Raw genomic sequence first — 72,089 nt, 5'->3', positions numbered from 1 at the left:
GCAGCTTGTGAGGAACTAGCTCCCGGAGTTTGCTTACCGGGTCTAAAAACCCATTCACCGGTTACCTCGTCTTGTTTCCAATCTGCTTTCTTCAAGGAAGTAAGATTGATTTGGTTTTGTAGTGGGATAGGATTTTCGAGAGAGACATCTAGACCAAGTTTGATAAAGAGGTTACTAAGAAGACATCCATAAACTAATGTTTCGACATGTTTTGAAGGAACAATGTTTATGACATCAACTAGTTGACTGAAGATAATGTGGGGTATATTGATTTTGATTTTATTCTTGACAGAGTGCATCCACCACAAATCCCTAATACGAAGAGTGGAGTACCTACCTCCGGATGATCTAAACCACCAAGAGATCATCAGATAAAGAAAACGACCGTGATGAGATCGTAGAGTACTAACATTAGCGTTTGGAACATAGGGATAATCTACAGTTTCATTCTCATTATATATCCCATCATCATCTAACCCAAAACAGAAAGCTATAGTCTCGGGGTCAATATTAATATATTGGCCTAAAAGATAAGATCTAATGGCTATAGTTCCACATTGAGTTTCGTTTTGAATACATACTGCATTGGAATAGAAAATGCGAACTAATTGTTGATAGACGATAGGATTGAGCTGAAACAATTTATCAAACTTCCAAGCTTTAAGAATCGGAAGATATTCAAAGTTAATATCTATCATAGCTTGAAGAGAAGGAATACGCTCTTCTTGGATTCTATAAGTTTGAAAATAATTTCTGTACCTAGAGTGCAATTCGTCTCTACGACCTTAGGCATGTTAAAACAAGATCCTAATAGAGATGTAGGTGGAGGAGGAACGGGATTAGGAGGTTGGTTTGAACGAGAATGACTCGAGGAAGTCCTAGGGCGTTTGGGATTAGACATGGTTTAGAGATCGGAAAAAGGAAAGAAATAGATAACCTGAAAATTGAAAAACATGTATGCACAATAATCAATCCTAAAACTCAATTGAGTCCGCAATAATCAAGGTTCTCTAAAATAATCCTAATGGGCAAAGTTTTGAAAACTATTTGAAAATATCATTAGAAATATTGCAATATATATAGTTTTCATAAAAAACAATATCATGAAGTAAAAAACATAAATGATTTTCGATTTTTTTAATTTCGAATTTCAAAGAAAATTTTGAAAAATTGTGTGTTTTTGATGAAATTTGTTGTAAAATCTAGTTTAGAATCATCATATAACCAATGCCCGATATAATGTTCATCCTAGAACTAATCAAAACTAGCCCTAAGATCGAAAATTGATAAAATGAGATTTTAGAAAAATTTACCTTGAAATTTCGGATTGAGAGGGATGTATTGATGTTTTGCACGAATTAATGACTGAAACAAGATTAAGAGTTGAAAAGCTCGAAGATTCTGATCAAAAACCAAGGATTTGGAGCAATTTTGAGAGTAGGAAAGAGAGAGGAGGTGAACGGCTAAGAGAGTTTAGTTTTAGGTTTTGAAACAAATGAGAAAATAAGCCTTTTTAACCTAAAACCCGACAGATGCATCGATGCATGACCCTGTGCATCGATGCACATACAAGGCGTGCATCGGTGCATCAGCAAGATGAATCGCTACACATTCAAAGGGATGCATCGATGCACTGTTAAGTGTATCGATGCATGAAGCACAAAAATGTCAAAAATATGTTTCAAATACTTAAAATGCTAAATTAATTAGCTCTAGTGGTATTGGCAACTCATAAATTGAAAATTAATCATGTTCAATCAATCAAATTATTTTTTAAACTACATTTGAACATAGAATTAATTTTCACCAAATAAAATAAACTCCCCCTAACTAATATCATAGAATGCAATCAAAAAATATTATTATAAGCATTTTTAATTTATTCTTAAAACTGCTAAAATTATTTTAAACACTAAGTGAAGATATGTTGGTTAAACCTAATTCTCTCCTAAGTGTCCAAAATCTTTCCTTATCTAAAGGCTTTGTAAAAATATCCGCTAATTGGTGCAAAATATCAACAAATTCTAGAACTACATCTTCCTTAGCGACATGGTCTTTAATGAAGTGATGTCTTATTTCAATATGCTTAGTTCTAGAGTGTTGGATGGGATTTTTAGTGAGACAAATAGCACTAGTATTGTCACACTTGATAGGAATAGTACTTACTTCAATTCCATAATCAAAAAGTTGTTGTTTCATCAATAAAACTTGTACACAACAACTACCGACTGAAATGTATTTCGCTTCAGTAGTAGATAATGCAACACAATTTTGTTTCTTTGAAAACCAAGAAATCAACATATTTCCAAGGAATTGGCAAGTGTCGAAGGTGCTTTTCCTATCTAATTTTCATCCTCCATAATCCGCATCAGAAAAGGCATGCAAGCTAAAGCTAGAGTCTCTAGGATACCAAAGTCCTAAACTAGGAGTGTCCTTAAGGTATCTAAAGATCCTCTTAACAGCTAGTAAATGTGATTCCTTAGGGCATGATTGAAATCTAGCACATAAGCAAACACTAAACATAATGTCCGATCTACTTGCAGTTAGATAAAGAAAAGATCTAATCATTGACCTATATAATTTAACATCTACAGATTTACCTCCTTCATCTATGTCAAGCTTTATCGATGAGCTTATTGGAGTGTTATGTGGCTTCCCATTTTCCAGTCCAAACTTCTTGAGCATATCTTTAACGTACTTAGCTTGATTGATGAAGATGCCATCTTTTATTTGCTTGATTTGGAGTCCCAAAAAAAATGAGAGCTCCCCCATCATGCTCATCTCGAATTCACTTTGCATTAGCTTAGAAAATTCTTGGCAAAGAACATCATTAGTAGAACCAAATATTATATCATCAACATAAATTTGAACTACTAATAAGTCTTTACCTTTATGCTTTAAAAACAATGTAGTGTCAACTTTCCCTTTTGAAAAACCTTTTTCAATTAAAAAATTTGATAATATTTCATACCAAGCTCTAGGAGCTTGTTTTAAACCATAAAGTACTTTTGTCAATTTAAGAACATGATTTGGAAATTTTAAATCTTCAAAACCTGGAGGTTGTTCCACATACACTTCTTCCTTTATAAAACCATTCAAAAATGCACTTTTAACATCCATTTGATATAATTTAAATTCATGAAAACATGAAAATGCTAATAACATTCTAATTGCTTCCATCCTAGCTACGGGGGCATATGTTTCATAATAGTCTATGCCCTCTTCTTGAGTATAGCCTTGAGCAACAAGTCTAGCCTTTTTTCTCACTATATTACCACTGTCATCAAGCTTATTCCTAAACACCCATCTAGTACCTACAGTAGATTTATTACTAGGCCTTTCAACTAATGTCCATACTTTACTTCTCTCAAATTGATTTAACTCTTCTTGCATAGCCATAATCCAATGTTCATCATTTAATGCTTCTTTAATATTCTTAGGCTCTATGCATGAGATAAATGCAACATAATTACAAATATTTCTAAGAGAAGATCGAGTTGTTACCCCTTTGGATTGATCACCTATAATCTCACCATCCTTGACATAGTTGTATTCCCTTGGATAAGAGACTTCCCTTTCTTCAATGGTTCGATTCTCGAGAGGATAATGGGTTTCCTCATTTTTTGTTTCTTCCTTTTATGATGGTTCTTCAACGTCCTGTCTAACGTCACTTGTATTTATAACACCTACATCATCATTCACACAAGAATCCTTCCTCGGAAGAAGGTTATCATCGAAAACAACATGTATAGACTCTTCTACAACTAAAGTTCTTTTATTAAATACTAGATAAGCTTTAGAATTTAAGGAATAACCTAGAAAAATTCCTTCATCACTTTTAGCATCAAATTTGCCAAGATTGTCTTTACTGTTGTTTAAAACAAAACACTTACATCCAAAAGGATGAAAATAACTAATGTTAGGCTTTTTATTTTTGAAAAGTTCATATGGAGTTTTCTTTAAAATAGGCCTAATCATTACTCGATTTATAACATAACAAGCAGTATTTGTAGCTTCCGCCCAAAAATATTTTGGCAAATTGTTTTCACAAAGCATGGTTCTAGCCTTCTAAAGTTCGATTTTCCTCTCAACAACTCCATTTTGTTGAGGGGTTCTAGGTGCTGAAAAATTATGGCTAATACCATTAGAATTACAAAACTCAGTAAATCCAAGATTATTAAATTCAGTTCCATGATCACTCCTAACAGTAGTTATAGAGTAACCTTTTTCGTTTTGGATTACTTTTGAAAATGTGATGAATTTTTCTAATGCTTCATCTTTAGTACTTAAGAATAGAACCCAAGTATATCTAGAATAGTCATCTACCAAGACAAATGCATATTGTTTTCCACCTAATCTAGTAGTCCTAGTTGGCCCAAAAAGATCTATATGGATCAATTGTAATACTCTACTAGTTGATACGTCATTAATTGATTTAAAAGAAACTCGCTTTTGTTTTCCTTTAGCACAAACATCACAGATTTTATCATTATCAAATTTCAGTTTAGGCAGCCCTCTTACTAAGTCTCCTTGAATTAATCGTTGCAAAACACTCATGCTAGCATGTCCTAGTCTCATATGCCATAACCAACTATCATGCTCATCTTTTGCAACTAGGCATAAATTAGTCACATTAATAGAATCTAAATGCACCATGTAAATGTTTCCTATTCTATGACCAATAAGCATAATTCGATTAGATGCAATGTCATTAACTTTACAACCATTAGTTTCAAACATGACATTGAATCCTTTATCACAAAATTGACGTTAAGCTATACCTTCAATGTGACCTTTTGAATTATCACCAAAAGTCACTTTTTCTCCATTTTGGCGTTAAGCTCTATGAACCGGTTTTTGTCCCCGGTCTGTGTCTCGAGCATCCACTATCAAGGTACCATGAATTTGAATTTTTTTCCCGTGCCTTGTATTAATGCTCCTTTCCCTACAAACATAGATTAATTTTTGATTTTTGGTACCCAAATTCTTTTGGGTCCATATTCATTAGTTTCCAAAATCCTAGTCCCCTTAGGTATCCATTTGTGTAGGATATCTTTATCTTTAGTATTAATGAGTTCTTTAGGAACCCACATACTTCTAACGATTTTTCCATTAGAGGTTCTTTAGGGACCTCTATGATTGTAGTTTTTAAAATCTTTTCTAACAAAGTTGGATTTTGAATTTTCTCCTTTTTCAAAACGTTTTGTTCCAACTTTATCAAAAGAAGTTTTAAGATCATCAATTTTCTTTTGATGATCATCATTGACCTTTGAAAGTAAATTTTGCAAATCCAAAATTTTCTTTTCAAACTCTTCTAGTTTGATTTGCAAATCTTTGATTTTACTTTCAAGATCGTTGTTGGTTTTGGATATGAGTTTGTTTTCATTTTTCAATTTTGAAACATCATTTTTATATTTTAAAAACAATTTCTCATAATCCGATGCCAACCCATTATATTACTCTAATAGCTCATCATAGGATAAATCATCAAAATCAGATGAGTTAGAGGTTACCTTAGAATCTTCTCCGAATTCCATCAAGCACAAGTTTGTTACTTTTTGTTCCTCTTCATCGGAACCTTCTTCATCGCTCCATGTAGCTACATGAGCCTTGTGCTTATTCTTTGATTGACCTTTTCTCTTCAATTGTGGGCAATCATATTTAACATGCCCCGGCTTTTTGCATTAATAACAAATGATCGGGTCCTTCTCTTTTGGTTCATTTTTAAGGCCTTCATTTCATTTGAATTTTCTTCCTCGGTAAGGTCTCATCATTTTTTTGAACCGTTTGGAAAACAATGCCATTTCCTCGTCATCGTCATCTTCATTCGAATCACTCTTATCTTTTGTGGATTTGAGAGCAACTCCAATGTTTTTCTTCTTCTCCTTCTCCTTTGGTGTCTCGTCAATCTTATCGAGGTCCACCTCATCTTCAAGCATCATTTCATGAGTGAGGAGGGAACTGATTAGTTCTTCAAGAGTTAAGTACGTTAGGTCCTTAGACTCGATGATTGCCGTCTTCTTTGATTGCCATGATTTTGGAAGGGAGTAAACTAACTTCCTCACAAGTTTTTCATTTGAAATGATCTCTCCATATGATTTGAGACCATTGACAATCGTTGAGAATCTATCCGTCATAGCTTTGATATCTTCATTTGGTTTCATCCTAAAATTTTCATAGCTATTCGTTATAATACTAATTTTAGATTTTTTTACCTTATCGGTACCTTCATGAGTGACTTGAAGCTTGTCTCATATTTCTTTGGCGGTTGTACAAGATAAACTCGTCCGTATTCATTTGGTCCAAGAGCAAAAAATATGATATGAATGACTTTAGAGTTGAGCTGGAACAATCTTGTCTCTCCTTCACTCCACATTCTTGGATGAGTATGAGCTTGATATATCCATCTTCTACAACATTCCATGGTCCCATGTCACTTTCTTGAATGAAGTACATCATCCTATTTTTCCAATAGGCATAGTTAGCCCCACTGAAGAAAGGAGGCTTGTTGACAGGCATCGAATCGAGACTGGAGTCGAAGTTTGAAGTGGAGGCCATTGATGACTTTGATTATCGATGTAACTCTTTCCAAATCGACTCAAGAGGTGATTAAACCTTTAAATGAGTTAGGCTCTGATACCAATTATTGAGTTAATCGATTGACGGAATCAACCAAGAGGGGGGTGAATTGGCAATTAAAAATTTGGTGGAAGCTTTTGCAGAAAATTGAAAGTAATTACACAACGATTTAGTGTGGTTTGACTTTCTCAACCAAAGTCTACGTCCACTACCTTAGCTATCCACACTAAGGATTTTCCACAAATTCAGTAATTTGTGTTTCTTTTGAGGATAAAGAGTAACCTTACAAACCTCAAGAATTATACCCCAAATTCTTGAGAACACTCTCTCCCAAAGAGAACAATACAAATTTGCAAACTTACAAGAAAATCCTCACAAGGTAGATTGTTTGAACAATTCTAGAACAAAGAAAAGAACACTCAAGAATGAATACAATTGAGTACAAGTAGAGTTCTTAAAAGCAAAATGAATATTGAATGAAAAATAGGTTTGAAATGCTCAAACTTGAGGTTTGATGCTTTCTATTTGATTATCTCTTGATTCTAGTTGTTTGATGTTTCTTGTTGTTGATCAATGGCTTCTAAGCTTGTTTAAATACACCTTAAAATGATTCTGAACGTTGGGGATGATTAGTGGAGTCAATAGAGCCGTTTAAGTGTGAAAACAATTAATGAAAGTGGATGGGAGCGTCTGTGCATCGATGCATGCCCTAGGTGCATCAGTGTAAAATTCAAATATTTTGACAGTTGGACTCTCAGTGTATCGGTGCATTAAGAGTGCATCGATGCATAAAATGCATTCGATGTTTTGAAAAAGCCTGAGTGCATCGATGCATAATCTTGTGCATCGATGCATCAAATGCACTGAGTGCATCGATGCATGGTATATGCATCGATGCATAAAATGCATTCGATATTCAAGAAATTAATTGATGCATCGATGCATGGATTGGAGCATCGGTGCATGCCCTTGAAAAATTGATTTTAGGCTTGATTTTGGTTCAAAATACTTTGTGAAAATTTGTTTAAAAATAGTTTAAGTATAAACACAAATTTACACATTTAGTAAGGTTTAAAATTGATCTTGAAAGACTTGGAGTAATAGCTTGATATTCGAATAATTAAATCGAATATACTTTTAGAAAATCATTTGTAAAATCTTTAAAATTAATTTAACTTTATTTGTTATATCGAAACATCAAAATGTTTTCAACATAAAGTGAGTTCAACCCCTTACTAGCTATCATCTCACTCGTTCTCTCATATTGAACTTTATGTGAAGGTTTATTAGTCTGTTACTTTTGTTATTTTATCAAATTTCTATATTCTAGTTATTAGTTACTTTGGCATTTTAGTCATTTTTGTCTCTAGATAAGTCTATATTAGTTTTGTGATTTTACGATGATTTCCGTGCTTGTTGTCTTTAACACTAGCTAGCCCGATATCTGACTTGGGTTCATTACTGGGTAGCAACACTCTAATTTCTCTTACCTCGAATTAGAGGGACAATTGTACATTCACCATTTGCTAACATTCTTGTAGTACGCAACTTCACTATTTTATAATCTGATTATTTCGTTATACCGCTTGTTGTACTTCCTCTGTAATGGTCCTTCATTCTTAGGTATTCTCTATATGTTCAACTAAAGATACTTGGATGCATTATGCCTACTATGGTTACTCTAGTTGTAACCCACTCCACAAGTGTTTCTAGGCCTCTTTGGCCATTTATGTCCCCCACAGACTAAGTTCTACTATTACGAACCTTTCTTGGCTCTTCCTTAAATAATTCAAATCTAACCATCCAAAGTGAGTAGTATCGATACCCTAGGGTCAAGTATCGATACCTCAATGAGTATCAGTACCAAAAATGGCTTCTATTGCTGAAAATGTGGCTCGATATCGATACTCTATACCCTCAGTATCGATACTGTAGGGGCAATATCGATACTCTCCCTAGTAGTATCGATACTCCAATTGTAAATCCTTAATTTTCATCCCAAATCATCCAGTATCAATGCCCAAACCAAAAATATCTTATTTAAGCTCAGGAAACACCAAAACATCATCCCAAATGTCTTAGATTGGTTCCTAATCATGTGGTAAAGCTTTAGGAAATTACTTAGGGTCTTAAAGTGTCATAAAAACACATTCTTTACATCAAATTCATCATCCCTGGCATAATCAAGTATAAAACCCTAAAATGCTTAAATACCAAAATCTTAATAAATCATCATGCTTATGAAAGCGTTAGCACTCTAAAGGATTAAAAATAAACTACCTTGGTGGTTAAATCCCAAATTGAAACTCCTTACTTAGCCACACTCATTTACTTTATGATTTAGATGAAAACTCTTCACTTTTTTCATTAGCCAGAAAGAACAGAAGACTTTAATCATTAAAACGATATTCATGGTGAGAATACGAACAAAATTGAAGCATGAAAGATGCCTAAAACTTACCTTTGAGCTATGGTTCTCTGGAGGAATAATAGAAAAGAAATGATGGAGAAAAGAAGAAGAAGTAATGAACAGAAGATGAAGGGAATAAGATGAAATGAGAGATATAAAAGCTCACATCCTTTAAAATGTGATAATTATGCTTTTGGTCCGTTCTCATCTTTCTACCATTCAAAAATCTCTTTTTTATGTCTAATTGGGCTCAATTCCAACCTAATTAAGCCCAACGACTTTAATTAAGAATTTCATAAGGTCCACATATCTCTTGGTTAAACTAAAAACTACTACCTCGGGATTTAGGGTGTTAGATTCTTATTAAAATATCAATAAATGTATGCTATTGTATAATACTTTATGCTTGTGAGATTTAATGTGTCATTTTTCAGTTATTGCATAAAGTTTAAAAAGTCTTGGATTTATTATCTTTATCTATGTTAAACTTCAAAATTTATCTTGCTTGTCAAAATTTTTGAGCTAAAATCTTAAATGGAATGCTTTATTGTGGGGAATTTTTTATGTTTTAATGGTTTATGTCCTTATGCTCTTTATTTTAATTTAACTTATTTTAACTTATTTTGTAACACCTTCAGACCGATATGGGTGACTCGATCAGATCCAATGTGTCACATTAGGGCCACCGAAGTGACCCACTCTAAAAATCTGGGAAAACCAAAACTTAACCATGAAAAATTTAAATTTGTAAAGTAATCTCAATATATAATTAAATTTAGACATCTTTTCGATATTAAAACTGAATTCGATATACGCAATATAAAAACAAGTTTCATACTCTAATATAAAAACAATTGTAGCCTACATGCCCCCTAATTACATGCACCATACTCCACAAGAAACGCCAATGGAATTCCTAAAAACGATGTTGATAAAAGAACAAGATCATTTCCTTTAACTTGAAATGGTAAGTGATAGAGTGAGCTTTGAGAATACTTAGTAACACATGACTACCGAATGATGCTAAAAGTCAAGTATATATATTATGATACATGAAAATTTCCTTAGTGATGTAGGTATCTGCATGCTCCAGAGAAGAGTTGAAATTTTATTAATTGCTCCTTAGACTAATAGTAGGGAAGTATCTAGATTGAAAGAGTCAGATATAGATAGATCTCTGAGATTGAGTTGAAGAATTTAATGTGTTTCATCAATGTAGATAAAAGTGTACACATAGTTCCAAATTGTAATAATTTATTTTATTATAACATATTTTTCAAGAGACGTTAAATTTTAGTTTAAAAATCATCTAACTGCCCTCCATCTGAACACCAGAATGTGTAGGTTCCCCTAAACCATACATCCATATGAATGCCTGGTTAGGACCTTATACTTATAGTATATGGACTTGTAGTAAAGACTTCCTACCTATAGCACAATAACCTCCTGTAAGGTCTTACCTTTGCATAAGGCAAAAGAGCCTGTGGTAAGGTCTTACAAGTCACAAACTATGTCTCAAATACTTCATATAACAATAACCAACCCAGAATAGTAAAAAATTACATTAGAAAATCATGATCAAAACATATTTTGTATTAGAAAACATAAATTAGAGATTGTGTTTTTGTTTCAAATAACATAGTCATACTTTTGAAATCAGAGAAAATAATATCATTTTTAAATCAAAGAAAATAACCAAATGTGTATGGAACATACAATAGGGTCTAATTTATTTCTTGGAAGTACTTGATAATTTTAAGAGAAGAGGAGGCAGAAGTTTAGATAAATTTCAAACTGATTTTATAAATGAAATCCCTATTAAAAACGTTCGATAACTAACAGATCAAATTAGAAATGTGAGATCTGATACATTAGGACCATTTAGGATTCATATATATCATAAGGGTATTCAGGAAATGTGACCCCAAATTTATTCTAGATTCTAGTATTTAGGCTAATAGGGCATTTTAGTCACTTTGATTTTAGAAGAAATTTTGTTAAAACGACTTGATAAGGATAAACGGTGATTTGTAATATTTGAGATTTTATAACAACTTAATCGACTCCCAAGTCGAATCGAACTAAATGGATCTCATCATTTTAGTACCAACCAAGAATTCTGACAGGGATACTTCATGGATATTGATTCATTTTTACTAATTGCATTGTGAAGTTGAACAATTCACCTTCACAAATCTTCCTTGAACTAATCCCAAGGAGACATAGTTGTATTCACATAGTATTCATCCTTATTCTCGTATTGTAAGAGTATTAGGAAAGACTGATATACTCAGGTCGTACTCCATAATCCTTATAGTCATTACGAAGTTTAAATCTTCATATATATTTTCAGAACTTATCCAAATGCTTTTACATAATCCAACTCCTAAGGGTACCTAGGTCATCTCAGAACTTCAAGGTATTTCAATCATTTTAAAGCTCGAGAGTATTTCAATCATTTTAATCAATTTAGTAAATTGATTGTTAGAAAATTTCCAAACATATCTAGAATTTAATAGGTAAATCGGTAGTCCTATCGGGCCAAAACTTAATTATTAGGTTAATTCCACTATTAGAGTCAATTCAAATGTTTTTTAAACCTTAAGGATATTTTCATCATTTTCCTCCAAACATTTACGCTATTAAAACTCTTAATAGGAAGAATCATAATTTATGATTCAGAGCTTAACTTCACTAAACTTAAAAATTTATATTGGTTCTCTAGTTTGTTATTGAGTCATTCGAGTCTAAATCAATTTAATAACATTATACCAAAATCGGAGTAAGTTTAAAATAATTAAACATAACTCATGTCCAAATCATATTAATCCATGCACTAACCAACTACTAACATGTATTGTAAAACATGCATAAGGTAGTAAAGTATTACCTCGAATTGGATCGAATTAGAAAATAAAATGCTGAAAAAGCCTTATCAGATTTGAATTTGGTGAAATGGACCGTAAAAACAAATGTAACCCCCTTAGACTGATGCCGATCCGATCTGGGGTGTCACATTAGGGCCATTGGAGCGACCCATCATAAAAATCTAGAAAACAAATTAAAATTTCTGTTAAAACACATAAAGTCATAAAATCATTTATAAATACAAAAGTGAAATTTACCAATATTCAGAAATAAAATAGATTTCCATACTCAAATATAAAAACAAAATACAACCTACATGCCCTCTAAACATATACATCGTACTCTGCAAGAAACACCAGTGTAACTCCCTTACCGATATCGATAGTTACACTGGTTCAATCCTTTTAAACTGAAATAGTGAGTAACAGAGTGAGCTTTGGAAAGCTCGGTAATACAGTACTACCAATTGATGCTACAAAACATGCATATAACAGATAAACTTATATTTCCTTATTGATTCATACATATATAGATTTTTATACTGAGGTGAGGTCCCAGTGATATCTCAGGTAGTAATAGACAATAATCTTTCAGTTCAGGGGGAAATATTTCGGATGTATGGTTTCAGGTGATCATAATAGGGTGTCTATCGTGTTCCCATAAAACTAGTGAAAATATACATATATTTTTTAAAAATAGTAACTATTTAAAACATGTTTTCAAAACCATAGTAGTCCCTCCAACCGAATCCCATATGAAACTCCCCAGAACTGCATAACCTAAGGGAGCACTTTGGGGCCTGAGAGCCTACCCAAGAAAGATTCTTGGGGGTCTCAGAGCCTACCCAAGGGTTGTCTTAGGTCTATAAGGATTTACTATTCGATGTTGAACCTATAAAAGGAATTATCAACAACGACTGAACCTGCCAGAGATAGGAATTACAAGTCGGTGCACACCTATACAAGGAATTACCCGTAGTGACTGAACCTGCCAGAGTCTTCATACCATATCCAGAGTACCCCTTCCAGTTAGTAAACAGAGATATAAGAAATCAGAACAGAGATCAGAATAGAAATCAGTGAAAACATCCATGTGATCAGGGAACACACTAGAGGTTCCAGATATTATTTGGAGGTACTAGATAATCTTATCGGGTAGGGAAATACAGATCTTCAGTATACCGATAAAATACCGTAAATTAGTATCACAATCGAAATAGTTCATTAGGTGACGAGATCATCAGTTATTCAGAATGTGATATATCAGGATCATATAGTATTCAGATATATTTCGAATTCACTATGAATTCCAAAAGGTATTCAGATTCCTTTGCATCTGAGTTACTTGTGTTTTCACATATGATCAGAGTGATTCCATTATTCAGGAAAATCAGAAGCATTTTGGGTATTTTATTCTTGGAGGATTCTTAGTGATTTGAGTTGATAAGGGAGAAACAAAGAATCAGGGCATTTACGATTTGTGCCGACCTATTGAAATATCGAGTCAACCCGAACTGTACAAGTCCCATCACTGATACCTGTTAACCGGTCAAATCGTTGCACTTCAAGAGTATTCATTTTTTTATACAGAAAATTCTTGTCGAATTGATCATCTTTAGAATCATCACGGAATAGATCTTAGGGACGATACAACATCCATGCTTATTTGGATTCCATAATTAATCCAAAACATTCACTTATTCTATTCCATAATGGTATTTTGACTATTTTGGTGATCAAGGTTACTCTAGTTATTTCAGAGCTTGAGGATATCCAATCATTCCTAGGCTTGGTAATATTCTTGGGTCATTTACACTCTAGGGGTATTTTGGTAATTTTATAGATCTAGGGGTATTTTGGTTATTTTACAGATCCAGGGTATTTCAATCATTCCCTTTTGTCTGATATTTTTATTTAATTCGACTATCATCTATTTCAATCTTCAGGGATTTGCTTATAACTCAGAAATTTTAGGTCGAGTGCCTTCTCAGAGGTTATGAACTGCTTATCCGAAATTTTCTGTATAAAAACCTAACGGTTAAATTAGTAATTCATCAGATTAGGCATGAATTCTCAAGTACTTTCTTATTCAGGGTCAATTCGGGCTATTTTTACCTCTCAATGGCAATTTCATAATTTCTTAACCATGTAATTTCGGTATTAAAACTCTTAATAAGGATAAATAGAATTTAAAGATCCTATGGTTAATTGATTTTCTGAATCATCTCTGAACTTGAAATTATTTCTTATCAAACTTCTATTATCTTGTACAAGCCATCAATATTTTATTCAATTATCGACTTTTAACCGTATTCAGATCAAGTTTAGAAATAATTAACTACATAGACGAGGCCAAGCATTTTATTAATGCATTTACCAATACCACATGTTCCAATAAAGCATGCGTAAGGTAAAAATATATTAGCTAGATTTTTGTGCCATACTGATCTACCATTTAAACTCCATTCGATCGCCCTCGAACTTGAATTCAACGTCCAATAATTCCTAAGATACTCAACAACAAAAATTTCAATAGAAACGGAGTTTAATTGTGAAAAACGAATCGAATCGGGTGGTTAATCAGTGAAAAACAACTTACCAGGTTCGAATTTGGCGAAACGAACCTAAAAAAAACTCAGGACATCAAAAAACATCTGAAGAGGTGTACCTTTAAAAAGTCAACTGCCGATCAACGGTCAACGCTTGGTTAACGGTCAACGGTTCAACCAGGTTACTTAGCTCAGTGGCTCAGCTCGGCTCAGGTGGCTCGGGTCAAACGGGTTCAGCCGGTCAGTACCCTCCCAGATTGGCAGATGACGCCCACGCACAGAGAGAGGCACGTGAGGTGGCACTGGTCGTCGTACGGTGACAAAAATTTCTATATTGCTAGATCAGAACTTCGTGATTCTCCTGCAAGTGTTATTTTTCAAGGAATCATAACGGATTATAGAATTTAAAACGTATGAACTTCTCCAACAGTGGCCAACGAGTGACGATGACGGAGCAACACCGGCGTGACGATTTTGGTCGGGTTTTGAGCGCACGGTGCCTATGATTCCAATGGAGGCGGCGGTGAGGTGAAACAACGTCGGACGCAGCCGGAATCGGCGAAGAAACACTCATTGACGAATGGTTTTTGACAGGACTTTCTGGTGAGTTTCACGATGAACAACGACGTTACTCGACGGGCTAGAGGTCGGATTATGATCATCGTTCGACATTGAGTCGATCGGTGGCAGTGGCTCAAGCTAGGGTGGCTGGACGGTGACATAATATGGTGGTAAATGGGGGTCGACGGGGAAGAAAAATTAGGGGTAAACTTTTGGGGAAAACTAGATTGCTCGGGAAGAGGGTTTTAATTTTCAAAACCCAATAAAAATGGGTAAATTCAAACCGAGTCCCTGAATTTCCTACACCTTTTAAAACTGGCTATAAGTTTTGGAAACTTATATTTGACCCCTAAATTGGGGTGTTACAATTCTCCCCCCTTAAAGAAATTTCTTCCTCGAAATTGACTCAAGTCACAGAAATGCATAACTGAAGCTTCCATCAGTTCCTCCATATCTTCAAGGAGCTTTATAGAAGTATGAGTCTTTTACTAATCCTTAACCAGCAGAGTATACATTCTCTTCAAAAGTTTCCCTCATTCCAATAAAAGAATCAGAACGGATTTATCGTTTTGGAAACAATTTGACATTGGCTATGAGAATAGGTTTACAGAGGAGTAACATGTTCCAATTCATTTCTGGAGATGGGTCAGAATTTCTCGAATGAATAACTCTCATATTACTCATGTGGCACTTTACAGAATTTGGACAATTGTTATTGATATTACTTTATGCATAGGTCAAGCCCTAATGGAAAGAAAACTTACGTTAGCTAGTTACAGAGAAGGACTCGACCTTGGAGTTCCGACTTAGGGAAGTACAGTTGTAGTCTAGGGGCATGTACTGACCATACATCTTTAGACTATTGACTGACCGGTCTATCTTGAAAAAATTCGACTCAACCTAGGCTCTGATATCACTAAATGTAAACCCCTCAGACCAATACGGGTGACTCGATCTGATCCGAGGTGTCACATTAGGGTAACCGGAGCGACCCACCGTAAAAATCACGAAAAAAATAATTTTTTTGTTAAAACACGTAAAGACATCAAATCATTTATAAATACAAAAGTGAAATTTATATTCAGAAATGAAACAGATTTCCAGACTAGAATATAAAACAAAATACAACCTACATGCCCCCTAAACACATACACCGTACTCTGCAAGCAACGCTAGTGGAACTCCCTTACCGATGTCGATAGTTGCACTGGTTCAATCCTTTTAACCTGAGATAGTCAGTAATAGAGTGAGCTTTGGAAAGCTCAGTAATACATTACTAACAATTGATGCTACAAAACATGTATATAATAGATAAACATATGTTTCCTTATTGATTCGGAGATATACAGATTTTATACTGAGCTGAGGTCCTAGTGATATCTCAGGTAGTAACAGATAATAATCTTTCAATTCAGAGGGAAATATTTCGGATGTTTGGTTTCAGGAGATCAAAATAGGGTGTCTAGTGTGTTCCCACAAAACTAGTGAAAATATACATGTCTTTTTTTTTAAAAAAGTAACCATTTAAAACATGTTTTCAAAACCATAGTAGTCCCTCCAACCGAACACCATATGTAGCTCCCCAGAACTGCATAACCTAAGGGAGCACATTGGGGCCTGAGAGCCTACCCAATAAAGATTCTCGGGGGTCTCATAGCCTACCCAAGGGTCGCCTTATATCCATAAGGAATTAACAGTCAGTGCTGAACCTATAAAAGGAGTTACCAACAACGACTGAACCTGCCAGAGATAGAAAATACCAGTCAGTGCATAACCTATACAAGGAATTACCCACAACGACCAAACCTGTCAGAGTCTTCATACCAGATCCAGAGTACCCCAAATAAAACATTTTCAGCCAGTAAACAGAGATGTCAGAAATCAGAGCAGAGATCAAAACAGAAATCGGTGAAAATATCCATGTGATCAGGGAACACACTAGAGGTTCCAGATATTATTCGGATGTACTAGATAATCTTATCGGGCAGGAAAATTTAGATCTTCAGTATACCGATAGAATACCATAAATTAGTATCACTATCTAAAGAGTTCATTAGGTGACGAGATCATCAATTATTCAGAATGTGATTTATCATGATCATATAGTATTCAGATATCTTTCGAATGCACTATGAATTCAGAAAGGTATTCAGATTCCTTCGCATCTGAGCTACTAGTGTTTTCATATATGACCAGAGTGATTCCATTATTCAGGAAAATCAGAAGCATTTTGGGAATTTGATTCTTGGAGGATTCTTAGTGATTTGAGCTGATAAGGGATAAATGAAGATTCAGAGCATTTACGATTTTTGTCGACCTATCAGAATATAGAGTCAACCCGAACTGTACAAGTCCCATCACTTGTACCTGTCAACCGGTCAAATCGTTGCATTTCGAGAGTATTCACTTTTTTATAGACAATTCTTGTTGAATTGATCATCTTCAGAATCATCATGGAATGGATCTTAGGGACGATATAACATCCATGCTTATTTGGATTCCATAATTAATCTAAATCATTCACTTATTCTAGGCCATAAGGGTATTTTGGTAATCAAGGTTACTCCAATTATTTTAAAGCTTGAGGATATCCAATCATTCCTGGGCTTGGTGATATTCTTGGGTCATTTACACTCCAGTGATAGTTTGGTCATTTTACAGATCTAGGGGTATTTTGGTCATTTTACAGATATAGGGCATATCAATCCTTCCCTTCTGTTCGGTCTTTTTATTTAATTCGAACTATCATCTATTTCAATCTTCAGAGACTTGCTTATAACTAAAAAATTTCAGGTCGAGTGCCTTCTCAAAGGTTACGGACTGATTATCTGAAATTTTCTGTATAAAAGTGTGAACCTAACGGTTAAATTAGTAATTCATCAGATTAGGCATGAATTCTCGAGTACTTTCTCATTCAGGGTCAATTCGGGCTATTTTTACCTCTCAAGAGCAATTTCATAATTTCTTAACCATGTAATTTCGATATTAAAACTCTTAAGAAGGATAAATAAAATTTAAAGATCCTAGGGTTAATTGATTTTCCAAATAATCTCTGAACTTGAAATTATTCCTTATCAAACTTCTATTATTTTGACAAGCCATCGAGATTTTATTCAATTATCGACTTTTAACCGTATTCAGATCAAGTTTAGAAATAATTAACTACACAGACGAGGCCAAGTATTTACCAAAACCACATATTCCAATAAAGTATGCATAAGGTAGAAAAGTATTACCTAGATTTCTGTTCCATACGATTGACCATTTAAACTCCATTCGATCACCCTCGAACTTGAATTCAACGTCCAACAAATCCTCAGATACACAACAACAGAAATTTCATTATAAACAAGTTTAATTGTAAAAAACGGATCAAATCGAGTGGTTAATAAGTAAAAACAGCTTACGGGTTCGAATTTGGCGAAACATACCTAAAAAACGAACTCAGGACGTCCAAAAACATCAGAATAGGTGTACCCAGAAAATATCAATGGCCGGTCAAAGGTCAATGCATGGTCAACAGTCAACGGCTCACCCAAGCATCTCGGCTCAAGTCAGCTCAGGCGGCTCGGTCTAGACCGGTCTGACTGGTCAGCACCCTCCCAGACTCGCAGACGACGTCCACGCACAGGAAGAGGCTCTTGCGGTGGCTCCGGTCGTCAGATGGCGATGAAAATTTCCAGATTGCTAGATCAGAACCTCGGGATTCTCATGCAAGTGTTATTTTTCAACGAAACATAACGGATTGTAGAATTTCCAAAGTACGAACTTCTCCAACGGTGGTCGATGAGTGTTGATGATGGAGCAACATCGAAGTGACAATTTTGGTTGGGTTTTGAGCGCACAGTGTCGGTGAGTCCAGTGGAGGTGGTGGTGAGGCGAAATAACGTCGGACGCGGTTGGAATCAATGAAGAAACAATCGGGGATGAATGGTTTTCGAAAGGACTTTCTGATGAGTTTCACGGCGAACGACGACGTTACTCGACAGGATGGAGGTCGGATTATGATCACAGTTTGACGGTGAGTCGATAGGTGGCAGTGGCAATGGCTCGACCTGGGGTGGCCGGATGACGACATAATGTGGTGGTAAAGGGGGTCGATAGGGAAGAAAAATTGGGGGTAAACTTTTGGGGAAAACCAAATTACTCACGGAGAGGGTTTTACTTTTCAACACCCAACAAAAATGGGCAAATTCAGAACTGAGTCCCTGAATTTACTGCACGTTCTAAAATTATCTATAAGTTTCGAAAACTTATAATTTGACCCCTAAATTGGGGTGTTACATTTAGGACGTAGAAAAAACAAAAATATGACTTTTTCAAAAAATTTAATGGTCAGTTAACGCTGGTCAACATTTAACCTAGGCTCGACTCGGCTAGGATGGCTTGGCTTGGCTCGAACGACTCGACTCTGCACAACTTAAACAAATCGACTTGACTTAAACGGCTCGGCTCAGAGTGGTTCAAGTGGTTCAGACCAATCCAATCAATTTTAGAAAACTCCCTAGGTGGTAGACAAAGCCCACGCGTAAGGACGACGCATGGGGTACGTGCGACAATTTACGATGGCCGGACGTCCATCAAAATTTCTAGAATTTGATTTTTAAGGTTGGGGAGTCACTTACCAAGCTCGCTTCACAATGGTGAATGATGGAGAGCTCAATTTTGTAACATCAAAATTTTTTGCCTCTTCACCCCATCACATGACGATGACGATGTCAAATCCGAGGACATTTTTTTTACTCTTCTCAATGTTTGGAACAATTAGTGTCGGCGGTGTCGTGAACTGTTGCTCGGACAACGATGAAATGGCTTTTAAAGTTTCTTGGAAAAAAGTTTCTAAAAGAAGAAACTACAAGAGAGAGAGATTTGGACTTTCTAGAAATTGAAAGTTCCAGGTTTTAGGGGGTTTAAAGCCAAGCTTATTCAAAAATGGTAAAATTTCCCTTTTTGGTACTCCAAATTTTGATGCTTTCTGAATATGATATAAATTAAATTAAAAATTCACTTTAGTCCATGGATTTAACTAAAATTTAAATTTAATCCCAAGAAAAAATTTAAGAAAATTTAGCCCCTAATTAGGGTGTGACAACTCTTCCCCTTAAAAGAAATTCCGTTCTCAAAATTTACCTAAATCAGAAAGATGAAGAAACTGAGTTCACGATTCCTCTAGGTTATTTGGATAAGGGCTAAATTAACTTACTGAACCTTATCCATGAGAATGCGTTTACTCGTCAGAACTCTCATTTATCATAAATCTTGAATTTTAAAAGACTTCTACCAGTAGAACCAATCAGACTTCAATAAAATGTTTTTAATCGAAGTTCAGAACGATATCATCTTCATGAAAACACATTAGGAACATCATGAATATATTCAAATTTCAGAATCAACCCAAGTTAGTAGATGACTGATCTGATCATCTTAAGTATCCAGAATAGTATAGAGAATCCATGACTCAGTTTGCCCTTTATGCCAAATCTTGGTACATTCTTCCACGAAGATATTTAAATAATACCTAATCTTGAACACGAAACTTGATGTCATAATCCTTTAGATCAACATAAAACCTTTGATCGTCAGATGCCTTATTTATAACATCACAAATAAAACTTAAACCCCATTAGATAGTGTCAACACACCTTTTCGTCCTACTAGAATTCAAACTCCTAAAGATAGGATAGAATTTTGCTAGGATTCAAAAAATAGGATAGAGTTCTACTATGATTTAAACTCCTAAAGATAGGATCACAAGCACTATAAATAGCCATTGTAACTCACTATTGTAAGACACGATTTATACACAAAACATAGAGGAAAGCACGGGAAGATACAAAGGCAAAGCTATTGTAAAGGATTCGAAAAGGAAATAAAAGGTAGCATTTTCTTTTTTCTTTCTTCTGCATGTGCACGTTATTTTTCTTGAGATTTGATTCGAATAACCCAAAACGTGGGTTGCGCCGATGACCAAAATGGGTGGGGTTTCGAAGTTTCGAACCTAGATCTACCCCGAGGCTTATTTTTAAAAACCGATTTGATTTTCGGTTAAAGGAGGGAAAGAACTTTTTAAAAATCTATATTAGTCCCTTTATTTATTATATGGATATTTTATTCATTTATTTTTATTATTCATGTTATTATTATTATTATTATATGTATATATATATATATTAAATTATTTTCATTTGATTTTTTACTATATTTTATTATTATTATTATTATATATATATTTCTTTAATATTTTACTTATAAGTCTAATATTACTATATATATATTAAATTATCTTTATCTAGTCGTATATATTTTTTATACTTTTAATAGTTTTTTATATACATATTATTAAATATATATATATTCTTAATTATTTTTATTTGATTATTTCTTTATTTATATAATATATCTTATAACTTTATATATTTATATTATTTTTTATTATTTTCGTTTTTTTATTCATTATTATTATATTTTTTTTTTAAAAACCTTGTGTCTTTATCTTTATCATTATTAAACATTATATTATATACTACTAACCTAGAGGGCCCATTTTTTTGTCTTATTTCTTACTAGAGCCCCCCATTTTCGGTGAATTGGGAGGGTAGCTTTTCTATTTTTAAGTATTTGGTGTACATATATAGCTTATTTATTTTATTAATAATTTGATATATATATATATTTATATTTTTCCTTTTTTCAAATATTACTATATATAATTATTACTTTACTATTTTTTCTTATCTTACTTACTTATTTTATTTATTTTATTTTTCCCTTGTATCTTATTTGTTTTCTTTACCTTGTTTATCTAACACATTTCTCGATTTTTTTTCAAATCAATCAAGAGTAAGTAATTAGGATCGAAACTTTACCTTTTAATTTAACTTGTTATTTTTCTTAATTAAGACAACTGGAAATTACGTAGTACCGAAAGGGCGGTTCAAGGGTGCTAATCCTTCCTTGACCGTAACCGACTCCCGAACCCGACATATTTCTGGTAAGACGCAGATCAGGTAAGAAATAGGGTATCCGATCAACCCATTTATTTTTAAATAAATGATCGTGGCGACTCCAATCCACATTTTTCAAGTCGAAGCCCAATTCCGGGGCCTTACCGAAAGACGGTTGCGACAGTTGGCGACTCTGCTGGGGACCGTAAGTGAGTCAGGCTAAGGTAATTTCCAGTTGTTTTTTTAATGAAAAGGGTAAGTTTAAATTTTAAGGTAACATTTCGATCCTTATTGCTTACTTTTGATTATATTTTTGAAGTAAATAGTTGTACTGACCGTTTTTTAATGATTTCAGCCCTTAAAGATTTTTCATCTAAAGGCTCTATACCCGAGCTCCGAACCCTATTTAAGTGGGGGTGAAAGCGACACCTTCGTGTGAATTTATTCTCCGTATGGGCCTAGCAAGTAACCTTCGGGATTCATATACCTTATGCCTTCGTGTGAATTTATTCTCCGTATGGGCATAAGGGAATGTTTCCTCTCGAGTTTAACTTAGTCCACATAAGCCTGTGATGGGTTTAGGACTAAGGGTCTGGCAAGCCCAAGGGGGCACCAGCAAGGAGAACTCGGGTACCATTTTTTAGCACCTAAACCGGGAGACCATGGAGAATTAGAGCCCACCCCAAAACCTTATTCCAAACCCTAGGCTGCTTTGTTTCCTGCTTTAGTTTCTGTTCAAAGCATGCGAACTAGACAAATATGCGGTTAGGATTTGTTTGAAAGTAGCATGCGGGATAGAGATCATGTCCGGGTAGGAATAATAAGCATGTGGGGTAGATATCATGTGGGGTAGGACTTTCATTTTTATGATCGTTTTTTTATTATTTTTTTCACCTCACTAACTCTTTTCATCTTTCTTTTATTTTATTTTATTTTATTTTCATCACTTGCATCATAAAAAGAGGTCATTGATCCACTAAAACGTGTTTGTTAAAATTCGAATAATCTGAATCCATGGACAAAGGTGTTGTAATACAAGAGATTAAAAACCCCGAGGTACGACTATGGTCTGAGAAGACTCAGAAGAAAAAGGGAGACAGTCTTCAAGGAAGCTATGTGTCAGAGCTGGTTAGCTACGCCTATATCAGCCTAAAACAGAATAATGTGCAAAGAACTTCGAGACATCTGAGATAGTTGGAAGAATGATCGGAAACATAAGTTCAGTCAGCGGTATGGTGACATTGTATTTTTGCTTCATGTTAAGACCGATGAGCCCTTAATCAGAGTCTTGGTTCAATTTTGGAACCTGAGATACAATTGCTTCACTTTTAACCAGGAGGACATGGTACCTACCATCGAGGAGTATACTACACTATTGCACTGTGAAAGCATTAAACTGGAGCGAGCCTACATCAAACACATCAAGAGTGAGCCTTTCAAGAACGGGATGGCTAAGATTGCAGGAGTTGATGAAAAATGGGTGACTGACCGACTCCGAAACAAAGGTAAATTGAGTGGATCCACATAAGGGAACTAATAAAGGACCACCCTAATGAATGGAAGACTATAGACCTTTTTGCACTAGGTCTGGATGGCTTGATCATCTTTCCAAAGGTTTTGGGATGCATTGACGCAGCCGTGGTGGAACTGTTTGAGCAACTTCCGAAACGAGTCAACCCAGCACCGACCATCTCAGCCGAGACCTTTTGGTCTCTCAACCATTACCGAAGAGCTGGCGGAGGTAGATTCATTGGATGTGTTCAGTTCCTTCAAGTCTGGATTCACATCCACTTCTGGAAGACTAATGGGGTTGCCTACTGTAGATTTAGCACTACGTATTCACCTTTGAGAGAGTTCATCACCATGAAATGACATGAAGGCGCTTTAAAAGAGAAATGGATGAAAGTCTTCACTCATCTTCAGGACCGGGATATTACCTGGAGAGCCCCCTGGTTGTTCCTCAGTGATGTTCTTTTCAAGTGTGGGAATTCTGACACTATGACCCTATTTGGACTTTGAGGTGCAGTTGGGTATGCTCCGTTGTTGGCACTTAGACAGTATGCGGCACATCAGTTTGTCCCAGCAACATATGGACTATCTATATCAGAGTTTATGTATCACAGTGACAGTTATAAGAAGATGATCAAAGAAGCAGTCGAGTCATGGAAGAAAGTATCTCGGATGGATGTCTAGAAGATTTAGTCCGAACATACCTTTTATTGTTTTTATATCTCTTACAAGATAAAACATTTTTGTCTGAATAAGGATTATTTATAATAATGGACACTTTTCTGGATCAATTCCTCGAACATTTCATGCATTCTTGCATTTTGCATTTTTGCCTTTTTGCATTTTCATCTACAATTTTAAGCATTTTCACAAACATGAAATTAAGTCATGAAGGACTCGATGAAGCGAATTTAACCACATGGAAGCAAGATTGTAACATTAAAGAGCCTAATTAGCTGATGATAGGACAAAGCCGGCCATGATGATCTAAGAAAAGAATCCTCGTATCATAAGGACTACGATGTTGAAGCTGTTAGCTGTTACCACATAAGAAGCCCCAAATATTCCTCTGAGAACTATAAGGCATTGAAGCGCAAGATCCAAAACCTGATGGATTCAGGGGCATAAAAAGCAGAAGAAGGGGACATGACATATACCATTTGCACTTAGAGGATTGTTTTGTTTGAACACGTCTCTGATCTTTCATGTTTGCTTAATCTGTTAAACGATTGAATTTATGCTACTTTCTAAGGTGGAGCAATTGAACGAGTTTTAATCTTTAGTTCTTCGAATATTAAATGAATTAAGGATTCTTTTAATTCTTCAAGAATTATAGATTTTTGACATATGACAAGATTAGACATTTCTTATCCTGTCTCAAACCCCAGAATAAAATACCTTGATTCTTTGCCCAAAATAACTCATGGTCATTACCAAAAAGACCAAATTTTGACATTACCTCCCTTTGAAATTCTTGAACATTGCCTTTATCTTTTTGATACACCCATACTTTTCTTTGAGTCAATAAGATCACACCACTGCCTTTTTAGACTCAAAATTGACATTTTAACCCAAGGTATTGAGTTGTTCATCTGAACATGAGCTTTATTCTAAAGACACAACTTGGGGCATCTTGCGGGGAGCTTGAACATTGAGACATCTGGGGAGAAAAGAAGAATTCATCCGAAATAATTCTATCACGCGTTAATTACACTGTTTTCATGTGAATAGAATTAATCCTGAAAATCTATCCCCCTGGGGATACCTTTTCTGTGAGGACTTCCATGTATAAAATGATGAACGGCTTTCTTTCTTTATCCCTTCACAACAGGAGAAAATATATATCCCTTGTGTCCCCTTTTGAGCCTATAGTATTTTTCTTCTGATTCAACCCTAACCAAGGATCACCCTCCACACTGGGGGGCAATGTGGAAGAAATCTGCTCACATGAGTGAAGACATCAATCCAAAGGAGTTACCAAAAGGTGAACCAGATGCCAAGTACAAATATTTAATCAGAATAAAAAGGGCAAAGAGAAAAAAAAAGCAAAAAAAGAACAAAAAGAAAAAAGAAAAAGGGACAAAAAACACATGCAAAGATTCCCTAAAGACAAATGGCACATCAAGCTTCAAACTACGAGATTGATCAAGCACAATCATTCCCGAATCACTTCACTCAAAAGATCATAGAGCATCAAGAGAAAGAGACATTTTGAGCAAGACAAGATTAAAGGCATCAGAATGAATTGATCCTTGGTTCAACACCCTGAAACACTTGTTTGGGCCTATTTATCCTTTTCTTTCATAACCATGAACCCTGGCCTACATTACGTGCCTTAAAAGTCCTTTCTAATCATACATGGATTTCTAAACAGGAGAGACTATCTTCAGATTTCATCCCGCCCATCAGGATTAATCTTTGTTTGCAAAAAACAATGTAATTAATGTATAATAGAGAAAAATAACAAAGGGGGGTTCAAGACGTAAATCCTGAATAACGTCTTGAAACCAAAGGAGTGTTCGAGTTGAAAACCTGAAAAGGCGGCTCGAATATAAAAATTGTGCAACTGAGGCGATCACACAAATTCCTCGATAAGGCATCACACAATCCGAGTGTGACCATAAAAGCTGGGAGTCGGAGAACACTTCTAGTAGATGAGCATGCAAGCTACCCCATCAAACCTTTGGGCATCAAATGTCAAACCATTTAGCATCAAATGAACAAAAATGCCAAACCTTTGACCAAACACAATATCCTGAGACTTTTTATCCTTTCTTTGCTTGACCATTTCCCAAAAATAGCTTTGATCTTGGCACATGTCAAATAGCTATAATTTATTGAAGGATTAACATTGTAATTAATTCTTTGATATCCGATGAACTCTAGTTTTATGATTTGTCTCAATTGTAAAACCGTGAAAGTGACAATATTTTCAAAACTTTGGATCAAACATCTTTCAAAACTCTTTTAATTGATATTTTCAGAACTTTGAAAATAAAAGAGAAAGAAAAACATTTTTTTTCAAACAAGACAGTCTCTCTAGAGTGGATCTTGGTAAATGACATGTGACTCTTAGACATAAAGCTCGTGCTCAGAATCAATGATGAAGCAAGAAATGAGGAACATTTGGGGCATCTTTGAAGATTTAACATCAAATATCGGGGCATTTTTTGATATTGGGGCATATTTGGGGATTCAACATCCTAATGCAAATTATCAGACATTTTTCAGGAGATAAAATATAACCAATTCATGTTACATGCATCTTATGCATACATTTTAGAGCATCATATCTATCATTTTCTTTCCACGTACATAATTTTTACAGCTTTAGAGTCAAGTTCGACTTCAAGACGAAGGATACTCGATTCAAAAGCACCTTTACAGATTGATGTCTGTTGTTTAGCTCAGCAGCAAGAAGCTACACTTCAACCAACTCGACAGATAGAAAGATCGACATTCATTTTCAGATTCAACATTTCCAATATAAATTTTGTCTCACTTGAGACAGTGTCATTTAATGCAGATGATTATCTCATTTGAGATTACTTTTTTAAAACAGACTTTGTCTCACTTGGGACTGTTTTACTCGAAAGAAGATTTATTTCACTCATGATTGTTTTTCTTAAAACAAGATTTGTCTCTCTTGAGACAGTTTCTCTTGAAACATAAACATTGAAAACATTTCCCTTGAAATAAATTTCGTCTCTCTTGAGATAGTTTCCCTTGAAACAAAATTTTGTATCTCTTGAGACAGTTTCTCTTGAAATAAATTTTGTCTCTCTTGAGACAGTTTCCCTTGAAACAAAATATTTGAATATGTTTTCTTTGAAACAAATTTCGTCTCCCTTGAGACAGTTTCTTTTGGAACTAAGTTTTGTCTCTCTTGAGACAGTTTCTCTTGAAACAAATTTCGTCTATCTTGAGATAGTTTCCCTTGAAACAAAACCTTTGAATTTATTTCCCCTAAAACAAATTTTTTCTCCCTTGAGACAGTTACTCTTGAAACACAAAATCTTCAAATTTATTTCCCTTAAAACATAATTTTGTTTCCCTTGAGACCGTTTCTCATGAAACAACATATATCTTTGAGATCGTTTCCCTTGAAACGAATTCTATCTCTTTTAAGACAACTTCTTTTGAAGCATCATCTGAACCGTTACACTCAGCTCAGGCACATACTTGAGATGGTCGAGAAGCATTTCTCAAATCAAAAATAGAATGTGCACATCAGATTTGAACATTTGAAGAATTCAAGATCAGGGATCAAAATTTGAAGATTCAAGAATCAAGATTCCAGACAGGCAACTGGAGATCGAGATTTCTCTCCAGAGCCCCAAGATAACATATGTTGCATATGCATTTTAGGCACACCTAAGAGCATTGCATCCATAGCATCACATATATGCATAACATTTTCAGGTTTTAGCTAGAGTCAATTTCAACTTCGCGGAGAAGGATATTGAACTCAAAGCGACACGATTTGCTCGAGAGTGGATTTTAACTTCACGACGAAGGATATCTAGCTCGAAGCCAAACTTCACAATAAAGGGGTCTCCACGGTTTCAACTTCACGGTGAAGGGAATTGTGTCCACCCGCAACATACAATACTTGGATTTCAACTTCACGACGAAGGATATTCAAGTCAAGGCTCAACTTCACAACGAAGGGGCCATCTGCGATTTCAACTCCACGAAGGAGGATATCGTGGCACTCGAGGCAACACAAGTTCAACTTCACAACGAAGGGACAACTGGTTGTCAACAAACAACTTCTCAATTTCAGAGCCAATTTCAACTTCACAACGAAGGATATTGGACTCCAGACAATGCAAGTTCAACTTCACGACGAAGGGACCGCTGGCTGTTAACAACAACTTCTCAATTCAGAGCCAATTTCAACTTCACAATGAAGGATATTGGACTTCACACAACGCAAGTTCAACTTCACGACGAAGGGACCGCTGCCTGTCAACAACTTCTCAATTTCAGAACCAATTTCAACTTCACAATGAAGGATATTGGACTTCTGACAACGCAAGTTCAACTTCACGACGAAGGGACCGCTGCTTGTCAACAACAACTTCTCAATTTCAGAGCCAATTTCAACTTCACAACGAAGGATATTGGACTTCAGACAACGCAAGTTCAACTTCACGACGAAGGGACCGCTGCTTGTCAACAACAACTTCCCAATCGCAGAGCCAATTTCAACTTCACAACGAAGGAAATTGGACTCCAGACAATGCAAGTTCAACTTCACGACGAAGGGACCGCTGCTTGTCAACAACAACTTCCCAATCTCAGAGCCAATTTCAACTTCACAACGAAGGATATTGGACTCCAGACAACGCAAGTTCAACTTCACGACGAAGGGACCGCTGCTTGTCAACAAAATTTCATTCAGATTCAATTTCAACTTCACGACGGAGGATATTGGACTCTGAACAATGCTACTTACTTGGATTTCAACTTCACGACGAAGGATATCCAATTTCAGGCTCAACTTCACGACGAAGGGAATCGTGCACACAAGCATCATCCATCTTTAGATTGGATTTCAACTTCACGGCGAAGGATATCCAACTCAAAAAGGGAGTATATGTCAACAAAGACCTTCGAGTTCGACTACGCTCAGCTCCAAGGCACATCATTTACAGCATAACTCAATGCTAGAAGGGTTATCTGCCATCAAAATTGTCGAGTTCGATTCCATTCAGCTCGATGACACATCAATCGCACTACTTTCCGGTTGCAGTCGATGTTTTCAAGTCGAGAAGAGGACCTGGGTTAACTGTGCCTTAGTGACAAGCAACCATTTTCAAACAAAAGCTATATGTCAATGAAGATTTCTGAGTTCGATTCCGATCCAAGGTCTTTAAACCGAGAAGAAGACCGAAGGGCAACGAGAAGCCACGTTCTGATTCAAATTCCGAACTACGGCTTCAATTTCATATCACTCCAAGATGAACTCGGCTTCACGACGGAGGAGTCATCCGTAACTCAATTCGACAGGGAGTTATTGAAACATCAGAGTCAATTTTCAACTCCACCGAACGAAAAGTGTGTCTTTTAATCTTTGCCCTATCCCCGTTATACGACTATGGCCAAAGAGGGGCAGCTGTCAACACACCTTTTCGTCCTACTAGAATTCAAACTCCTAAAGATAGGATAGAATTTTGCTAGGATTCAAAAAATAGGATAGAGTTCTACTATGATTTAAACTCCTAAAGATAGGATCCACAAGTACTATAAATAGCCATTGTAACTCACTATTGTAAGACACAATTTATACACAAAACATAGAGGAAAGCACGGGAAGATACAAAGGCAAAGCTATTGTAAAGGATTCGAAAAGGAAATAAAAGGTAGCATTTTCTTTTTTCTTTCTTCTGCATGTGCACGTTATTTTTCTTGAGATTTGGTTCGAATAACCCAAAACGTGGGTTGCGCCGATGACCAAAATGGGTGGGATTTCGAAGTTTCGAACCTAGATCTACCCCGAGGCTTATTTTTAAAAACCGATTTGATTTTCGGTTAAAGGAGGGAAAGAACTTTTTAAAAATCTATATTAGTCCCTTTATTTATTATATGGATATTTTATTCATTTATTTTTATTATTCAAGTTATTATTATTATATGTATATATATATATTAAATTATTTTCATTTGATTTTTTACTATATTTTATTATTATTATTATATATATATTTCTTTAATATTTTACTTATAAGTCTAATATTACTATATATATATTAAATTATCTTTATCTAGTCGTATATATTTTTTATACTTTTAATAGTTTATTTATATACATATTATTAATATATATATTCTTAATTATTTTTATTTGATTATTTCTTTATTTATATAATATATCTTATAACTTTATATATTTATATTATTTTTTATTATTTTCGTTTTTTTTATTCATTATTATTATATTATTATTTTTTTAAAAAAACCTTGTGTCTTTATCATTATCATTATTAAACATTATATTATATACTACTAACCTAGAGGACCCATTTTTTTATCTTATTTCTTACTAGAGCCCCCCATTTTCGGTGAATTGGGAGGGTAGCTTTTCTATTTTTAAGTATTTGGTGTACATATATAGCTTATTTATTTTATTAATAATTTGATATATATATATATTTATATTTTTTCCTTTTTTCAAATATTACTATATATAATTATTACTTTACTATTTTTTCTTATCTTACTTACTTATTTTATTTATTTTATTTTTCCCTTGTATCTTATTTGTTTTCTTTACCTTGTTTATCTAACACATTTCTCGATTTTTTTTCAAATCAATCAAGAGTAAGTAATTAGGATCGAAACTTTACCTTTTAATTTAACTTGTTATTTTTCTTAATTAAGACAACTGGAAATTACGTAGTACCGAAAGGGCGGTTCAAGGGTGCTAATCCTTCCTTGACCGTAACCGACTCCCGAACCCGACATATTTCTGGTAAGACGCAGATCAGGTAAGAAATAGGGTATCCGATCAACCCATTTATTTTTAAATAAATGATCGGTGGCGACTCCAATCCACATTTTTCAAGTCGAAGCCAATTCCGGGGCCCAACCGAAAGACGGTTGCGACAGATAGAAAGGAATGACTTACTCTTCTACCCATAGTTACCTTTACAGACTCTGTCTTATACATATCATTTTGAAAAACAGAGTTCTTATTTATGAGTATCGAAAAATATAATCGGAGTTTTGGGCAGATAACACTTTCAAACCACTAGAGCAACTACGAACATAATTGTTTCTTTCAGACATAACAGACCACCTTGAGATTTATACTTTTACCATATACATGAACATTTCCCTTTAATCTCATATTGATCATATTACATAGGTATGAAACTCGACAAGTATCGATATTCGAACTTATTAAATTGGAGTAAGAATAATTCCAGAGATTCTCTAATTAGGTTCATCGAAGCAGAAGGATATCACTTTATTTAAGCTTTAAACAAGGTACTTTTCTCTATAATCTGCTTTGGCAACAATTCTTATCTTGTAATTGCTCCATAAGACTTCCAAAACTAAATTAGATTAAACTCAAAATCTTATTAGAATCCGTTATGCTTCCTCATCTCACACAAACAAACATTCATTCTGAATATGAATCTGATCTTAAACTTTTGATAAAGTTTTGAAACTTCAACCCGTTAGAAAAACATCAATAGTTAGCTTTTCATCGATGATTTTATTTTTATGTAAAGTTTCGAAACTCGTGTTAAAAGTTTTGAAACTTTAGTTGCAAAATTCATTTTAATTTCTGGGTAAAGGTCTCGCCAACCGTTTAATTTCCCACCAGATGTCATGGTCCCCTTTCAAAAGATATAGATATTTTTAAGAGAAGTCGTAAATCTACTTAGTTAATAAGGAATTATCTAGACTGATACAGATTAATTATATTATCGAAAAATTAGAGTACTAGCTCATGACATATGAGTAGTGTGTATTTTTTAGCATCGATTGCAGTCGTTTAGTGCATTTCTATTTGATTTTTAGATTTTCTCCCTCTTCGATTCCTGTTATGTTTACTAATATCCTATTGTATACATGAAATTATCATATTTGAGAATGTAATCATACCACGGTACTTTGGTAAGTTTGGTAATCAAATATATATATTTGGTGCAATATATGCTTTGGGATTGAGTACAAATAGAAGCCAGGGATCCTAAATGTTAAACAAAATAGTTAGTTTTTCTATTTAGCTATCAATTTACTTAGTAAGCAAGGCTGAAGCAAGGGATCCTAAATGTTAAACAAAATAGTTAGTCTTTCCATTTAGCTATCAATTTACTTGGTAAGCAAGGCTGAAATTTCTTGATTGAAGCTTGTTTCATCCACTTAAAAATAAAGGGGAAAGTCGAAAGATTTTTTAATAAATAGACTTGAAGCATTTTAAATCTTAAAATATTATTTGATGTAATAACAAATGGCCTAAAAAATAAGGGGAAAATTGAAAGATTTTTTAGTAAATAGACTCAAAAGCATGTTTTTATCTTAAAAAATATTTGAAGTAATCACAAATGACGTAACTTAATCTTTATTGTCATTAAGGCTCGGATTCGACCACGAAGAGTTGTTCCCAATTCCCTTACAATTTATTTTTAGCCAATCAAGGATATCATCTAATGATAAAGAACACAACTTTAGTATGGGTTTACAATAGATCATGGGTAACCATTCCCTTAAAAATTTTATATTACAAATATTTTCATATCTATTGAGTAACTTAGTAGAGACCATAAAATTACAAGGTCAGTTTATAATTATTAAAAAATTCTAATAAAAATTTATTTTATATTTTAAATATTATTAATATTTCTAAAAAAAATCTAAAATAATAATATTTATTCAAGAACATGAAAACAATTAGAAAATGTGTTTCAAACTTTTAAATAATGAAAAATATTATTTAGACATTATTCAACCTATTCATATAAGTATGCTTTTCAAGAATAGTTAGTTTTGAAACTTTGTTTTGAAACTTGCCCCTGCAACAACTCAATGGTTAATTTTTTTCATCAACGATTATACTTTACGTAGAATTTCCATAATGACGTTAAAAGTTTCAAAATTTTAGTTGTAGAATACATTTTAATTTTTTGAAAAATATCTCGCCAGTCGTTGAACGTCACTCTAACAGATGTTATGGTCCCCTTTCAAAAGAGAGATTATTCTTAGCAGAAATTGTAAATATACTTTGTTAACAAAGAATTATGTTAGATTCATTGTATTATCGAAACTAGAATGCTAGCTCATGACATACGAGTTTGTGTGGTCCCCTTTCAAAAGAGAGATTATTCTTAGCAGAAATTGTAAATATACTTTGTTAACAAAGAATTATGTAGATTCATGCAGATTAATTGTATTATCGAAACTAGAATGCTAGCTAATGACATACGAGTTTGTGTGTTTTTAGCATCGTTTGCAGCCGTTTAGTGCATTTTTGTTTGATTTTTAGAATTTTCTACTCTCTTCCATTCCTGTAATGTTTATTAATATATTATATAAATTATCATATCATGGTACTTTGGTACCCATGCATGTTTGATAATCGAAAATATATATTTGCTGAAATATGTGCTTTGGGATTGAGTATAGAATAGAAGCAAGAGTGTAACCCCTCAGACCGATGCGGGTAACCCGATTTGATTAGGGGTGTCACATTAGGGTCACCAGACCGACCCACATAAAAATCTAAGAAAAAAATAAAACATATAAAATCATACAATAATTTATAAATTCAAAATTAAAATTTCCCAATATTAAAAAAAATTCAGACTAATATGTAAAACAAATTACAACCTACATGCCCCCTAATCACATGCACCGTACTCCGTAAGCAACACCGATGGAACTCCTTTACTGAAGTCGAAAGCTACACTGGTTTGATTCTTTCAACCTGAAATAGTGAGTCAAAGAGTGAGCATTGAGAAGCTCAGTAATACAATACTACCAATTGATGCTACATGACATGCAGATAAATGGAAAGCCATAAAATTTCTTTATTGACTCAGACTTATTCATGTTTTCAGAATGATCTGCAGTACCACTCATATTTCTTTGAGTAACATGCATGAAGATTTCAGTTCATAGGAAAACATTCATAGTATCAAGGTTTCAAGAAATCGAATAGGATGTCTAGTGTGTTCCGACCAAAACTAGTGAAAAGATATAAATCTTTGAAAAAAGTAATTATTTACAACATATTTTCAAAACCATAGTGGAACCCTCCAACCAAACACCGTTATGCAGATCCCCAGAACTGCATCCATAAGGGCTTACCCTAAGCACACAGCAAAGGGAGCCAACCCAATGTTCACCTTAGGTCCTTAAGGATTTACTAGCTGGATCAAGGCTGAACCTCCATACTCCAGAATTCTACCCATATAAATTACAGTAGAAATCATAGTATTTGGATCGTGATCTAGTAAAATCTCAGAACGTAACAATAAAATAAACCATATAACTGATTTCCACCTATACACCATATGTAGTCCCATTATTAACCCAAGGGAGTGCCTTGGGCTTGAGAGCCTACCCAAGGGTCACCTTAGGTCCGTAACAATTTAACAGCTTGATCAGAGCTGAACCTTCAGTCTACCGAGATAATGTCCCAATAAAACAGTTCAAGTATACCCAGTAAAAATAGAAAACCGTAGTTCATAAACCAGTAAATTCCATGATTCCATAAATCAAGAACAATCATATTTTTCAGTGAAAACCATAATCAGAAAACACATACTATGTAGCCACGGTTCATAAGCCAGTAAATCAATAATTTCAGTGAAACATATTTCAAAACATATAAGACAACCATGTAGTTCGTGGGGAACACACTAGATGATCCAAGTATTTTTTAGAGGCACTTGGTAGTTATCAGTAATGGAAAATATGAAACTGATGTAATTTGATCGGATTTCATGAATGAGGTCCTATTGAAAGGGTTCGATTACTAATGCATCTAATCATACATTTAAAGTTGATACTTTAGAATTCTGTTATGATCCAGGTGCATCAGGAAGGAAGTTAGGAACCTTTATACATAATAATTCTAGATTCAGATTTACGGAGAGTGATTCATTACTCAAACAATCAGGTATATTCAAGATTATGAATTTAATTATCAGTATTTTAAGTCCAATTGAACCAAATGGGGTATTCAAGATCCTTTACATCTGAGTTACTTGTGTTTTCATATATGACCGGAGTGATTTGAGTTGATAAGGGAGAAAAAAAGATTCAAGAAATTTAAAATCTGTGTCGATCTATCGGATTATCAAAATAACTCGAGATGAACAAATCCCAGAACTAATGCATGTTGATCGGTCAATTAGTTGCCCTTCTAGGGTATTCACTCTTTAAAACTAACAATTCTTGACCATAGATCTTCTTCAGAATCATCGTTTAATAAATATTAAGGAGACAAACATGTATTCCAATGGTCTTTATTTCATTTTCACATTTCAACAATATTAGGAATTATCGATATACTTAATTCGTGGTTCATAACCCATAGGGACAATACATCATCTAAGTTCATCAGTGTTCCCAAATTTATCCAAATCACTTACTTAATCCTCAGTCATTGAGTTTACTTAGTTCATTTAGTAGTCATGTCTATCCTAGTCACTTCGGAGTTTTCCAGATTAATTCAGACGTTTATGAAATTCAGATACATATGGCACGTTCGTTCAGTTCAATTTTGTCATATAATAAAGTCATTATGGTATACTAGGTTGATTTAATAATTTTTGAGCTTGAGGGTATTTAGTTATTCCATGACTTGGAGATACTTTAGGTCATTTTACATTTTAGGGGGAATTTTGGTCATTGTACACTTCAGGGGCAATTCTATAATTTCCATATAGATCCAGAATTTAATTCAATGATTCCAAAGTTCAAGTGGATCAAAACATAAGTTCTTAGGTCGTCTCCTTAATCATAGTCATCCGGAGAAGTCTTGATCTTTTACTGTATGAGGGCATTTTTGTAATTTTACCTCGTAGGGATATTTTTGGTAATGTCTTATCTAAATATTCCCGGTATTTAACCTTGAAAAAATTAATCAAAATTTACAGATCTTGAAGTTAATTGATTTATTATCGAATCACCGAACTTATTATTATTATTTTCGATTGATCTTCCACTTTCTTAAGCGAGCCATATAAGTCATATTCGGTTACTGACTTTTTAATATTCGGATCGAGTTTAGGAAGTGATCACTACATACATGTGACCAATTATACTCATCCATGCAGAAATCAATATCAACATGTTCCATAAAGCATGAAACATGTAGTAATGTATTACCTCGATTTTTGTGCCATATCGATCGACCATTTAAACTCAATTTGATCGCCCTCGAACTTGAATTCAACTTCCAATAATTCCTTAGATACACAACAACATAAATTTCATCAGAAACGGATCTTAATTGCAAAAAATGGATCTAATCAGGTGGTTAATCAGTGAAAAACAACTTATTGGGTTCGAATTTGGTGAAACGGACCTCAAAAACGAACTCAGAACATTAAAAATATATAATAGAGCTTTTCGAAAAAATTTGACTTTTTCGGTCAAAGTCGACGGTCTAACCGTTCAACGGGTTGACTCAATCGAGTTGACTCAACCTAGTTGACTCAGCGACTGGGTCGGGTCGGGTTGACCGGTTCTGAAAAATTTCCTTGGGCCAAAACAATCCCCACGCGCAACGCCGGCGTGTGAGACGACGATGGAGCCAGATTTGATCAGTCGATTACTCCCTGCTTCAACAACCACCAATATCAACCCCAATAATAATAAAAAAATCATCTAAAACCAATTAAAAATAATTAAGGAAGCGATCGGAGTTCGTTACCAACGGCGACCGGAGAAAATCACGTCGACTGAGGACACTACCGACTAGGTCCTGACCGCAACGGAATGGGGAGTTTGATGGGAAAGGTGGTTAGACTAGCCGACAATGTAGGCGACCGAAAACGTCGAAAATCGAGGTGATGGTTTTGGGTTCAATCGCAGCTTGCAAACGCTCTATCCCGATGAACGCCGGCTGATATGGGATCGATGACGATCAGGGTTTGATCGGGGTAGGATGTCGGTTCGATCGGTGGTGAAGACGTACACTAGCGATGGTTGAACGGTGGATAATCGGCGACAAAAGGGCGATGAGACCAGGTGGGGGAAAATTTAGGGATTGGATAAATTTGGGAGTTTTGGTTCTTACCTTACGGGGAAAACCGGGTTTATTTTTCACCCATAACAGAAAATGGTCAAATTCAGGTCCCTCAATTTTCTGCATTTTTTAAAAATTGTCTATAAATTTAAGAAACTCATAATTTGACCCCTAATTTGGGGTGTTACAAAGGGATTCTAAATGTTAAACAAAATAGATAGTCTTTGCATTTAGCTATCAGTTTAGTTAGCAAGATATGCTTGGCTTCCTCAGTAACGTTTGATTCAAAATAGTTGCATTACATTTATTTTAAAGGCAACAAGAGATCAATAAGACTCAGAAAACAATGAATTATATTTATTTTAAACACACTTATATTTATTCCATGCAAATAAAACAAATCCACAAATGTTCCTTGCATCCTTCAATCATTACTGCATATATTGGTCTTTTTCAACATTTTTAAGAAATAATTTTATTTAATTTCTTCTGGTTCGATTTCGAATTCAGTTAAAGGATAACTCTTTGACAATCCCATTAAAGCGGTAAAGATGATTTTGTTAGGATCAGATCGATCTATTGCAATATCAGAAAGAGGAACCCAAATCACCATCTCTTTGCTTTTGATGCCCGTAAACTTCCGCATCCGACCATCCTCAAGGAAGCCCGTCATCTCGGATGCGAACGAGCTTATTCCAATGTCCTTCAACCTAAACATGGTGATCTTTTGTTGTTTCAGCCACGTAAAACCCGTGATCCGGTTAAACCCGAACTCAACTAAATTGTTACAAGGCATCAACGTTTTGGGTAGTCGGAACTTCTCGAGGAGCTCTTGCGCTTTTTGCTTGCAAAGCGTTGCGCCATGGTATACTTCAGCACCAGCTCGGTGAGTTTCTATATGCTTAGATGCCATTCGACTGATCTTTTGTTTGTTTTGTTTCAATTTGCAAATTCCAACAATCTCAACTTGCTTATATACAGTCCCTTATCTACCCAATGGCAGAAAATGAAGGCATTTTTGTGTTTGATTTTTTGTTTTTAAATTCAGTTTGTGAATATGTGCATACTTTTCTATGATTTAATTTTTATTCTTCATGTAATATTTTAAGCATCATACGAAAGAATTGATTGATTATTTCTCAGTGAACCTTTTTATAGATTGATTTGGTTTTGAAACTAAACAAATGGATTTTGTTTGGAAACGGTGATTTTTGTATTCATGTTTAAAAATGGGAATGAATTATTGCTTTGCATGACTGCATTAAATAAATTGATTATGAGGTAGAGAGAGAAAACTCATGGGGCATGAGCTACATTCTTGGTATATGGGAAATCAATGAATAAGTTTTAAACGAATTAATTAAGATGGATCTTAGTTTGACCACTGAAAAAAAAAACTTAATTTATCAAGTAGATCATTGAACTTCTAATTTGATTTCACTCAAGTCGCCGAATGTTAATTGGTAACGAAATTGTTCATGTGGTAATTAAACAAATTTGTATTATAATATATTTGATCCTTAATAATTTAATATTTCATTCAATTCAGTCTTAAATACAATTAATTCAATAAATCTAATAATAATTCTATCACTTGGATGCACATCATGTTTTTTAGCCCACTCATCTTCCTCATTTTTTTTCTTATCTCTCAAACAAAAACTCAAAAAAAACAAAAAAAACAAAGCCTCCTCCCCAAATGAAAAATCACAAAAATTTAATCATATCATTATCATCCCTATCACCACATGAGATATTTATATTTATATTTAATCCTCAAATTCTAGAATTTCACTTGAATGTTTGTAAACTTTGTTTATTTATGTTTTTATGTATTTTTATTTAATTTGAATTGTAATTAGATTTCGAGGTTGTTATTGGATATGGTTACAAGTTAAATTTAGGCAATACAAAATAGGAAGAAAGATTTTGAAAATCAGTTTTGATTAGCGACATTTTAAGATGATAAAGTCACTAATGGAGTACATAATCTGCGGGGTTGTGTCGACCATATACATAATTATTAGCGACGCTTTCAGTAAAATACATAAATAAAAACCTAAAAAGATCATCACGAAGCAAAATAGTATCCATTTGATTCGACAAATACCCTACAATCTACCCTCTCAATCAACAAAAACCACAAAGGTTATAACACATATCCTTACTAATAACTCTCCAAACTACTAAGAAATATAACATTGCATGAGAAACCCACCCACAAAAACCAATAACTCCCTTGCTAACTATATATCTTAGAAATAAAAGACATCACTGTGCAAAACAAAAATCATTCAAATAACACTTCTAACAAGAATGAGTGAAAAATTATCAAGATCCTAATGACACGACATAAATCAAAAGATATACCATAGGACAAGAGATGAAATCCTTTCTACGGCCCGCAAGACACCTAAATTGCCTCCATGGAAACTTTCAAAGATATCATAGCTACTTTAAATATATTTTTACCACCATGCATAGAACAAAGCTTGTCGATGAAACCCATTGCTATGTTATACAATCAGCTAATCCATTATGCACTCTTGACACATATATAAACTCTAAGAGATTATTAAATTGAACTTCAAGATTGATCTTCAGTAACCCCTACTAAACATCGATTTGGATTCTTAAAAGTACGAACCCTACTCCTTGATTTGAATTGCAAGGACCCAAAACCCACAAAAAAAATATTTTCTTCCAACCACCACTACTTGCATACAAGACTAAACAATGCAAGCTTTAAAAGCGAAGGCCATTAGATTTGTTCTCCAATATTTGGGCTCATCTTTTCCCTTATAATTAATAGTTGAAAAGCACTGAAGCTATGGGCTAGACAAAAAACAAGATATTATGGCATCCTAAGGAATGATGCATTGTAAAAATTTAAAAGCCGCAAGAATTTTCCAACACTCTCCATGAACTTGATAAACACATCTTAGAGAGTTTATCAAGCCTCACTTTGATATTCAAAACAATGGATTGAAGCCTCAAATAGCCCCTACCCTACTTCTAAAATTTGAGTTAACAAAATCTCAAACAAACACAGAGCACCCTACCCACTGCTTTTGAAAAGCAACCCCAAGGAACAATCAATTCAGAACCTTTAATGGAATGCAATAACTCAACTATGCATTGTTACCTTCATCGCTAAAATCCATAAGAGATCTTCAATTGAACCAAGCTAACACAAATCTCTTCTTCATTACCTTTAAGACGACTCCATATTTTTCTTATGAAATCTAATAATAATTCTATCAGTTGGATGCACATCATGTTTTTTAACCCACTCATATTCCTCATTTTTTCCTTATCTCTCAAACAAATACTCAAAAATCAAAACCTCTTCCCCAAATAAAAAAGCAAAAAAATTTAAACATATCATTATCACCCCTATCACCATATGAGATATTTATATTGAATCCTTAAATTCTAGAATTTCACTTGAATGTTTGTAAACTTTGTTTATTTCTATGTTTATGTATTTTATTTAATTCGAATTGTAATTAAATTTGAATGTTGTCATTGAATATTTTTACAAGTTAAATTTAGGTAATACAAAATAGGAAGAAAGATTTTGAAAATCAGTTTTGTTTAGCAGCATTTTAAGATGAAAACGTCACAAATGGAGTACATAATAAATGGGGTTGTGTGGACCAACACTAGTATATACATAATTATTAGGGCTCTTTCAACAAAATAAATAAATTAAAACCTAAAAAGATCAACACGAAGCAAAATAGCATCCGATCGATTCGAGGAATAACATGTAATCTACCCTCTTAATTGGGAAAAAAATGTAAAACCTCGAATTTTTGTTAGTGACCAAAATGTAAATTTTGAAAGTTTAGCGACCAAAGTATAAAATTGGGAAAAGTTTAAGAACCTAAGTGGTAATTTTACCAAAAAAGAATTTTTATTCCAAAAATAGATAGTTTACTCTTAAGAGTGGGTTTTTATTGAAATCATATTCTTGATCCAGAATTTATGTTGAAAAATAAAAAGGGTTAAAGTCTGGTAAGAAATCAGTAAATCGGATCGATTAGAAATTTCGAGAAAATTGAAGGATGATAAATTAGGATTAAAAATATTATTTCCAAATTTGAAAATGATGGAAAATAATATAAAGCATTGGATTTGAGGATTCAATTCCATGTTAAATTTGTACCGTTGGATTAAAGTGGTAAAATTATAATTTTTGGAAATTTGAAGGGCAAAATGGTAAAGTGGGAAAATATTTTGTTCATCTTTGAGTTTTGAAAGATGATAAGGTTGAGGTGTCTTGGGTTTATGGTAAATATCAAGTTTTATTAAGGGTAAATTTGTCTTTTCCCAATTAAATGAATAAAATATTTATTTAAGCTTAAATTAAAGGTAAATTAACATGATAAATTTCATGATACTTGTTCATCCTTTTCTCATCCAAGTCGTGAGCTTCTCCAAAGGTGAGAGAAAATTTATTTTTGATTTTTGAACAATTTCATTTGGATTTTGAGTTATGACGTGAAATAGAAAATCGTTCTACACGAAAAAACACTATCTTTTGGTACCATTTACGCTTACTAATCTTGCTTGATTTCAAAGATCCTAAATTCTAGGGTTTGTGTTCATATTAGGATTTATAAAATTAATGACGAATCTTGAGGCTTTTGAGGTTGTAAATTCATTTTTAAGCTTGTATGATGATTATAACATGTTCAATCTGCCTAGAAATGTTTCTTTGATATTCAACCAAACTAGAAGTTGGGGGAAACTTTGTGTTTTGATTAAATTGATTAGGGATTTGATTGTAGAGATGTTGTAAGGTTAGATGGGAGTTGATTTCATGTTTGAATGGAATCAAAATCGATCAAAATCATGAAAAACCTAGTCTATGAGCTTTGGAACATTCGACCATGGCTTATATGGATGAGAAATATTATGGAAAAATATGTAAGTTTTGTATCCTTATAAAAACTTAGGGACTATTCTATAATTTATGAAAAGTTAGGGGACCAAATCAATAATTTTTAAAAAGTTATGGATTGTTATGTAAGTGTTTAATAGTTGATGTACTATGCTAGAAATTAATGTTTGAGTGTTGAAGTTGAAGTTAGGATGTGAAATTGAATTATTTTTGGAAAGCTTATAAAAGTTAAGGTTTAAAGCACAAATATGGAAAGTTTGGGAGCTCAAGTAAAAATGTTATGTGAATTTGGATTAAATGGAATTTGAATGGTCAATTGGGAGTGTTAAGGACAACATTTATGTTGTGATATGTAAATTGTATCAAATAATCATCGAAAATTTTGTAGGGATTTATTTTCCAAAGTATGTCTATGTTAGTAAGATTCTAATATTTGGTTTGAATTTTTATATGGTTGGTAATGATGTCCACTTAGATTGAGTGCTTGAAATCAAGTTTAAACAATATTAAAGCTAAGGAAAAGTTTAAGGATGGAATGTGAAATCCTAAGGGAAATTTACAAGCTAAGGACACCAAGTGAGTGCAAATTTATTTTGTACTTATGTTATCGAACAAACATTGGCTTGCGATGAGCCAGTGATGGAGTTATTATGGTAAGAGGTGGCTCCTAAAATGTTATGTGATTTGTGATGCATGCTTACATGTGCATTTGGTGAGCTAATAGAATTAGTGAACAAGTTGAAAATGCAATTGGTGAAATATGCCTAGATTGGTGTTCTGAACAATAAGTTTATAAAATCACCATAAATTCTACAAAACTGGTTGAAGTATTATTTTTATACCGTTGGATTATTATACCAATATAGTTTTGTTTAGAACAAATGAAAATTGATTTTGAGTTATATTCATAAAGATATGAATTTTTAACCGATGATAGGTCAGAAAACGGGGCAGCATATTATGTTCAAAATAGATTTTGCCGGTTAACTTTGCAAATTCACCATAAATTGTACAAATTGAACTATAAGAAGTACCTTACATGGATAGATTCGTATTTGAGTCTAGTTTCTAGTAGTATAAACATAATATTTTAAAGGTGTAGGTTAATACGTATTAGTATTTCTTTAAAGGTAGTTCAAACTGCAAGGATATGAAATTATGACAAATTTTGGGATTTAACCAAAGTAAAAGTAAATGATCAAGTTAAAGCTTAGTGAGGCTTATATTTTGACTTGTATATAATGTCTAAATGAGTGCAATGCATGCATAACATTATGCATGAATGTTTTATACATCATTGCATAGGACTTGTGATGAGTATATCTTGTTTATATTGGCATGATATTTATGTCATTTATCATATATTTGACATATTCTAAATATGTCGAGGGTTAAATATAAAATGCATTGATCACTTTTTATTATATATGATTTTTATCATGAGTATATATATGATGTTTATTATAAATATTATTTCGGGTATGGAATGCCCAATGTTAAATTATGATAATATAATTGATCATGGATGGATCAAATAAAATAGACTATATTCCCAAGTAAGTCATTGAGGGACAGGGTATAGTTTGCATACCATAGATCCTAGCAGCAGCTGCATATCAAATAAGCACTTCGGTGCATATCGTGGGTACGGTCTTATGTGTATCACTTCAGTGCATATGATGGGCATGACCTTATGTGTAAACACTACGGTGCATATATTTGACTCGAATACCCAAGGTCCTTGATCGCTTGTAAATGTATATGCTAAGGCAAACAAATATGTGCAAGTGTACATAGTCGAATCAAGTAATAAAGGGTAAGTTAGTTATTATATCCTCAGGGATTGGTAGGGGTTTTGATGTTTCGCCATAACTAGAACTAGGTGTCATGAGCTAGTCCCTGAATTCTTGTCAAAACAGAGAAACAATTAGTAATGGATTATATGAATAGGTGTCAAAGCGTTACTAAAGCATGAGAATATTTTGAAGTGTGGTTGCAGAAAAGTTTGGTTGAGGAAAAGAAAATATGCAAAAGTAACAAATAAAAATAGCGAAGGCAAGGAAAAAAGTTGATTCAAATATATATAGAATAACCTCACATATTCAGACTTTTCACATAACACTTAGGTTGGCCTTTCTATGGAGCGAAATTATTCTAAGTCAGGAAAAAATTGTTATGATATGCTTAGGCTGCCCGACATGATTATTGGAGTATTCTATGATGATTTCTATGGAAATACTACTCGACGTGAGCTACAACCCTTGGTTTTTCAGACTTTTGTTGGGGCAATACTCCTCATATTGAACTATAGTCGTTGTTTATTATACTCAAGCGTTTATCCCCTTTAGTCGATTGAAGCCCTCTCCTTATCTTTAAGGCAGGTTAGAACATCACCATCCTAGATCTATTCCATTGTTCACGTATATCTATCCTAATTATCTAAACTCTAAGAATCAATTTCTAGAAAAATGTCAATCTCTCGAAAGCTCTTACAAAGTTTAGAAATGTTTCGTCTAGGCACCAGGCAATCTCTCGAAAGCTCTTACAGTGTCTAGGAAAAAATATTAAAACAATGAACAAAACTGTTTAAGCAAAATCATAATTCATCATCCATTAACCATAAAATAATTGTCTCGACAAAAAAAAATCCAACACCAAGTATCGTCGTTTAGTACATGCCCAAAACAGATCAAAGAAATAAAGAAAAAAGGAAGAATGACTCCGAAACAGGGGGCTCTGCCATGACAACTCTGACCAGCACCACACTTGCTCTAGCGACCAGCCTCTCCCGAGGCATGACCGCCGCTCTACTATAGTCTGGCTGTGGAGGGCACCAAGGACGGTTGAGTTGGGGAACGGTGGAAGGTAAGGTATTGCAACTGGTTACTCCATGCTTAAAGTAAATCATCCCCTTCTTTTTTTCTTGGAAACTATAAAGGGGTATTTATAATGGGAATTTCTCTTGGGTTTTTTGTCATTGAATATTCCCTAAATACCCATGTTGACTTGTCCATACTATAGATAGAAAGGAGACTGAAGGTGGTCAAATTATTAAAGGGCTTAATTACACGTGAGGTCAGCCAGACAGCTGGCAGGTGACATCAACAGTTCGCCAAATTCACTTTTGACTTGCAAGATAAATCTTACATTGGCAAGAAAAATATGTTCCTTACTATCTTTGTCTTTTGTGTTCCACTGGCCCTTGTGAAATGTTTTGTCACGACTGAAATGTTCTTCCTAAGTCATTTCTTGTACACACACAATCCATACAAGACCTTTCTCCTCAGCAGCATAAGTTAAGTCAAATAAATCTTGCCTACGCAAAACTTATCCACCACATGCAAATATGACCTAAATGCAACTAATATGCTATGAAAATAATGTTTAGACTAACAATAACTTAAGTAAAAAGACTAAAACAGAGTCTTTTTACGGAGTTATCACACCCCAAACTTAAGTTATAGCTTGTCCTCAAGTAATGTATAATAATCAGTAGAAAAAAAAACGGTAAAGTAAAATTAAGACAATCATGTGGTTTAAAATTTCATCCCACCGTAAAAAGTTTAGCCTCAATATCCTATAATGTCATATAAGTCAAGTACCTTCCTAAGTCAGGATTCTTTGCTAGTGTGTATGAGCGATTGTACCCAGTCTGTGCTTTAATGTATTTTGGCAAGGCATCAAATTATTCGTCAAGCACATTTTCCACTTCTATTTATTCAACTCAATTTATTTTTTTATTTTTTGGGGGAATCAGCTCATCACACCTACCCTTTCACACTATAGATGAAAGAGAGCATACATTCCACCCCCGAGCTAGTCGAGTAGAGTCATCTCGTGACTACTTTCATTCACTCATATACCTAGGCAACCATTTATTTTTTAGGAGTTTCCAGGTTATGCCATTACACAGAGAAGTGTCCCTTTAATTCTACAAAATTTAAATACTAAGAAGTTTAACTAAATTTTTACAATTCTTCAATGTCTTGGCATACAGAAAGTTCTTTCCAAAAAATTGTCTAAGCACCTTAGGTAGAGAAATCATACAATCATGTTAACAAGTTCACAAAGAATCAAGCCTAAGGTCAGTTCTATCATTCAACAGTCATGTAAAATAATTCTGGCCTAGGTAATAAAATTCTTCTTTCATCATCGGCCATCCTCAATTTATTCCAAACAACAGTCTAAACATACTCATGCCATGACAACCAAAATTTTCAACCAATTATTATCAACTGCTATTAACTAAGTGTGGGACACAACACCTCCTCCAAACTTGAGGGATGCATTATCCTCAATACATGAATAATAAAAATAACCTACGTTATTCTAAATGCAAATGCAGATGCAATGGGAAAAATACCTTACTGTGGTGGGGAGGCTTGACTTGACACACATGTTTTGCATCTCTTTAGAGGAGGGGCTCTCATATATAATATATTTCGATGGATTCAAAGAGAGAGATGGTTGAATGACACGACCAGCTATTCACTTAATGCGAGGTATCATGCTCGGAGCACTAGTTGATTCTAGCTTTTCCTTAAAGTATGTGGGCTCTGCAGGTGTTGCTTGAGAATGACTTTCTTCAAGGTTAGGAACTGGTGTAGTATGGCGATCTGGGGACTACTCATATGCTTGTTCAGTTGTGGGTTGATCGGGAACCAAATTGAAATCATCATCTTCAAAAAATTTGGGCGGGATTTCCTGGGTGTTCTCAGATTAAGAGAAGAGGGAGTTGAGATATTTGTCTGTCTCGCCATGGCCTTCTTCATGTATAGGAGATACATGCGTGGCAAGGAGGGAAATATGCGTGGAACTCAGGGGAACATTTTGCGCCGAGGCATAAAATGTACTACCGCCTGCTGTGTGTTTTAGAATTTTATCAGGAAAAGGTGGCAGGTCCTCATTGGTAATTAGGAATAACTATTTGAATAAGGCATTTAGTTGTGCATCCCTTTCCTTGACATAGCCAAAGAAAGTATGCATGTGACTTTCTAGACGTTCGAGTCTCTCATGTGTCTCTCTAGTAGATGTGACCACGACTACCATTCTGGCCGTGACAACTAATTTTTCTCTGCTCTCCAGGCCCTCATGTGGAGAATTATCATCGAAGCTCATAAGTTCATGCATATTCTTTTTGGTGATGCATTCCTTTGACTTGATAAAGCCCTTAAATGGCTCATGGGGGACTTTTTTCTTCCTGTACAGAGCAATTATCAAGTTAGGAAAAAGAAGGTTATCTCAATTCCTATTCATATAGCCAAGAATTTTCTCGAAGATTATCTCCCCAACATCAATCGCTCGCCCATAAATGATCAAGTGCAGTAGCATCAACCGCATCACCAATACTATTCCGTTGTGGGAAATCGACATCAGCTTGCCTTTCAAGAAGTGATTCCACAACTTTACAACCTATTTAAGGGCTCAGCGATCCACCCTCTTACGCGTTGGCACATTTCCTTCAAACTTGGCCCATCCAAAACACAGGTCTTCCAGGACACCATCGTATGTTTCTTGTTCTACCTCGACAAGGAATTTTTTGTGTTGATCCTCCACCTTGCCGAGCTTAAAATAACAGTTGAGGGCTGAGGGAGAGAACCAGATGGATTTCCTTCTCACATAAACATTAAGTTGGGATTAGTCTCCTAAATGTGCATAAAATTCACGAATAATCTCCAATGCCACCGCCTTTGGATATTCAGAAAATTTCTTTCACTTATGTTTCCTTACTATGTCCATTACCTCTGGTCCGAAGGGTTCTTCACCCTCCATCGAAAAAACAAAGTCGTCCTCCAAATAGACTTACCATTTTTGTAGGCTTTTGAACCTTACTTCAGCTTCGGTAGTTTGAAAACGCTGAAATCCTGAGGATATGGCTACTTTTCTTGGATTTTGCCGTGGTTTTTGTTGTTACATGGTTTATCATGGCAGCAGTTTGGAGGAAATAGTGAAGAGAAAAGGTTGAGGGAAAAGAAAACAAGGAAATAGTGAGGAGTAATGAGAGACAGATGGTTTTTTATGAATGTAATGTGTGGTTTATTGGGGTAAAATGGTAAAAATGGAAAGAGAAAAGATATGGTATTAATGAGAAGATATTTGATTTGACTTAAAGTAAGGGAAATATGTATTTCATTCTTTAAAATTACCACCAAAACCAATTAGATTAGGGTTTCGCTTCCTCCCATACATGAGCTTCAACCATATGCTACCACGTGTGCCTTGAATACTAAAAAGAAAAAAAGTATCTTAATAAAAAAAATAAACAACGTGCATAATAAAATAACTTAGTTTATTTATGTACATAATTCAATTTTTGGTTGCCTCGGCAACCAAAATTGTTTAGGATAGAAAAGCAAACTCTTGGGCATCGTGAGTTATCGATGTTGGTTTATCGCGCATGACGGGTGCTCCTTTGTATTCCTTCAGTCTTTGACCATTCACCTTAAAGGTGGATCCATCATCTAGGATCTTGATTTCTATTGCTCCATTGCTATGGACTTTGTGTATGATCAACGATCCTGACCATCTAAATTTTAGCTTGCCTGGAAACAGTTTGAGTCGTGAATTATAGAGAAACACTTGTTGTCAAGGAAAAATTGCCTTGGCAAAATTTTTCTATCATGCCATCATTACGTTTTTTTTGTATAGGCGGGTATTTTAGTAAGACTGAGCTCTAAACTCATCCATTTCGTTCAATTCCAATAATTTTCTTTCTCTAGAAAGCTGGGTGTACATGTTCAATTTCTTAATGGCCCAATATGCTTTATGTTCAAGTTCCACATGAAAATGACACTCTTTTCCATAGACTAGCTTGAATAGGGACATTCCAAGTGGTGTCTTGAATGTTGTGCGATAGGACCATAGCACTTCATCCAGCTTTGGCGACCATTCATTGCGGTTTGGGTTAACCATCTTCTCGAGGATCAATTTGATTTCCCAGTTAGAGACTTCAGCCTACCCATTGGTCTTCGGATGATATGCCATGGCAGTTTGATGATGCACCCCGAATCTTTTTAGCGTCTTCGCAATTAATTTATTGTCAAAATGTGCCTTCATCACTGATAATAGCTCATGGTGTTCCAAAGCGCGCAAATATGTTTTTGTACAAGAATTTCAGCACGGACTTGGAGTCGTTCTTGGGTGTTTCCATGGCTTCTACCCACTTGGACACGTAGTCCACAACCAAGAGAATGTATAAGTCAGAAAAAGATTAGGGGAATGATCCCATAAAATCAATCCCCCATACATCGAAGAGTTCGACTTCCATAATGTTTTTCCATGGCATCTCATTTCTCTTCGATATGTTTTCGGTGCTTTGGCATCGATCACATGACTTATAGAATTCTTCTGCATCTTTGAACAATATGGGCCAATAGAAGTCGGCTTGAAGAACCTTCGTTACAGTCCTCGTTCCACCAAAATGTCCTCCATTTGGGGATAAATGCAATTAAATAGAATTTCCTTCTCTTCTTCTTCTGGGACACATCTCCTGATTATTTGGTCGCCACATTGCTTGAATTTGAATGGTTCATCCCAGTAATAGTATCGTACATCATGTCTGAATTTTTTTAGCCTGGCTAGATAAATCTAGAGGCATAATACCACTAACAAGAAAGTTAACTATGTCAGCACACCACGACACATCCGTGAAAAATAATATTTTCTCGTCAGGAAAATCCTTCTGAATGTCCTTTATGTATTGACAAATGATTTTGTTTTCTAGCCTAGACAAGTGATATGCTACTTGGTTTTCAGTACCATTTCTATCCTTTACCTCTAAATCAAACTCTTTTAGTAATAATATCTATCTAATAAGCCTAGGCTTTGTATCTTTTTTATTAACTAAATATTTAATGGTTAGACTGATCAGTATGCACAATGACCTTAGTTCCTACAAGATATGGCCTAAACTTATCGAATGAAAATACTACGGTAATAAGTTCTTTTTCAATTGTGGTATAGTTCATCTGTGCCTCGTTAAGGATACGACTAGCATAGTAGAAAACAAGAAAGAGTTTACTTTTTCGTTGTCCTAGCATCGCCCCAACTGCATAGTCACTAGAGTCACACATGAGCTCGAAAGGGACGTCTAGGAAGGTGGAACTACAATTGGTGCCGAGGCAAGTTTTTTCTTCAAATCTATAAAAGCATTCAAACATTCATCATTAAACATAAAATGTTGATTTTATTGAAGCAAAAGACACAAAGGCTTTGAGATTTGAGAAAAATCCTTTATGAATCGCCTATAAAATCCTATATGTCCAAGGAAACTAAGTATGCCCTTTACAGTGATTGGTGGAGGTAGATTCTTGATTACGTCCACTTTGGCTCTATCCACTTCAATTCCTTGGTGAGAAATCTTGTGTCCCAACACAATTCCTTTTGTTACCATAAAATGACATTTTTCCCAGTTTATCACCATGTTGGATTCTTCATATCACTTCAGTACTTTAGGTAAGTTATCTAGGCATCAGTTGAAGTCATCACCTGAGATAGAGAAGTCGTTCATAAATATTTCCATGAAATCTTCCACCATGTCTGAGAAAATGGCCATCATACATTTCTTAAGGGTTGTTGGTGCATTACAAAGACCAAACAACATTCTCCTAAACGCGTAGGTTCCATACGGGCATGTGAAAGTAGTCTTCTCCTGGTCCTCCGATGCTATGACTATCTGATTATATCTAGAATATCCATCAAGGAAGCAATAAAATGATTTTCCTGCTAACCTATCAAGCATTTGATTAATGAAAGGGAGGGGAAAATGATCTTTCTTTGTTGCTTTATTGAGCTTACTGTAATCCATACATATCCACCATCTCGTGATTGTTCTAGTAGTCAAAACCTAATCATTTTCATTCTTAACCACGATCACACCGCCCTTCTTTGGCACACATTGCACCAGACTGACCCATGAGCTATCGGATATTGGATAAATTACTCCAGCATCCAACCATTTTATGATTTCCTTCATCACCACATTGTTCAATATCAGGTTAAGTCTTCTTTGTTGTTCCACATAATTGCTATGACTATCTTCTAATTTGATCTTGTGCATGCATATGGTAGGGTTGATTCCCTTCAAGTCTACCATGGTCCACCCGAGAGTTTTTTTATGATGCGACAAAACATTTAACAAACTGTCCTCTTGTTCGGAGGTTAGACTAGCAGATATTATCACTAGTAAAGTCTCATTACTACCTAGATAAGCATATTTCAAATGTGATGGCAAAGTTTTAAGTTACAATATGGGTGCATCTTGTAATGATGATTTTGGGAGAACGAATTCATTAAAGTCCAAGGGTTCAAATCTTACTTGGTATAGCTTGAAGGAAGATAGATTGTTCCTCTAATTTATTCTCATAACCCGTTTTGGTTTCATGATCAGGAAATCTGTTATTTGTTTCAGTTGAAAAACTTTTGCTAAGACAAAAGTTTTCACAATCCTCATTTAGAAAATTTTTACCGGGGACAAATTTTTTGTGTTCCCGCGTCAGAAATTTTTTATCTTGGCATAAAGTATCGTACTCATCTATATGTACAAATTTAGCTTGGGAAAGATTTTCTGTTTCATCTTCCTCCATTAATTCTATGTCTCTAATGCATTAGCATTCATCTGAATCATCAACATACTTCATAGAGTTGAAGACATTGATTGTGACTCTTTGATCTCCCACCCTTTAGGATTCGTCCAATAGCTAAAATGGGTTGCACAAGAATGATGGGTATGTTTTCATCAGCCTCACAGTCTAATATGAGAAAGTCTACTGGAAACACAAACTTGTCCACTTTTACAATGACATCTTTAATTCTACCCTCAAAACAAAATATGAGCAGTCAACTAACTGTAAAATAACGGTGGTTGGGCAAGCATTATATATTTCTTGTTTTAAAAATATGAACTTGGGCATCAATTTTACGCTTGACCCTAAGTCGACAATAGCTCACCCCACAAAGTTGTCATTGATTGAACATGGTATCAAGAAGCTGCCAGGATATTTTTGCTTTGACGGAAGTTTGCTTAATGTAGAGTAGAATACTTTCGTCGCAACAACATTTTCTATTCTTTCTATATTCCTCTTCTTCGTGACAACATTCTTTAGAAATTTAGCATATGAAGGCATCTTCTTGATGGCTTCAAGAAATGGGAGATTAATATACAACTGGTCTAGGACATCAAGAAATTTCTTAAACTGAATCTCGTCGTTGTGTTTCTTCAACCGTTGAGGAAAGGGTGGTGGGGGTCTGACTTCATCTGCTATAGGTGGTGAGGAAACTTTTGACTTTGCAATAAATTTCTTACTATCTGCTTGATGACTTTCTTACTATCTGCTTGATGACTTTCTGAACCTTCATCCTTTTCCTTCTCCTCATGCAATCCATCTAGTTCAACAATTTCAGCTTGATCCTCAGGCAGTGTAGTGCCTTGGCTGGAATTTTCTAGTTACTTCCCCCTAAATTTATTATTCTGATTAATTTGGGTTCCACTCCTCAGTGTAAGTACAGTGCACTACTCCTTTCCATGATGTTTAATGACCTCAGTATCACTAGGGAGACTTCCTTATGGGCGAGAATGTAATATCGTGGCAATTTGATCCATTTGGTTCTCCAATGCTCTCAAGGATGAACTATGCCTTTGCAAAAGAGATGATTGGCTTTGTAACAAATTACAGTGTTTCTTAATTTTTGATGAGTGTTCATGTATCAAAGTCTATGTTGAAGCCATTAAATCTTTTGTCGAGGTTATAAATTCCTCCAATGAAGCCTCCAAGGAGTTAAAATTAGAGTTTGTATTAGAGGAAGAAGTTGTACCTTTATTATATTGCCAAGCATTTGCTGATGCTGATGTTGAAAATGTTGATGTTGCGAATTATTCTGTTGTGTCCTATTATAATGGCATGCATGATTGTTGTTGTTAGTCCCTTGATTACCCATGAAAAATTTGGATGTTGTCTCCATCCAAGATTATATGTATTAGAATAGAGATTGTTGTTGCTTCTGTTGTAGTTGCCCATAAAATCGATGGATTCCTAGTTTTCTGGACATTTACTCTCATGATGGTTGCCGCGATAAATAATGCATGCAGTTCTAGTTGTCTTGACTTCTCTCACTCATTAGGACGCTGTAAATTTTCAATGTTAGTTATAAAAGAAAGTTGAGAAGAGACTGAATCCTTACCCTCGATTTCATATGCTCAAGATACTTTTCTACCGGTCCCTAACCTTGTAGTCAGGAATTGATAGTTGTTATTTGCTATTCTGTCGAGGAAACTGAAGGCTTCCTTGGGTGATTTATCATGCAAAGTACCATTCGTTGAGGCATCTAACATCATTCGAGTAGGTGCATTGACTCCATTATAAAACATCATGACTTGATTCCAATCATGGAATCTATGGTTCATGCACTTGCGAAGCAATCTTTTATATTTGTCCTAACATTCATACATGGATTCATCGTCGCCTTGGTGAAAAATTGCAATGTCATTGTGTAATTTTGTGTTCATATTGGGAGGGTTGTATCGAAGTAGAAAGCTTTTACATAAATTTGCCCAAGATTCCAATGAGCCCGAAGGAACTCCACTGAGCCGAGCTCTTGCTCAGTCGCGTAGAGAATAAGGGAAAAGTTTAAGCTTCAGCATATCTTCATGCCTTGCTTGTTGCCTGAACGAATCGCACACTTCAAGGAAGGCATGGACATGCTGTCTAGCATCCTCATTAGGCGAGCCAACAAATTGATCGATAGAGTTTAGTATGTTAAACATCATTAGTTTAAATTCAAAATGGGTTGCCGGCATTTCAAGTGCCACGATGTTAGGATTGAGATCGTCAAGAATCGGATTCAAGTGATCTTGTATTACTCGTGGTCTTGCAACTTCTCTAGGAATATTATTTGTCGCGACTTCAGGATTTGCCTGATCTCCCATATTGTTGCCGCTTTGGTACTATAGTTGATTCATACTACTCTGTGTGAGCTACAACCCCTGCCTTGTCAAACTGTTGTTGTGGTAATACCCCTCAGTGTGAACTATAGTCATTGTCTATTTTACTCAATTGTTTATCCCTTTTAGTCGATTGAAATCCTCTCCTTATCTTTAAGGAATGTTAGAACATCCCGATCCCAGATCTATTCCATTGTTCACGTAGATCTATTTTAATTCTCTCAAATCGAAGAATCAATTTCTAGAAAAACGACAATCTCTCGAAAGATCTTACAAAGTCTAGAAATGTTTCGTCTAGGCACCAGGAAATCTCTCGAAAGCTCTTATAGTGTCAAGACACAATATTAAAACAAGGAACAAAACACTCTAAGCAAAATCATAATTCATCATTCATTTACCATCAAATAATCATCTCGACATAACAAAAACCAAAACCAAGTAAAGCAAATCATGGTATTTCCAAAGTATCATCCAAAAGTATCATCGTTTAGTACACGCCCAAAACTTATCAAAGAAATTAATAACAAAGGAAGAACGACTCGCAAACAGGGGGCTCTGGTGTGACAGCTCTGACCAGCACCACGCCTGTTATGACGATTAGCCTCTCCCGAGGCTTTATCGCCACTCCGCTATAGTCTGGATATGGAGGGCACCAAGGACGGCCGAGTTGGGGAATGGTGGAAGGTAAGGTATTGCAGCTGCTTACTCCACGTTTAAAATAAATCCTCCCCTTGTTTTTTTTCTTGACGGCTATAAAGGGGTATTTATAATGGGAATTTCTTAGGTTTATGTGTCATTGAATATTCCCTAAATACCCGTGTTGACTTGTCCATACTATAGATAGAAAGGCGGATGAAGGTGGTCAAATTCTTGAATGGCTTAATTGCACGTGAGGTCAATTAGACAGATGGTAGGTGATATCAGCAATTCGTCAGATCCGCTTTAGACTTGCAAGATAAATCTTTCCTTGGCAAGAAAAATATGTTCCTCACAGTCATCGTCTTCTGTGTTCCAGTGGCCCTTGTGAAATGTTTTGTCACAGATGAAATGTTCTTCCTAAGTCATTTCCTGTACACACACAACCCACACAAGCCCTTTCTCCTCAACAACATCAATTAAGCCAAATAAATATTGCCTATGCAAAACTTATCCACCACATGCAAATATTACCTAAATGAAACTAATATGCTATGACAACAATGTTTAGACAAACAATAACTTATGTAAAAAGACTAAAACTAGAGTCTTTTGACGGATTTATCAGTCCTCATAGGTTTATATTTGGGCTATGATTTATTGATTAACAAACGATAAACAAGTGAATAAGTTTTTGATCTTATGGAATAAATGGAAAGTATATTGGTAAGAAACTTTATATCCAATTATATCATGTTAAATTATGGTAACATGGTTGAAATGCAGGTAAAGTGATCACATGGCATTGAATATTACTACTCATTTATAATTATATGTTGCATTGCTTTGAGTATTTATATGATTACCTCACTAAGTGTATACTTAGTGTGTGATGATCTTCAGTGTAGGAAAAAGGAAGAAAATGAGTAAGGATTTGAGCTTGAAATCAATCACCAAGGAAATTTTTGCAGGTAAGAATGATGACATCCTAATGTGTTCTAAAAGTTCTAGGTGACATGTATACAAGAATGAAATCTGTAATTTCTTAATATAGTAAGTTTTGAATATAATTAATAGTATGCATAAATATTATGATATTAAACTATGCTTAAAAATTAATATGTGTTTTAAATCAAACGTGTTAGACAATCTAATTTATTTTATGAAAATAGAACAGAAATATCTATCACTAGTTGAAACTGGTTTTGAATTGGTAGCCAACAATATCATATTATGATTTTTCTCTGTGTAATTATTTCATAAAAATTGTTCAAGTTATGAAACTTGAGAAGTTTGAATAAAAAAAATTTACTCAGTTCAATTAAAGAAATGTTTTAAATTTCTGCTGTGACATCTGTAACTCGTATTAGTTCGTGTATACTGGTTATGAGTGTTACATTTATTGCTATCAGAACTATAGGTTTAGTTGATTCTAGGACTAAACCGAGCTTGTTTGGAGTTACAAAGTGTATAAATGCCACTAGGATGTCATTTTACTGATTTAGTGTTTATAAGATTCGATTGATGCTAATCCTTACTTATAAAGGTAAAAAATATAGTATATAAAAAAGATGTGTGTATTCGAGAGTTTGAAGAACGTGATCAAGTAGGAGGTTCAAAAATAAGCTAATAGTGATAGTAATAATGTTAACCATCATTCTCTTGTTTAGTCTAAATAAGATAATGTATTGGCTCAATAGGAAGTGTCAATGTTGGATTAAGGAAAACCCTCGTTTATGCATAAGTAGAGTATTGATGAAAGAATGAAACATTCTGCTACAATTGATCCTAAGTGATATGTGTGCAATTAACCTTTTTGGCTAGAGTGCGAGGGTGAATCATATTTGTAGACAGTAACTGTCAAGTAAGGATTCAAAGAGTTAACTTTTAATGGATTGATTTCCCCTACAATGGCATGATGAATTATCGCTTAAAGCGATTGATTTTAAAGAAGTCGAAAAGTTTCGAGATATTAGTGATGGGAAATATAGTAAACTTGTTCCCTAGTGGGATTTAGGTAGTAACTATTATGAAGTTATTGCTACTAGGTTGTCAAACCTTCTTTGTAAATAAGGTGGATACTAAACCTTTCTTAGTTAAGTTAGAAGATATTCCAACTGTTCGAGGGTATCCAAATGTGTATCTGGATTACCTCTAGATTGAGAGGTAGAAAGTAAATTAGAGATGCTTATATGTATTACGTTTATTTCTATAGTCATATCAAATGGCTTCAAATGAGCTAAGAGAAGTAAATGCTTAGTTAGTAGAATTATTAAGAATAAGAATATACAAGACTAAGAGTGTCATATGGGATGCACTAGTGTTATTGTGAAAAAGAAAGACGAGTTTATGCAATTATGTATAGATTATCGCCTGTTAAATAAGGCAACAAAGATGAAAAATTATCCTCTTATGAGGATTGATAATCTTTTGATCAGTTAAAAATGTACATTGGTGTCTCCCAAGTCGGATCTTCTATCAGGATATTATTAGTTAAAGTTGAGGAAGAATATCTTCCTAAGGCAGTTTTCAGAATTCGATATGAACACTACGAGTTTGTAATAATGTTGTTTGGTTTAACGAATGTTTCTGTGACACTTATGGATTAGATAAACTAAGTATTTTAGTTATACTAGGACTAATTGGTGGTAGTGTTTATTGATGTTATTATGATCTATTTTAAGACCAAGGAAGAACACGATGTTTGTTTTTGTAAAGCTCTTACAAATATTCAAGAGAAAAATTGCATGCTAAGTTGACCAAGTATAAATGTTTCTCGTCTAAGGTTGTATTCCTAGGCCATGTGGTCTCAGTTAAGGGGATAACAATATATATCAAGGAGGCAAGAGATATAGTCGAATAATAAATTCCAAAGAATGTTTTTGAATTTCAAAGTTTCTTGGGATTTTTGGTTTTTATCAAAAGTTCATAAAGAATTTTTCGGTGATAATATTCCCTCTGACCAATCTATTGAGGGAAGACGTGTTATTCATTTGGACTGTTATGTGCCAAGAAAACTTCGAGATGTTAAAAGAAAACTGACATAAGCTCCAACGTCAGTATAATCATAATCAAGAAAAGATTATGTGAATTATAGTAATGCGTCTCATAATGGTTTGGGATGTGTGTTCGTACAAGAGGAAAAGTTTTGGTTTATGCTTCAAAGCAACTAAAAAATCATGAAAGAAATTGTCCAGCTCATGATCTTGAGTTGACAACAATTGTGTTTACTTTGTTAATATAACACCATTATCTATATGGTGAGTGACTCTATATCTATGTGGATCTCAAAAGTCAAAAATATGTGTTGACTCGAAGGAGTAAAAAGAAAAGAAAGAAAGAAAGTTGGATCAGTGACTTATCAACTAGAAGTGCCTCCTAAAATGGACAAGATCTATAATATGATTCATGTATTGCTAGTTCATAGGTATTGTCGAATCTTTCCAATGATATCATTACAGATAAGATTATAATTCAGTCAAATTTGATTTTTGAGGAGGAGCTGGTTATTAGAAACATGGATCTAAAGAACTAAGGAATTAAACCATTTTAATTGTTATGTTAAGGTGTTTGGGATGAATTGTGAGGTCGAGGAAATTATGTGGAAAAATAAAAGAGATATGAACAAAGTAGTATTCTCATCATTTTACAACGGGTACAAATTAAAATTTTGAGGATGAATTTTCATAAGGGGGAGAGAATTGTGATACCTCAAATTTTGGTTAGTAACCAAAATGTAAATTTTAAAATATTTGTGGCCAAAGAATAAAATTGGGAAAAGTTTAAGGACCTTAGTGGTAATTTTTCCAAAAAAGAATTTTTATTCCATAAATAGATAGTTTACTCTTGAGATTGAGGTTTTATTGAAATCAAATTCTTGATCCAGAATTTATGTTGAAAACAAGAAAGGATTAAAGTCTGGCAAGAAATCAGTAAATCAGATCGAATAGAAATTTCGAGAAAATTTGAAGGATGATAAATTAAACTTAAAAATATTATTTCCACATTTTAAATGATGGAAAATAATATAAACCATTGGATTTGATGATTTAATTCCTTGTTAAAATTGGATCGTTGTATTAAAGTGGCAATATTGTAATTTTTTGAAATTTCAAGGGAAAACGGTAAAGTGGGAAAAATTTAGTTTATATTTAACTTTTGGAAGATGATAAGATTGAGGTGTCTTGGTTTTATGGTAAATATCAAGTTTTATTAAGGGTAAATTAGTCTTTTTCTCAATTAAATGAATAAAATATTCATTTAAGCTTAAATTAAAGGTAAATTAGCATGAAATTTATCTAAAATTTCATGAAACTTGTTCATCCTTTTCTCCTCCAAACCGTGAGCATCTTAGAAGGTGTGACAAAATTTCTTTTTGATTTTTGAGCAATTTTCTTTGGATTTTGAGCTATTCCGTGAAATAAAAAATTGTTCTACACGAAAAACGCTATCTTTTGGTGCCATTTATGCTTTCTAATCTTGCTTGATTTCAAAGATCCCAATTTATAGGGTTTGTTTTCACATTAGGGTTTATAAAATTGATGATGAATCTTGAGGTTGTAGATTCATTTTCAAGCTTGTATAATGATTAGAACATGTTCAATCTTCCTAGAAATGTTTCTTTGTTATTCTGCCAAACTATAAGTTGGGGGAAACTTTGCGTTTTGATGAAATTTTTAGGACTTTGATTGTAGATATTTTGTAAGGTTGGATGGAAGTTGATTTCATGCTTTAATGGAATCAAAATCAACCAAAATCATTAAAAACCCAGTCAGTCTAGGAGCTTTGGAACATTTGGCCATGGCATATATAGAAGATAAAAATAGTGGAAAATTATGTAAGGGCTAGAAATAATGTAGGAAGTATACAAGCCTTAGAAAAATTTGTGAACCATTCTGTAATTTTTAAAAAGTTAAGGGATCAAAACAATAATTTTTGAAAAATTGTGGTTTGTTGTGTAAGTGTTCAATAGTTGATGTACTATGCTTGAAATTAATGTTTGAGTGTTGATATTGAAGTTAGGAAGTGAAATTGAATTATTTTTGGAAAGCTTACAAAAGTTAAGATTTAAAGCACAAATATGGAAAGTTTGGGACCTCAAGTAAAAATGTTAAGTGAATTTGGATTAAATGAAATTTGAATAATCAATTGGAAGTGTTAAGGACAAAATTTATGTTGTGACATGGAAATTGTATCGAATAAGCATAGGAAAATTTGTTAGGGATTTAGTTTCCAAAGTGTGTCTACGTTAGTAAGATTCTAACATTTGGTTTGAATTTTTATATGGTTGGTAATGATGTCTATTTATATTGAGTTCTTGAAATCAATATCATGCAATATTAAAGCTAAGGAAAAGCTTAAGGATGGAATGTGAAATCCTAATGGAAATTTGCAAGCTAAGGACACCAGGTGAGTGCAAATTTATTTTGTACTTATGTTATCGAACAAACATTGGCTTGTGATGAGCCAGTGGCAGAGTTACTATGGTAAGAAGTGACTCCTAAAATATTATGTGATTTGTGATGCATGATTACATATGCATTTGGTGAGCTAATAGAATTAGTAAAAAAGTTGAAAATGCAATTGGTGAAATATGCCTAGATTTGTGCTCAGAACAGTAAATTTAGAAAATCACCATAAATTATAAAAAAATTGATTGGATGATTATTTTTATATCGTTGGATTAGTATACCAGTATAGTTTTGTTTAGAATAAATGGAAATTAATTTCGAGGTATATACAAAACGATATGAATTTTTAACCGAGGATAGGTCAAAAAACAGGGAAATAAATTCTACCCAAAACTGATTTTGCCGGTCAAGTTTGAAAATTCACCATATATTGTAAATATTGAACTAGAAGGAGTGCCTTATATGGATATATTATTATTTGAGTATAGTTTCTAGTGGTATAAACATAAAGTTTTTTAAAGGTTTATATTAATACATAATAATATTTCTTTAAAGGTAGTGCAAACTGCCAGTATATGAAATTTTGACAAATTTTGGGATTTAACCAAAGTATAAGAAAAAGATCAAATTAAAGCTTAGTGAGACTTATATTTTTCCTTGATTATAATGTCAAAATGAGTGCAATGCATATATAAAATTATACATGGATGTTTATACATCATTGGGTAGGACTTGCGATAAGTCTATCTTGTTTATATTGGCATGATATTTATGTCATTTATCATATATTTAACATATTCTAACTATGTCAAGGGTTGAATATAAAATGAATTGATCAATGTTTATTATATATGATGTTTATCATGAGAATATATATGATGTTTATCAAAAATGTTATTTCGGGTATCAACTGCCCAATGTTAAATTATGATAATATACTTTGCCATGGATGAATAAAATAAAATAGAATGTATGCCCAAGTAAGTCATTGAGGGACAAGTTGTAGTTGGCATGCCATAGAGTCTAGGAGCAGTTGCATATCAATTAAGCACTTCAGTGTATATGGTGGGCACGACCTTATGTGTAAACACTACGGTGCATATATTTGACTTGAATACCGATGGTCCTCATAGGTTTATATTTGGGCTATGGTTTATTGATTAACAAACGATAAATAGTTGAATAAGTTGTTGAGCATATGGAATAAATGGAAAGTATATTGGTAAGAAACTTTATATCCGGTTATATCATGTTAAATCATGGTAACATGGTTGGAATGCAGGTAAAGTGATCACATTGCATTGAATATTATTACTCATTTATAATTATATGTTGCATTGCTCTGAATATTTATATGATTGTCTCATTATATAATTGTATACTTAGCGTATGATGATTTTCACGCGTAGGAAAAAAGGAAGAAAATGAGTAAAGAGTTGAGCTTGACATCACTCACCAAGAAAATATTTACAGGTAACAATGATGACATCCTACTGTGTTCTAAAAGTTCTAGCTAGCATGTATACGAGAATAAAGTGTCTGCAATTTCTTAATATAGTTAGTATTATAATTAATAGTATGAATAAATATTATGATATTAAACTATGCTTAAAAGTTAATTTGTGTTTTAAATCAAACGTGTTAAACAGTCTTATTTATTTTATGAAAATAGAACAAAATTGTGTATCACTACTTGAAACTGATTTTGAATTAGTAACCAACAATATCATATTATGATTTTCCTCTGAATAATTATTTCATAATAATTGTTCAAGTTATGAAACTTGAGTTGTTTGAAAGAAACAAAATTTTTACTTAGTTCAATTAAAAAAATGTTTTGAATTTCTGATGTGATATCTGTAACTCGTATTGGTTCGCGTATAAGGGTTATGAGTGTTACAAAAACCATCAAGGTTATAACTCATATCCTTACTAATAACTCTCCAAACTACTAAGAATGATAATATTGCATGAGAACTCCACCCACCAAAATAATAAGGATAATCACCTAGTAAAACCAATAACTCCCTTGCTAACTATATGCCTTAGAAAAAAAACACTTCTTTGCAACAAAAAAAAAACCATTCAAATAACACTTTTAACAAGAACAAGTGAAAAATTATCAAGATCCTAACGACATGACAGAAATAAAAAGATAAACCAGAGGACAAGAGACAAAACGATTTATACGGCCAACAAGACCTAACTTACCCAAATTACCTCCATGGAAACTTTCAAAGTTATCATAGCTACTTGTAAACATAATGTTACCACCATGCATAGAACAAAGCTTGTCAATGAAACCCATTGCTATGTTATACGATTGGCTAATCCATTATGCACTCTTGACACATATAGAAACTTAAAGAGATTATCAAACTGAACTTCAAGAATGATCTTCACCAACCCCTATAACACATCGATTTGGATCCTCAAAAGTACGAACCCTACTCCTAGATTTAAATTGTATGTAGCCAAAACCCGCACAAAAATACTTTCTCCCAACCACCACTACTTGCATGCGAGACTAAACAATGCATAACGAACATTGCAAGCTTTAAAAGCGAATGTCATCATATTAGTTCACCAATTTTTTGTGCCCATCTTTTTCCTTAGAATTAACAGTTGAAAAGCACTGAAGCTATGGGCTAGAAAAAAACAAGATCTTCTAGCATCCTAAGGAACGATGCATTGTAAAAATTTAAAAGCCCCAGTATATATTCTCCTACACTAGCCAAGAATTTTCCAACACACTCCATGAACTTGATAAACACATCTTAGAGAGTTTATCAAGCCTCACTTTGATATTCAAAAAAATGGATCGAAACCCCAAATAGCTCCTTTCCAAAATTTGAGTCAATAAGATCTCAAAAAAACACAGAGCAACGTACCAACTATTTTTCATAAAAAGCAATCACAAGGAATAATCAATTCAGGCCCTTTAATGGAACGCAATAACTCAACGAGGCATTGTTACCTTCATCGCCGAAATCCATAAGAGAGCTTCATTTGAACCAAGCTAACACAAATCTCTTCTTCACTACCTTCAAGACGACTCCATATTTTTCTTCCTAAATTAACACAAAGAATGTCTCCTTAAACAAAACAAAAGACAACTCAGAGTGCCTAAACTAGAATTCTCGCGACAAAACTATTAATATCACAATCCTATAAACATTTGATGGACATCTATCGAGTAGAACCTCTAGCACGACCAAAACCCCAAACACGGAGAAAAATCACCGCTCCAAGATTTAAATATAGTACTTAAGACCCACTGCCAAACACGCAAATCTGCTTCATTCTCTTCTATAAACTCTGACCCAAAAGATATACATTATGCACTTTCTCCTTTCATGGATAAAACTTCAGAGTTCACCCAGTTGGACAAAATCTTCAATAATATGCTCTTCGTTGCCCTCAAATTGGATCCCTAACAACCTTTCAAGATCTATGGTTATTTTAGTTTCTCGGATTAAAATATTCCTTATGGTAGAGAGATATGATTCTAAAAAAAGATACGCCCTTTAAATTTACTGCATTTTTTTATTATATTTTATTGTACGATCTCTCTCTTCCTCTCTAGATTAGAGAGGACCGTATCTTGAATCTCAAGCATATATCCATATCTTTTAATTGATCTTGGTAGTTTCCTATTGAACTTGGGAATGTATACATACCACGTTATTTCCGTACCCATTCATGTTAGGTAATGGAAAATATATATTTGCTGAAATATATGCTTTGGGATTGAGTATAGAAGAGCAGCAAGGTATTCTAAATGTTAAACAAAATAGATAGTCTTTCCATTTAGCTATCAGTTTAGTTAGCAAGCTATGCTTGGCTTCCTCAGTAACGTTTGATTCAACATAGTTGCATTACATTTATTTTAAAGGCATGAGATCAATAAGACTCAGAAAACAATGAATTATATTTATTTTAAACACACTTATATTTATTCCATGCAAATAAAAAAATCCACAAATGTTCCTTGCATCCTTCAATCATTACTGCATATATTGGTCTTTTTCAACATTTTTAAGAAATAATTTTATTTAATTTCTTCTGGTTCGATTTCGAATGCAGTTAAAGGATAACTCTTTGACAATCCCATTAAAGCGGTAAAGATGATTTTGTTAGGATCAGATCGATCTATTGCAATATCAGAAAGAGGAACCCAAATCACCATCTCTTTGCTTTTGATGCCCGTAAACTTCCGCATCCGACCATCCTCAAGGAAGCCCGTCATCTCGGATGCGAACGAGCTTATTCCAATGTCCTTCAACCTATACATGGTGATCTTTTGTTGTTTCAGCCACGTAAAACCCGTGATCCGGTTAAACCCGAACTCAACTAAATTGTTACAAGGCATCAACGTTTTGGGTAGTCGGAACTTCTCGAGGAGCTCTTGCGCTTTTTGCTTGCAAAGCGTTGCGCCATGGTATACTTCAGCACCAGCTCGGTGAGTTTCTATATGCTTAGATGCCATTCGACTGATCTTTTGTTTGTTTTGTTTCAATTTGCAAATTCCAACAATCTCAACTTGCTTATATACAGTCCCTTATCTACCCAATGGCAGAAAATGAAGGCATTTTTGTGTTTGATTTTTTGTTTTTAAATTCAGTTTGTGAATATGTGCATACTAGAATATGTCGGTTCGATCGGTGGTGAAGACGTACACTAGCGATGGTTGAACGGTGGATAATCGGCGACAAAAGGGCGATGAGACCAGGTGGGGGAAAATTTAGGGATTGGATAAATTTGGGAGTTTTGGTTCTTACCTTACGGGGAAAACCGGGTTTATTTTTCACCCATAACAGAAAATGGTCAAATTCAGGTCCTCAATTTTCTGCATTTTTTAAAAATTGTCTATAAGTTTAAGAAACTCATAATTTGACCCCTAATTTGGGGTGTTACAAAGGGATTCTAAATGTTAAACAAAATAGATAGTCTTTGCATTTAGCTATCAGTTTAGTTAGCAAGATATGCTTGGCTTCCTCAGTAACGTTTGATTCAAAATAGTTGCATTACATTTATTTTAAAGGCAACAAGAGATCAATAAGACTCAGAAAACAATGAATTATATTTATTTTAAACACACTTATATTTATTCCATGCAAATAAAACAAATCCACAAATGTTCCTTGCATCCTTCAATCATTACTGCATATATTGGTCTTTTTCAATATTTTGAAGAAATAATTTTATTTAATTTCTTCTGGATCGAATTCGGATGCAGTTAAAGGATAACTCTTTGACAATCCCATTAAAGCGGTAAAGATGATTTTTTAAGATCAGATCGATCTATTGCAATATCAGAAAGAGGAACCCAAATCATCATCTCTTTGCTTTTGATGCCCGTAAACTTCCGCATCCGACCATCCTCAAGGAAGCCCGTCATCTCGGATGCGAACGAGCTTATTCCAATGTCCTTCAACCTATACTTGGTGGTCTTTTGTTGTTTCAGCCACGTAAAACCCGTGATCGGGTTAAACCCGAACTCAACTAAATTGTTACAAGGTGTTTTTTGCTTGGATGCCATTCGACTGATCTTTTGTTTGTTTTGTTTCAATTTGCAAATTCCAACAATCTCAACTTGCTTATATACAGTCCCTTATCTACCCAATGGCAGAAAATGAAGGCATTTTTGTGTTTGATTTTTTGTTTTTAAATTCGGTTTGTGAATGTGTGCATACTTTTCTATGATTTAATTTTTATTCTTGATGTAATATTTTAAGCATCATATGAAAGAATTCATTGATTATTTCTCAGTGAACCTTTTTATAGATTGATTTGGTTTTGAAACTAAACAAATGGATTTTGTTTGGAAACGGGGAATTTTGTTTTCATCTTTAAAAATGGGAATGAATTATTGTTTTGCATGATTGCATTAAATAGATTGATTATGAGGTAGAGAGAGAAAACTCATGGGGCATGAGCTACATTCTTGGTATATGGGAAATCAATGAATAAGTTTTAAACGAATTAATTAAGAATGATCTTAGTTTGACCACTGAAAAAAAAATCAATTTATCAAGTAGATCATTGAACTTCTAATTTGATTTCACTCAAGTCGCCGAATGTTAATTGGTAATGAAATTGTTCATGTGGTAGTTAAACAAATTTGTATAATAATCTATTTGATCCTTAATAATTTAATATTTCATTCAATTCAATCTTAAATACAATTAATTCAATAAATTTAATAATAATTCTATCAGTTGGATGAACATCATGTTTTTTAGCCCACTCATCTTCCTCATTTTTTTTCTTATCTCTCAAACAAAAAACTCAAAAAACAAAACCTCCTCCCCAAATGAAAAAGCACAAAAAATTAATCATATCATTATCATCCCTATCACCATATGAGATATTTATATTTAATCCTAAAATTCTAGAATTTCACTTGAATGTTTGTGAACTTTTTTTATTTCTATTTTTATGTATTTTATTTAATTCGAATTGTAATTAGATTTCGAGGTTGTTATTGGATATTGTTACAAGTTAAATTTAGGTAATACAAAATAGGAAGAAATATTTTGAAAATTAGTTTTGATTAGCGTCATTTTAATATGAAAATGTCACTAATGGAGTACATAATCAACAGGGTTGTGTGGACCAACGCTAGTATATACCTTATTATTAGCAGGGCTTTTAGCAAAATACATAAATTAAAACCTAAAAAGATCAACACGAAGCAAAATAGCATCCAATCGATTCGACGAATAGCCTGCAATCTACCCTCTTAATAAGAAAAAATGTAAAACACCAAATTTTGATTAGTGACCAAAATGTAAATTTTGAAAGTTTAGTGGCAAAAATATAAAATTAGGAAACGTTTATGGACCTAAGTGTTAATTTTCTCAAAAAAGAATTTTTATTTCATAAATAGATAGTTTAGTCTTGAGAGTGGGGTTTTATTGAAATCAGATTCTTGATCCAGAATTTATGTTGAAAACTAAAAATGGTTAAAGTCTGGTAAGAAATCGGTAAATCGGATCGATTAGAAATTTTGGAAAAAATTGAAGGATGATAAATTAGGCTTAAAATATTATTTAAACATTTTAAAATGATGGAAAATAATATAAACCATTGGATTTTAGGATTTAATTCCATGTTAAATTTGGATCGTTTGATTAAAGTGGTAAATTTGTAATTTTTGGAAATTTCAAGAGCAAAACGGTAAAGTGGGAAAATATTTTCTTCATATTTGACTTTTGTAAGATGATAAGGTTGAGGTGTCTTGGTTTTATGGTAAATATCAGGTTTTATTAAGGGTAAATTTGTCTTTTCCCAATTAAATGAATAAAATATTCATTTAAGCTTAAATTAAAGGCGAATTAACATGAAATTTAACTAAAATTTCATGAAACTTGTTAATCCTTTTCTCCTCCAAGCCGTGAGCTTTTCCAAAGGTGAGAGAAAACTTCTTTTTTGATTTTTGAGCAATTTCCTTTGGATTTTGAGTTATGCCGTGAAATATGAAATTGTTATACACGAAAAACACTATCTTTTGGCACCATCTATGCTTGCTAATCTTGCTTGATTTCAAAGATCCCAAATTCTAGGGTTTGTGTTCACATTAGGGTTTATGAAATTAATGATGAATTTTGAGGTCTTTGAGGTTGTAGATTCATTGTCAAGATTGTATGATGAGTAGAACATGTTCAATCTTCCTAGAAATGTTTCTTTGATATTCGACCAAACTAGATGTTAAGGGAAACTTTGTGTTTTGATTAAATTGATTAGGGATTTGATTGTAGAGATGTTGTAAGGTTGTATGGAAGTTGATTTCATGCTTGAATGGAATCAAAATCGAGCAAAATCATGAAAAATCTAGTCCAGGAGCTTTGGAACATTCAACCATGGCTTATATGGATGAGAAAAATTATGGAAAATTATGTAAGTTGTGTAGCCTTATAAAAGTTTGGGGACTATTCTATGATTTTTGAAAAGTTAGGAGACTAAATCAATAATTTTTGAAAAGTTGTAGATTGTTGTGTAAATATTTAATAGTTGATATATTATGCTAGAAATTAATGTTTGAGTGTTGAAATTGAAGTTAGGATGTGAAATTGGATTATTTTTGGAAAGCTTATAAAGTTAAGGATTAAAGCACAAATATGGAAAGTTTGGGAGCTCAAGTAAAAATGTTATGTGAATTTGGATTAAATGGAATTTGAATGGTCAATTAGAAGTGTTAAGGACAACATTTATGTTGAAACATGGAAATTGTATCGAATAAGCATCGAAAATTTTGTTAGGGATTTATTTTCCAAAGTATATCTATGATAGTAAGATTCTAACATTTGGTTTGAATTTTTATATGGCTGGTAATTATGTCCATTTAGATCGAGTGCTTGAAATCAAGATCAAGCAATATTAAAGCTAAGGAAAAGCTTAAGGATGGAATGTGAAATCCTAAGGGAAATTTGCAAGCTAAGGACACCAGGTGAGTGCAAATTTATTTTGTACTTATGTTATTGAACAAGTATTTGCTTGCGATGAGACAGTGAAGGAGTTACTATGGTAAGAGGTGACTCTTAAAGTGTTGTGTGATTTGTGATGCATGCTTACATGTGCATTTGGTGAGCTAATAGAATTAGAGAACAATTTGAAAATGAAATTGGTGAAATATGCCTAGATTGGTGTTCCAAAGAGTAAGTTTAGAAAATCACCATAAATTCTACAAAAATGATTGGAGGATTATTTTTATACCGTTGGATTATTATACAAGTTTAGTTTTGTTTAGAACAAATGGAAATTGATTTCGATTTATATACATAAAGATATGGATTTTTAACAGTAAATAGGTCAAAAAACGAAGCATCAGCTTTTGCTCAAGATAGATTCTGCCTGTCAACTTTGACAATTCACCATAAATTGTACAAATTGAACTAGAAGGAGTACCTTACTTGGATAGTTTCGTATTTGAGTCTAGTTTCCAATAGTATAAATAGAATATTTTAAAGGTGTAGGTTAATGCATATTAATATTTCTTTAAAGGTAGTGCAAACTGCCAGGATGTGAAATTATGACAAATTTTGGGATTTAACCAAAGTAGAAGCAAATGATCAAGTTAAATCTTAGCGAGGCTTATATTTTGACTTGTAAATAATTTCTAAATGAGTGCAATGCATGTATAACATTATACATGGATTTTTATACATCATTGGGTAGGACTTGCAATGAGTCTATCTTGTTTATATTGGCATGATATTTATGTCATTTATCATATATTTGACATATTCTAAATATGTCAAGGGTTGAATATAAAATGCATTGATCATTGTTTATTATATATGATGTTTATCATGAGTATATATATGATGTTTATCATAAATGTTATTTCGGGTATGAACTGCCCAATGTTAAATTATGATAATATACTTTGTCATGGATGGATCAAATAAAATAGACTATATGCCCAAGTAAGTAATTGAGGGACAGGGTATAGTTGATATGCCATAGATTCTAGCAGCAGTTGCATATCAATTAAGTACTTCGGTGCATATGGTGTGAATAACCTTATGTGTATCACTTTAGTGCATATAGTGGGCACGACCTTATGTGTAAACATTACGATGCGTATATTTGAATCGAATACCCAGGGTTCTTGATCGCTTGTAATTGTATATGATAACGTAAACAAATTTGTGCAAGTCTACACAGTCGAATCAAGTAATAAAGAGTAAGTGAGTTATCATCTTCTCAGGGATTGGTAGGGGTTTTGGTGTTTTGCAACAACTAGAACTAGGTGTCACGAGATAGTCCCTGAATTCTTATAAAAATAAAGAAACAATTAGTAATGAATTATATGAACAGGTGTCAAAGAGTTACTAAAGCAAGAGAATGTTGTAAAGTGTGGTTGCAGTAAAGTTTGGTCAAGGCAAAGAAAATATAAAAAAGTAACAAATATAAATAGCCATGGCAAGGAAAAATGTTGATTCAAATAATTCAGAATAACTTCACATATTCATATTTTTCACAAAGCACTTAGGTTGGCCTTTCTATAACGAGAAGTTATTCTAAGTCAAGAAAGAATTGTTATGATATGCTTAGGCTGCCAGACAGGATTACTGGAGTATTTTAGGACGATTGATATGGTAATACTACTCAGCGTTAGGTACAACCCTTGGTTTGTCAGACTGTTGTTTTGTCAATATTCCTCAGCGTGTACTATAGTCGTTGTCTATTCTACTAAAGCATTTATCCCTTTTAGTCGATTGAAGCCCTCTCCTTATCTCTAAGACTGGTTAGAACATCACCATCTCGGATCTATTCCATTGTTCACGAAGATCTATCTTAATTCTCTCGAATCTAAGAATCAATTTCTAGAAAATAACAATCTCTCGAAAGCTCTTACAAAGTCTACAAATATTTCGTCTAGGCACCAGGAAATCTCTCAAAAGCTCTTACAGTGTTAAGGAAAAATATTAAAACAATGAACAAAACAGTCTAAGCAAAATCATAATTCAGTATTCATTAACCATCAAATGATCGTCTTGGCAAAACAAAAACAAACACTAAGTAACGCAAATCATGGTGTTCCCAAAGTATCATCATTTAGTACATGCCCAAAATCAGGGGACTCTACTGTGACAACTCTGACCCGCACCACGCCTGCTTGGCGACCAGCCTCTCCCGAGGCTTGACCATCGTTCCACTATAGTCTGGCTGTGGAGGGCACCAAGGATGGTCGAGTTGGGGAACGTTGGAAGGTAAGGTATTGCAGCTGCTTACTCCATACTTAAAGTAAATCTTCCCCTTCTTTTTTTTGTGGATATAAAGGGGTATTTATAAAGGGAATTTCTCTAGGGTTTTGTGTCATTGAATATTCCCTAAATACGCGTGTTGACTTGTTCATACTATAGATAGAAAGGCAGCTAAAGGTGATCAAATTCTTGAAGGGCATAATTGCACGTGAGGTCAGTCAAACAGCTGATAGGTGACATCATCAGCTCATCAGATCCACTTTAGACTTGTAAGATAAATGTTGCCTTGGCAATAAAAATCTGTTCCTCAATGTCTTCGTCTTTGTGTGCTACTTGCCCTTGCAAAATGTTTTTCATGGCTGAAATGTTCTTCCTAAGTCATTTCCTTCACACACACAACCCACACAAGTTGTTTCTCCTCACCAGCATTAGTTAAGTCAAATAAATCTTTCCTAGGCAAAACTTATCCACCACATGAAAATATGACCACATGAAATAGAGTCTTTTTTACGGAGTTATCATATCCCCAAACTTAAGCTATTTCTTGTCCTCAAGCAATGGCTAATAATCAGTAGAAAAATTAAAAATGTCACGACAAAGTAAAATTAAGACAATCATGTGGTTTAAAATTTCATCCCTCAACAAAAAGTTTAGCCTCAACATGCTAGACTATCATATAAATAAAGTACTTTCTAAGTCAGGATTCTTTTCTAGTGTGTGTGTGTGATTGTACCCAGTTTATGCTTTAACGTATTTAGAAAACTTCAAGTAAGCACTTTTGTTTTGGCAAGGCATCAAATTATTCGTCAAGCGGTTTCCACTTCTATTTATTCGACTTAATTTATATTTTATTATTTTTTAGGGGAGTCAACTCATCACACATACCCTTCCACACTCTAGGTAAAAGGGAGCATACCTTCCACCCCTGAGCTAGTCGAGTAGAGTCATCCTGTGACTACTTTCATTTACTCATATGCCTAGGCAACCATTTATTTTTTTAGGAGTTTCCAGATTATGCCATTACACAAAGGAGTGTCCCTTTAATTCTAAAAAATTTAAATACTAAGAAGTTTAACTAAAGCTTTACAATTCTTCAATGTCCCAGCATGCAGAAAGTTCTTTCCTAAAAATTTTCTAAGCACCTTAGGTAGAGAAAGCATACAATCGTGTTTACAAGTTCACAAAGAATCAAGCCTAATGTCAGTTCTATCCTTCAACAGTCATGTAATATAATTCTGGCCTAGGCAATAAAATTCTACTTTCATCATCGGTCATCCTCAATTTATTCCAAACAACAGTCTAAACATACTCAGGTCATGACAACCAATTATCATCAACTGTTATTAA

At 34.0% G+C, this 72,089-nt stretch overlaps 2 protein-coding genes across 2 annotated transcripts; both read right to left on the bottom strand.

The window, feature by feature from the left end:
• Window positions 1-37,608: 37,608 nt before the first annotated feature.
• Window positions 37,609-38,046, bottom strand: LOC120200998. The gene has a single exon (XM_039201695.1). It carries the CDS (start codon window positions 38,044-38,046, stop codon window positions 37,609-37,611), a length of 438 nt encoding a protein of 145 aa, XP_039057626.1.
• Window positions 38,047-64,078: 26,032 nt separating this feature from the next.
• LOC120200996 lies at window positions 64,079-64,516 on the bottom strand. The gene has a single exon (XM_039201694.1). The coding sequence runs from the start codon at window positions 64,514-64,516 to the stop codon at window positions 64,079-64,081; it is 438 nt and encodes a 145-aa protein (XP_039057625.1).
• Between the last annotated feature and the right edge of the window lie 7,573 nt (window positions 64,517-72,089).

This window comes from Hibiscus syriacus, unplaced genomic scaffold (assembly GCF_006381635.1).
Source record: "Hibiscus syriacus cultivar Baekdansim isolate YM2019G1 unplaced genomic scaffold, ASM638163v2 tig00006731_pilon, whole genome shotgun sequence".
In the NCBI taxonomy this organism is placed as follows: domain Eukaryota; kingdom Viridiplantae; phylum Streptophyta; class Magnoliopsida; order Malvales; family Malvaceae; genus Hibiscus; species Hibiscus syriacus.
The sequence above is the reverse complement of the archived record's forward strand: the minus strand, read 5'-3'. Positions and strand labels throughout refer to the sequence as shown.

Coding starts and splice junctions, on each gene's coding strand:
- LOC120200998 (XM_039201695.1), bottom strand. CDS start 38,046: ATGGCATCTAAGCATATAGAAACTCACCGAGCTGGTGCTGAAGTATAC.
- LOC120200996 (XM_039201694.1), bottom strand. CDS start 64,516: ATGGCATCTAAGCATATAGAAACTCACCGAGCTGGTGCTGAAGTATAC.